At 45.4% G+C, this 60,948-nt stretch overlaps 5 protein-coding genes and 2 long non-coding RNA genes across 8 annotated transcripts; 1 reads left to right on the top strand and 6 right to left on the bottom strand.

Moving 5' to 3' along the window:
- Positions 1-900: 900 nt before the first annotated feature.
- LOC120686686 (wall-associated receptor kinase-like 22) lies at positions 901-2,758 on the bottom strand. The gene is made up of 2 exons (XM_039968898.1): positions 2,553-2,758; positions 901-2,444 (listed from the first exon to the last, which is right to left on the bottom strand). The coding sequence occupies exons 1-2, from the start codon at positions 2,737-2,739 to the stop codon at positions 2,110-2,112; spliced, it is 522 nt and encodes a 173-aa protein (XP_039824832.1). The 5' UTR covers positions 2,740-2,758; the 3' UTR covers positions 901-2,109.
- Positions 2,716-7,996, bottom strand: LOC120686683 (wall-associated receptor kinase 2-like). Of its 2 annotated transcripts, none has more exons than XM_039968896.1 (3): positions 7,737-7,976; positions 3,849-4,001; positions 2,716-3,750 (listed from the first exon to the last, which is right to left on the bottom strand). In XM_039968896.1, the coding sequence occupies exons 1-3, from the start codon at positions 7,954-7,956 to the stop codon at positions 2,756-2,758; spliced, it is 1,368 nt and encodes a 455-aa protein (XP_039824830.1). In that variant the 5' UTR covers positions 7,957-7,976; the 3' UTR covers positions 2,716-2,755. The 2 variants fall into 2 exon arrangements, with proteins under 2 accessions (XP_039824830.1, XP_039824829.1); XM_039968895.1 differs by having other exon boundaries at positions 2,741-3,747; positions 7,737-7,996.
- A 137-nt stretch (positions 7,997-8,133) lies between these two features.
- Positions 8,134-8,628, bottom strand: LOC120686685 (wall-associated receptor kinase 2-like). The gene has a single exon (XM_039968897.1). It carries the CDS (start codon positions 8,620-8,622, stop codon positions 8,170-8,172), a length of 453 nt encoding a protein of 150 aa, XP_039824831.1. The 5' UTR covers positions 8,623-8,628; the 3' UTR covers positions 8,134-8,169.
- A 7,982-nt stretch (positions 8,629-16,610) lies between these two features.
- Positions 16,611-17,568, top strand: LOC120686821. Its single transcript, XR_005680391.1, has 2 exons — positions 16,611-17,055; positions 17,157-17,568. It is a non-coding gene; the product is annotated as an uncharacterized LOC120686821 (long non-coding RNA).
- Positions 17,569-19,184: 1,616 nt separating this feature from the next.
- LOC120685561 lies at positions 19,185-20,058 on the bottom strand. Its single transcript, XR_005679633.1, has 2 exons — positions 19,835-20,058; positions 19,185-19,709 (listed from the first exon to the last, which is right to left on the bottom strand). It is a non-coding gene; the product is annotated as an uncharacterized LOC120685561 (long non-coding RNA).
- Positions 20,059-20,078: 20 nt separating this feature from the next.
- On the bottom strand, positions 20,079-22,671 carry LOC120685559. Its single transcript, XM_039967553.1, has 3 exons — positions 21,081-22,671; positions 20,858-20,972; positions 20,079-20,719 (listed from the first exon to the last, which is right to left on the bottom strand). Exons 1-3 carry the CDS (start codon positions 22,399-22,401, stop codon positions 20,563-20,565), a joined length of 1,593 nt encoding a protein of 530 aa, XP_039823487.1. The 5' UTR covers positions 22,402-22,671; the 3' UTR covers positions 20,079-20,562.
- Positions 22,672-36,044: 13,373 nt separating this feature from the next.
- LOC120685560 (putative disease resistance protein RGA4) lies at positions 36,045-40,258 on the bottom strand. Its single transcript, XM_039967555.1, has 3 exons — positions 40,229-40,258; positions 38,868-39,942; positions 36,045-36,551 (listed from the first exon to the last, which is right to left on the bottom strand). The coding sequence occupies exons 2-3, from the start codon at positions 39,912-39,914 to the stop codon at positions 36,060-36,062; spliced, it is 1,539 nt and encodes a 512-aa protein (XP_039823489.1). The 5' UTR covers positions 39,915-39,942; positions 40,229-40,258; the 3' UTR covers positions 36,045-36,059.
- Positions 40,259-60,948: the final 20,690 nt, after the last annotated feature.

Genomic DNA, 60,948 nt, shown 5'->3' with positions numbered 1-60,948 from the left:
CGGCAAAGGCGACGACATCCACGGCCGTTGGGATCGGTTAACGGGGCCATGACTTCGCCGTGTGCTGCCCCACGGCACACGGCAATGATGAAGGTTTGCCATGTGCTGGGCTGTGGGCACACGGTGAATGCTGACGGCGTTGAGCTACAGCGAACGGCCGTTAATGTGGAGCCCATTTCGCCGTGGGCTGTCTGATGGGCACACGGCGAAGTCTCGATTCGCCGTGTGCTTTCTATTCGCCGTGTGTTTAGTTCTCGGCGCACGGCAAAAGTTCTGTTCACCGTGTGCCCGAGGAAAAGCACACGGCAAACATTGAGGCACACGGCGAACTCGCGGTTTCCGGTAGTGTGCATCCGTGATCCGTCATATTAATACTTCCAGTGCAGGAAAGGCTGCACTGCACACGTAATATTAATCCGTCACAAACGAATATACTAAAAAAATAAAGAAAGCTAAGCCATTAGCACACGGCAGCAGAAGGCAAAGAATCCTTTTACCTTTCCTCTGCACACAACGAAACATCGACCGAGGAACTGATGTAGTAAGAAATAGTAGAGATGGAATGGACGCACACTCCACCTTCAGGCAGCTCCAATGAAGCACCACGAAACGTACAGCCTTTGGGTGATAGATCGAGTCAACGGGAGAAAACTAAAGAAATCGAATTAAACAGACAATGTCCTGAAAACAGAGCATGTCCTGTTTTGCTCAGGCAGTTGGCAAGAAAGGCTGAAGGCTGGACTCATACAATCCTCTTTAATTTGTTCATGGGGATGAAATGCATCAACTGCTGGGACAGCTGATGTTTCTACATGCTTTTCAGTTGAACAGATTCACATTACATAAATTCCGTATGCTTTTGAGGAGGAAAATATTCCACTGCACTACGAGAAAGACAAAAGCAAACCTATCGACTCTAATCTGGTACTACCTCTGTTTGTTTTTACATATCATATTCGGTTTATCCTAATCCAAAAATATTAAACTTTGACAACGTTTATAGACAAATATAACAACATTTACAATACCAAACTTGTTTCATTGAGTTCACCACGGGATACATTTTGATGGTGCACATGTTTGGTAGTATAGTTGTTATATTTTTCTATAAACTTGGTCAAGGTTGAATATATTTGACTTAGGATAAAACTAATGTGACAAGTACAATACAGAGGGAGCACATGTACTTGTTTCTGATGAAAGGGTGCAGTTGATTCATGCTAAAGAAACATAAGCGATGTTGAGGAATAGAAGAATTTAATTACTGTAAGGAGTAAAGCAAAGAGCTGTGCTATCTAGCTTGGGTATCTCGTAGACATAATTTTTTCTTATACTATATCTCTTCTACTTGATTGTCGCATTCCTGTGCTATGTATAATCTTTGTTATACTTCCTGGTACCCCAAATTCCCTCTAGTATGTGTTCCACCTTCCGCATCGTTGGCCTTTCCTCAGTTCTTAAGCTTACACAGTATGCTGCAAGTGAGGCAACTTCTTGGATTTCCTCGCCTCCCTCTTCTAAGACTTGTTGATCAATCATCCCGAGAAGGTTTCCCTCAGCAAGAAGGTTGACAAAATCAGCAACAAGGCCATCACCTTGGTCAGATAAATATGGAAATGGTTTTTTTCTAGTGACCAGCTCAACAAGGATGACACCAAAGCTATAGACATCACTTTTCTCGGTGAGGCGACCAGTGTAAAAGTACATAGGATCCAAGTATCCTGCTGTTCCCTGAACCCTTGTTGTCAAACCAGTTTTGTCCGTTGGAATGTACCTTGAAGCTCCAAAGTCTGATACTTTTGATGTTAGTGTATCGTCGAGAAGTATGTTACTGGATTTGATGTCTCTATGGATTATAGGGATTGAAACCGATGAGTGAAGATATGCAAGAGAAGTAGCTATCTCAGTTGCTATCCTCAACCTATTGCTCCAAGATAGAGACCTTGGTCCTTCGGCATGGAGATGATGATAAAGTGTTCCATTAGAAATAAACTCATAAACCAACAATGGTACCTCAGTCTCCAAGCAACATCCAAAGAGTTTGACCACATTCTTATGGTTGATCTGCGAGAGGATTGCTACCTCATTTATAAACTCATCTATTTCTTTCTAGATCGTAATCTTTGATTTCTTGATGGCCACGACATGTAGGTCCCATAAGATTCCTTTGTAAACGGTACCATGCCCTCCACCGCCGAGCTCCCGGGCCTTGTCAAAATTGTTTGTCGCCTTTGCAAGCTCATCCACCGGTATGATCATCCTTTCTGCAATATCTGCGTTTTGGGACACCAATTGTTGCAACAACTGCCCACGATTTTGCTTGAAATATTTTTGCTTCAGCATCTCTTTTCTGTGCTGCTCAATCTTACGGAGTACTAATGTTATCCCTAGAACCAAAAGCAGGAATACCGGGCCACTAGCAACTGACAAACCAATTATTAGACCTGAAAATTGAAACACTTGTGCTATCACTATCATTTTTTCAAGCTACAGAAAACATGCATACAAAGTATAATCGAGAGGTCATGATGAGAGATTCTTCTGGCTGTCACCTGTGGGGGACTCGGCGATGCAACCGCCGCGCTCCGTTGCGTTGCCATGAGTTCCCCGCGGGCATCGGCACTCGTAATCTCCGGGCAGATTGATGCAGTCCCCGAAGCATGAATCGCGTACCTTGGTGATTCTGCACTCGTCGATGTCTGTAGCCAACACGCAAATAAAAATTTTTGATTCCCCCATTGTTGAACAAGCATTACTAAGAAACTTCTGTCTTGTAATATATGGGACACGAGTACTGACCTTGGCATCCGTTGGCGATGTAAGGGTTGCCTTGGTAGCCTTGGTAGCAGTAACATGTAAAGCCTCCATACTCTTGCTTGCAGTTGCTGTGCTCACTCCTGCAAAGGCGTTTGGCCACGTCCCCAGGGCACTGCCCCGAGTTGCTGGCACTGGCAGGCACAGAGAAGCCTTCCTTTACCACCCACCGTAGAACAAGGGGAGATGCCTCTACAGAATAGAAGCGCATCCCGAGATCAGATATGTTGAAGATGGCCTGCCACTGATCAGTCAACCCCTCCTCGGAGACAAACATGCAGACTGGGTTCTTCTGGCTTGTGTTCAACCCTTTGAAGTCCAGCCCCCTGGGTGCGCTGCCGGCTGAGATGGGCGCATGGCAGCAGCCATCGTTGCCGGAGCAGTACGACCTGCTCGTGCCGTCGGTGAGCATTGGGACCGGCAGCCCGGAACCACTGTTTTCTGCAGCGACAGCGACTTGGTCAGAACTACAGGTGGAGACGCAGCGGCTGATGACGCTGTCGTTGGAGGTGGTGCTGCTGCTGCCGTTTATGTACTCCCCGTATAGGGTCGCCTGCGCGTCGCACCCGTAGAGGATGAACTCGTTGCTGTCGGACAGCATGTATGGCCCGCCGATGTCGGGGAGGTTGTAGGTGCCCACCATGTGGCCATTGCCACCATCGGAAGACCCCAGGGAGACGACGGTGGTTTCATAGATGACACGCAGCGTCGAGTCGGCCAAGAAGATGTCGACGACCTCAAGGGTTGCATTGCTGTCGATGAACAGCCGCGGGGGATTGTAGCTTGTGTTGCAGGTAAGGTGGAAGCCCGGCCAGGAGCACCCAGCGGCAGCGCCGATACCAAAGGGGTACGGCACGCTCACGTCGCCGCAGGTGGTGCTGCAGTTGGGCAACCCTATCGGCGCCGGAGCCACCGTAGGCAATAGTTCTTCATCTGCTGCAAATGTGTACTCCATTACACATGTATGAAATTTGTACTATGGCAGCAATATTTCATCTGTGCAACATATATGAAATTTCTACTGACGGACTGACCTGTAGTTGTTGAGCTAATGTTGACACAACCACCTTGGGCGTCGGGATTGCCATAAGATCTATGCGGGCAAAGGCAATAGTATGACCCGACCGTGTTGACACATTCACCGAAGCAACCAATGTCTTCACTTGGGAGCTTGCACTCGTCGATATCTGCAACCAGTCAGCCACACAAGTAACAACCTACCACATGTTAATTACACAACAATAATGCAAAGTCTAAATGCCAAAGAAAATACTACTATTGGGAGAAGCTCCTTTTGCAGCATCCATGAGGCGCATTAATGACAAAAGTAAGTCATGCATAGAAATTACCACAAAAATCAGGCACATATGGTCATCATCAACTACTAGAAAAATAATCCAAATTAACCTCCTAAATTTCCTCATGAATTTTCCTCTTGAACTACTAGAAAAATGACTTTCCATCTTTTATCATTGTACCGGTATAAAAATAGTTGCTAACAACTACTAGTAGTACACTACTACAAAAATAATTTGTAGCAACGCCTTATTTTTTAGGAGCAGACCACTTTTGCACTCGTTGCTACAAATAGAGCTGGTGCATTGTAGCGATTGAAACGTTCCTGAAAATCCATTTGTAAGGGCGGCACCCCCCCCCCCACCCACCTGGCCCCCTGTAAATGTGCCCATTTGTAGGGGCGGGTGGGGTAGGACGCCCCTACAAATCAACTTTGTAGGGGTGGTTCAACCCCCACCCGCCCCTACAAATACTTTTCCAAATTATTTTGAAAAATCATTTATTTTAAAATAAATAGAAAATAATCTTGAAAAATTGTGAAATTTGTACAATAAGACTATTCTGACCTACACAACTTAGAAAAATATGATAAATATATTTAATTGTATCTAATATTTAAATTTGTGAAAAATATAAAGTTAGCCTTAACTTGTATGAGATAATTTAGTATGGGAGCTATTCATTATGGTTTCCACACTTTGAACTAATATAGACACTCAAATCAGATTTTGGTATTTTTCCTAAATTATACAGGTCGCAATATACTTCTGGTAAAAATTTCATATTTTTTTGAAGTGTTTTCCTATTTTTAATGAATTAAATAATTTTCTAGAATAAATTGAAAAAATAATTGTAGGGGCGGGTGAGGCCTCCACCCGCCCCTACAAATATTTTTCCAAATTATTATGGAAAATCATTTAATCCAAAATAAAATAGCCAATGACCATTTTTGTTAGGGGACCGTCCACTCACCAAGGGCGGACCGTCCGTCCATCAAGATGTTCAGACATCTAAATGCCTGCACAGACAAGTTACGTGCATGCATTCAAACGTCCAAACGACTTGAATAGCGGACGATCTGCCAATGTATAGCAGATCGTCCACGCTTCTAGACGTTCGACGTCTGAACAACTAGAACAACAGACAGTCCGCCCATGTATACTGGATCGTCTGCCATTCAAGATGTTCGGACATCCGAACACCCACACAGGCGTTTGGACATCCGAGCGACTTGAACAGTGGACGGTCCACCCATGTACAGCGGACGGTCCGCTGGTAGTTCTTTACACAGTACTTTCCAGAATAAAATAGAAAAATATTTTTAAGGGCGGGTGGTGGCGTCACCCGCCCCCAAAATGATTATTAGGGGCGGGGTGATGCCCCTAATAATCAACTTCAAAGTTAATATAAAATAATATCATACCCCACGGAGTCATGAGTGTCTGTGTGGTGTGGTGGTAAGAAAGGCGCACTACTACAATAATCTTTTCAGAGGTGGTTAAAAAACATTCTCAGAGGAGAGCAAGAGAAAATGTCTCTGAGCAAACGTCTCTAAAATGAGCCATTTTCAGAGGCAGTTGCATGCCCGCCTCTATTAATGGATCAAAAAAAACAAAAAAAGGGTAGACCCCGCCGAGCCCATCATAGGCCCGGCGAGCCCATTTGCATCGTCGTGGTCGCCGCCGACGCCCACCGTGGCAGCCCCTGCCCGCCCGTGACCGCGGCCACCGGAGCCGCCATTTGAGCCGCGCCTCGAGTCACCGCGGTAGGATCCGTGCCGCCAGGGCCGCACGTGCTGCCGCTAGCCAGGTCCAGCATCGCGCCCGCTGTGCACAGCCGCGGGAGGGCGGGAGGGAGGGAGGGTGAGAGTGGAGTGTGTTAGGGAGAAGTGTGGGAGAGAGAGTGCGGGAGAGGAGGGTTAGGGTTTATGTACTCCTCTCAGCAACTTGGTTTATTTGGGCTTCTGTTGGGCCGGTCTATTAACTGAGGCCGACCTTTATAACATACCCGCCTCTGAAAATAGGAGTATTAACAGAGCCGGTCGTCTTAAGTTTGACCGCCTATGTTAATCCATTTTGAGATACCCGCCTCTGAGGTAGGCGGATTGAATCCCAGTTGATGTAAGTGTGCATAATTTTTCAAAAAAATTGTACCTCGACATTACAGGTCTTGTGGTGGTGGCTGGTTGCCTAAAATATATATATTTTTTATTTTAATGTTTTCGATTTTTTTTTAATTTTTAGCAGCTGGACATGGATTTGTAAGGGGCGGGCCATGGCATGACCCGCATCTAAAATCGATTTCTAGAGTCGGGTCACGCCATGACCCACTCCTAAAAATTGATTTATAGGATTGAAGCCCCTAAAAATAGTATTTTTAGCAGTGAAAACTAGAGGCGGGTTTCGTACCCGCCCCTAAAAATAGTTTATGTAGTAGTGGAACCTATCAGCCCTGGAGGTGTTTTAGTACCGGATGGTAACACGAAATTTAAGTAACTCTCTGATCTTTGCATAAATTACCCACCTATGTCATTATAAAAATAATATAAATACTCCCTTAAATTTATATATAAATTAAACATTATTATTACAAGTTAAATTACTCCTAAATATGAATCTAAATTATGTAATTATAATAAAATATTAAGGTGCACCAATATAAAATTCTCAATTAATGTTTCTATCATTATTAATATATTATTTATATAAAAATACTACCAATGATATATGTCACCATGTATTCATGTATTACGGAAGAGACAAGAATACCAATTTACAAACAAATAGTTCGACTAAATATATATCAAATACATATAGAAGTGTGATGCAAAATAACATCTACTGTAACTAGATAATAATAAATATATATATTAGAGTATATGTTAGAATATTTAATATACTAGGGAAGATGTACGTGCCACAGGCACGTTTTTAATTTCTCTTCCATCAAGCAATGATTTTATTTATTTTCTTTCCAAAAATAATACACATCTTTATTTTCCTTCCATAAAACAATGATCTCAATTAATATCCTTCCAAAATCATCAATAATACACATCTTTCTTTTCCTTCCATAAATAATGATGTCAATTATTATCCTTCCAAAAGAAAAAAATGACGTATCGTGTGTGCAAAGGAAAGTATGTGTATACTAAAGGATAGTAATACGTTAATGCATGACTTTCTTTTCCTTCCATATACAATGATGTCAATTATTATCCTTCTAAAAGAAAAAATGACCTGAATTATGGGTCAATGGATATGCAAAGAAAAGTATGTGTGTGCTAAAGGAAAGTAATACGTGGGTACAAGAGGTGGGTATAGGAAATTGCTGGTGTAAAAAGTAATAGGATTTTGGTGGAAAATATTGACGAAATCAATCTCTCCCTCCCTTTCGTCAAACCTTTTGATCAGACAAATGGGGCCTCTGTGAGGGGTATGGTGGGTCTAATCTTGGTGAAAAAGAGTTTCAATTGTTTCAACTTTTATAGCATAGATGAGAAAAAGGGTATGAGATAGATAATTGTAATTATTGACTTTATTGTTATATTAATTCTAATTAGTCCATGCGGGAGTACGAGTTGATTGACTAGTGTATGCTAATTGGACGAACGGAACTTAACGTACCTTGGCATCCACCCGGGAGGTAAGGGTTGCCGTCGTAACCATCCTGGCATTGGCACATAAAGCCTGCTCCTCCTAGGTCAGCCAAGCAACGGCTGTTCTGGCTCTTGCAGAGCCGGCGACGTGTGTCGTCGTCGCAGCGTTGCGGTTGCGGTGGCAGCCCCCGCGCGACGCTCCACGCGAGGAGGATGGGAGCCTCATCGACCCCGTCGGTGCCCATCATGGCGTGGTGGCCGTGGTCGATCCACCCCGCCTCCGCAACGTACACGAGGAACGGCTCCACGGTGCGGTTCCTGCCGCTGCCGCTGACGAGCGACTTGGCTTCTAGCCGCCCGGGCGCGCTGGTGGTGAGCGGCGCTCGGCAGCAGCCCGAGGTGCCCGTGCAGGCCGTGGTCGAGAAGAAGAAGTCGTCGATGTCGCCGCGGCTCCCGGTGCACTAGCTGGCGCAGCCGGCGACGACGACCCCGGAACCCGCGAGGAGCGTCGCCGCGGCGTTGCACCCGTCGACGACGAGCTCGTTGCGGTACGACAGCCGGTAGCCGTGCCTGGTGAATCCGCGGCCGAACGGGAGGTTCCAGCTGTCGGAGCTCAGGTGGCCGCCGGTTGTGTTTACGACGGCGCGGCTGCCCATGACGCGCATGGTCTGGTTCCGAAGGGAGATCTCGGTGACCCGGAGGTTGGCGTCGTCGCCGATGAGAAGCCGAGGCGGGTGCCGGCTCGTGTCGCAGGTGAGGTTGAGCCCCGGCCAGTAGCAGCGGGAGGGCCCGAGGCCGAAGGGGTAGGGCACGACCACGTCGCCGCAGGTGGTGCTGCAGTTGGGCAGCCCGATGGGTACCCCTGGCGACATGGCGGCGGCGGCGGCTGCAGCCGAGAGCTGCAACGCCATCATCAGCTGATCAGCATCAGCGCCGCCGCCGCTGGGGGCCGCGCTGCTGGCATCATTGGTATAGAGCATGCAGCAAGACACGCACACAGCTCATATATGCAACATTATCTGGCTAGCTGCTGCTGATGCTAATACTACAACACACCGATGCAAACTACTCCTACTACTACTACTCATGCATTGTCTTTACCCTGTTAATTATGATTAGCGAGGCACAATAAATCCGGTTTTTCCCGCAATGCTCCCCTACTGTCGTCTCCCCAGACGACGGCTTCGGCCTGTTTTCCCAGCGAATGCAGACGGTTTGCGACGCGTTGTACAAATTAAATCGAGGCGAGAAGGCAACGGCAATCTGGCTCTATATATTATATATAAGAACGGAAGACCAAATTGGACACGCATGTCTGGAGGAAAGGGAGACTTCAGACTTGACCACCGGGAGTCCAGTCAGACTTGACCATCGTGAGTCCAGTAATAATTTTATATACGGCAATAATATTCTGCGTCCTAGGAATAACTATACCCAACTAATAATTACTGAATAAATTTCAGTAATAATTATCACGTGTGGTTACTAAACGTCATACAGTTAAGTAATTCAGCAACTTGGTTCAGTAATTTCTGGTCATTACCTTTAGTAATTTGACTACTATATGTAGAATAAATGCTACACCTAAGATGTAGAATAATGGATTTTTTCTTTTCACGCTCAAAAATTCTTTCATCATTTCTATATCGAATGATTGAATAATCCCCCACCACTTCCTCGAAGAAAGACATCGGCCGCCAATGGAATGGAATATATAGAACCCACTTGCATTGGCGGACTTGCAGCCTTAATTGCCTTTCACTTTCGCACACGTACGAAACCAGGACCGCCGGCGCACACACGTCTAGTGAAACCACGACCACACGGATTCGCACGCGCATGACGGCGAACGTGATGGATCGAGTCCGGCCGGTCCTGCCCGCGTAGCATGAGGTGAGTGTTCTAAAACGCGCTGCCACACGAGCACGTCACATGTACATCGTCGAGGGCTCCTTGCAGCGCTTCCACGAGATCCGGTCAGACTGGTTTTGTATGCCGGTTTGACCGGTTTCGTCGGAAAGCCCGACGAAGATCCAACGAACGCTCGCCCGGGAGGGACCCCGTCAGGGCAAGCGCACCTTGGGTTACTCTAGACTAGGCAGGCCAGCTAGGACGCCCCCTCATGCCATGGAGACGAGAGACGAACAGCACATAGGGTTGGAAAAGATAAGGGTAAAGAAAAGATATAAAAGATAAAAGTATTTGATAGATTCGATTGGATGCCTCTCAATCGGCCATAACCCTTTATATTTATAGGGTGGGGAGGTCTGTACCCGTGGGAGATAGAAAACATGTTAAAAACCGACCTAGAATCAACTTACAACTCTAAGTCAGACTAATCTGCCCAAAACCAGTCAGACCGGTCACCAAATCTGGTCAGACCGGATTTATCAGGGTGCACAGTAGCTAAAATCGGTCAGACCGGTGATCAAATCCGGTCAGACCAGATTTAATCAGACAGAGAAACTTCCAAGTGCCATATCTCCTATGTCTGGGCTCGAAATTAGGCAATCCATATATTCGTTTCGATCGCTCGACGAGGGCTTCATCTTGGTGCACTCAAACTCATGATTTGACCTCATCTTGATGCTGTTTTGAATACTTCTTTGCCTCATTAATGAAATCATGTCCAAAATATCCCAAAACGATCTCCATATCCTGCACAATGGTCATACATAACAAACTTGCAAAATAATAGAAATTAGTATCGAATTGGTTATTCTGGCCTTTACTTTGCTTGCTTTAGGTCATACCAATTTTGAGTGTCAACATATGCCGCCCTGTTTCTTGGTAAAGCTTGCGTACCAAGAAACATTCCCAATGCCCGGAATTGCTCAGGGACGATGACGAAAAATACATCGTCCTTATATTTCTTCTCTGTACTTGTTATAGATGCTAATATAGCCGAAATAAGAAAACCAGTGAATACAACAATTTATGGTTTGAGATCATCGAACTATTTCGGCTTTCAAACATCTGAGCATATATTAATAACAGAAATTTTGATACGGCCATGGTGGCCGATCATATAAATCATGACTCCTTGGTAAAGCATGAGCAGGATGTTGATAGTCATAACATACCAACCAAGGATCATAATAAGACCATGGACTAGAATCAGATATACCTGAATATGCAGTCCATGGCACATGCATTGACGGGATAAACAATGAATACCAATGAGATGATCGCCAATGTTGTTGATTTTTCTTTGTTCGCGATGTGGCATAATTTCTTCTTTGATTCCCTTCTAGCCAGTTAATATGTTTTTCCTCGGCTATCTTTTGATACTTGCGTAGTAGTTCTTCAAAACTTGTTTTTTTCCTCATCATAGTTTTGGGGTCCTTCCCAAAATTCCCAGATGGACCGGAAATTCCCAAAATTCCTCAAATTCCCAAAATTCCAAAATTTTCCTCGGTCAAATCGATTTCATGACTGGTCAGACCGGTCTTTGCAGACCTAGAGCTCCGGTCAAATCGATTATATTACATATAAGGAATCAGAAAGTCACCTTATGTGTCCTTTTCTGCACAGACCAATTTTTATGATTAAAACGGTCATTGCTGGTAGGTGGTGACTTTTTAATTGCCGATTCCTTATATGTAATATAATCTGAACAAAAATATCTAGGGGGAAATGGCATATACGAATTATAAGACCATGGAGGATAAGAATAATGCATATTAGAACAAAATTCCCATGGCACATGTAAAGGTGCTCCATATGATGGAAACAGCATTGATATGTGAAGATTGCTCTATTGCCGATTCTGTTCATGGATTTTATGTTTTGAAGCAAATTTTGGTTGCTTGAAATTTTTAAGCCGACTAGAATCATTGACATTAATTTCCCTTTTGGATTTAGCCGGAAGCTCTCTATGAATAGGCTTTGGCTTTTCCTTTTGATTCTTTTTACGACCTTTGGCTTCAACTGTTTTCCAAACAACAATCTCGGGTTTCTTGGGTTTAACCATCTTAGGTTGGAATTTTCCACCAGAAACCCTAGAAGAAGCGGTTAGACCGGTTGGAGAACCAGTCAGATCGATTGCGGTGCAGCCGGCACCTTTGCCTTTGTTTTGTTGCCCCCTGAGTGTTATACTACTAGATTTAGTTGTGCTCTTGCTAGGGGATTTTGGTTCAACAAATTCGACTTGAGACGGCCGAATTGTATATTGACCAACAACATCACAAGTTGGCAAATCATTGCAAGGATTATTAGTCAGCTTTTCAATAGCCGATTTTTGAATAACAGAAGTTGCAACTGAACTATCTTCTTTATCAATTAAATACTTGACAAAATCAGATAGCACATTAGATAAAGTACCTGAAGATTGCATCTCCATTAATACATCGATGGTGGATGGTGGCTGTAACTCCTTTATCTTAATGACTCCTTGCTCTGTTATACGAAAACAAGACAAAAGTAGGCCTTCGACTGCTCTGTCGTATTCCCGCTGATACTCTTCAAGTAGTTCTTCATATGATGTTGGATTGCTAGGGTTTGACAAATCGGCCATGATAGCCTGATTCTCGTTACCCAGTGGAGTCGCCAAAAAGTGTGTTGACGCTAAAACGCGCCGCCAAACGAGCACGTCACGTGCACCTCATCGAAGGCTCCTTGCAGCGCCTCCATGGGATCTGGTCAGACCGGTTTTGTATGCCGATCAGACCGGTTTCACCGGAAAGCCCGATGAAGATCCAACGAACGCTCGCCCGGGAGGGACCCCGTCAGGGCAAGCGCACCTTGGGTTGCCCTAGACTAGACAGGCCAGCTAGGATGCCCCCTCATGCCATGGAGACGAGAGACGAACAGCACATAGGGTTGGAAAATATTATGGTAAAGAAAAGATAAAAAAGATAAAATTGTTTGATAGATTCGATTGGACGCCTCTCAATCGGCCATAACCATTTATATTTATAGGGTGGGGAGGTCTGTACCCGTGGGAGATAGAAAACATGTTAAAAACCGACCTAGAATCAACTTACAACTCTAAGTCGGACTAATCTGCCCAAAACCAGTCAGACCGGTCACCAAATCTGGTCAGACCGGATTTATCAGGGTGCACAGCAGCTAAAACCGGTCAGACCGGCGACCAAATCCGGTCAGACCGGATTTACCCAGACAGGGAAACTTTCAAGTGCCATATCTCCTATGTCTGGGCTCCAAATTGGGCGATCCATATATTCGTTTCGATCGTCTCGACGAGGGCTTCATCTTGGTACACTCAAACTCATGATTTGACCTCATCTTGATGCTGTTTTGAATACTTCTTTGCCTCATTAATGAAATCATGTCCAAAATATCCCAAAACGATCTCCATATCCTGCACAATGGTCATACTTGCCAAACTTGCAAAATAATAGAAATTAGTATTGAATTGGTTATTCTGGCCTTTACTTTGCTTGCTTTAGGTCATGCCAATTTTGAGTGTCAACATATGCCCCCTGTTTCTTGGTAAAGCTTGCATACCAAGAAACATTCCCAATGCCCAGAATTGCTCAGGGACGATGACGAAAAATACATCGTCCTTATATTTCTTCTCTGTACTTGTTATAGATGCTAATATAGCCGAAATAAGAAAACCAGTGAATACAACAATTTATGGTTTGAGATCATCAAACTATTTCGGCTTTCAAACATCTGAGCATATATTAATAACAGAAATTTTGATACGGCCATGGTGGCCGATCATATAAATCATGACTCCTTGGTAAAGCATGAGCAGGATGTTGAAAGTCATAACATACCAACCAAGGATCATAATAAGACCATGGACTAGAATCAGATATACCTGAATATGCAGTCCATGGCACATGCATTGACGGGATAAACAATGAATACCAATGAGATGATCGCCAATGTTGTTGATTTTTCTTTGTTCGCGACGAGGCATAATTTCTTGTTTGATTCCCTTCTAGCCAGTTAATCTGTTTTTCCTCGGCTATCTTTTGATACTTGCGTAGTAGTTCTTCAAAACTTGGTTTTTTCCTCGTCATAGTTTTGGGGCCATTCCCAAAATTCCCAGATGGACCGGTCAAATCGATTTCATGACCGGTCAGACCGGTCTTTGCAGACCTAGAGCTCCTCTTTTGCTCTTGCCCCCCATCCGAACTTGATCGTTGTTCAGCTATATCATTTGAAGCATGGTCTCCATTGGGGATAATCTGAGCAACAGAACTAGCCGATGTTTTTTCAACAGTCGGCTTTTCTTTATCTTGTGTCAAATCTGAATTTTTGTTTACTCGTCCATCTTTTTTGACACGATAGACTTGTTTAGTCACCTTATGTGTCCTTTTTCTGCACAGACCAATTTTTATGATTAAAACTGTCATTGCTGGTAGGTGCTGACTTTTTAATTGCCGATTCCTTATATGTAATATAATCTGAATAAAAATATCTAGGAGGAAATGGCATATACGAATTATAAGACCATGGAGGATAAGAATAATGCATATTAGAACAAAATTCCCATGGCCCATGTAAAGGTGCTCCATATGATGGAAACGGCATTGATATGTGAGGATTGCTCCATTCCCAATTCTGTTCATGGAATTTCTGTTTTGAAGCAAATTTTGGTTGCTTGAAAATTTTAAGCTGACTGTCATCATTGACATTAATTTCCCTTTTGGATTTAGCCAGAAGCTCTCTATGAATAGGCTTCGGCTTTTCCTTTTGATTCTTTTTACGACCTTTGGCTTCAACTGTTTTCCAAACACCAATCTCGGGTTTCTTGGGTTTAACCATCTTAGGTTGGAATTTTCCACCAGAAATCCTAGAAGAAGCGGTTAGACCGGTTGCGGTGCAACCGGCACCTTTGCCTTTGTTTTGTTACCCCCTGAGTGTTATACTACTAGATTTAGTTGTGCTCTTGCTTGGGGATTTTGGTTCGACAAATTCGACTTGAGACGGCCGAATTGTATATTGACCAACTACATCACAAGTTGGCAAATCATTGCAAGAATTATTAGTCGGCTTTTCAATAGCCGATTTTTGAATAATAGAAGTTGCAACTGAACTATCTTCTTTATCAATTAAATACTTGATAAAATCAGATAGCACATTAGATAAAGTACCCGAAGATTGCATCTCCATTAATACATCGATGGTGGATGGTGGCTGCAACTCCTTTATCTTAACGACATCTTACTTTGTTATACGAAAACAAGACAAAAGTAGGCCTTCGACTGCTCTGTCGTATTCTCGCTGATACTCTTCAAGTAATTCTTCATATGATGTTGGATTGCAAGGGTTTGACAAATCGGCCATGAGAGCCTGATTCTCGTTCCCCAACGGAGTCGCCAAAAAGTGTGTTGACGCTAAAACGCGCCGCCACACGAGCACGTCACGTGCACCTCGTCGAGGGCTCCTTGCTGCACCTCCACGGTATCCGGTCAGACCGGTTTTGTATGCCGGTCAGACTGGTTTCACCGGAAATCCCGACGAAGATCCAACGAATGCTCGCCCGGGAGGGACCCCGTCAGGGCAAGCGCACCTTGGGTTGCCCTAGACTCGGCAGGCCAGCTAGGACGCCCCCTCACGCCATGGAGACGAGAGACGAACAGCACATAGGGTTGGAAAAGATTAGGGCAAAGAAAAGATAAAAAAGATAAAAGTGTGGAGCTGAGCGCCCAACTTTGTCTCTATGAGCTAATTCTTTAAGAAGAGACGGTACACACTCTCTCCTTGCTTAAACAAAACGATGAGTTGGATCCTTACTAGCTGATATGTCATTGTTGGAGAATGCCTTATTATTGTTAGACGCGACGGCGAAGAACCGACGAAGCACAACGAAATCAACCACAAGAGACACGAGGATTTAACGTGGAAAAACCTCTCTAATGCGGAAGGGGAAAAACCACGGGCGCTAGCCAGCAAATCTTCACTATATAGGATGTGTGTTTTACATTGCCTAGCGGTGGCTTATAAGAGGAATAATAATGCGAGGAGCAAACCCTAAAGGGTTTATGAACCGTACCGCAGTGGGGCTCCGCCCCCCCCCCCCCCCGCGTCCCTGGCGCGGGCCTTCCACAATGGGCGACTTCTGCCTCCGCTTCGCTCCGGCCCAAGCCTTCGACGACGGGCCTCCGCTTCGCTCCGTCGGAAGTCGGTCTTTTCTTATGCAATGAATTTGGATCACAACATAACAATTATGTATGTAACCCCATCATTTTTGTTGTAAATTCTCAGGAGCAATGATAGATGCTAAAGGTGAAGAACGCAAATCAAGTACACTATTCCAGATACAGCTACGTCTACTGGTTCTCCAGACCAAATCAGCACGCGAATTGAACGCGATAGTAATCCATCGGGAACCGCATTTACGTTGTCAGTCGCCCATATATAGGTTCTAGTGGCCTGACATGGACTTTGGTAGCTGCTTGACAGTGATGGGGTCTCCCAGCCCCCGGCCGCGTCCCTGAAAATTTACATAGCCAGAAATGGATGCGATGGAGACAGGTTTAGCTAAAATTCATACTTTGAATTCTCGCATTCGCATTTTAAAGCAGAGCTTGTTTTCAAAACTTAAACATTTCTATACAGTCTTGGATAGAGAAAAGCTTTGTATCAAAACTGTAGCCTTTTCAACGTGCTCTATATAGTTGATTTGTTTTTTTTAAATTATGGTTATATATATATGCTGCCATGGGACACACATGTCAGCGAGGAAAGTCAATCCAATAATTAAGTTTGTGATCATTGAAACATGCCCATTACGATGCCAATTACCTGACTACGTACGCAATTGTATGCCATCGTCCAGTAGAGCAGTGATCAGCAGTGGCTGGTCTGCCATGCTATTTCCTAGTTTATTTCTCCTTCCACGTTAATTACGAATATATAATGCCATTCTATTTTATTTCCCTATCAGGATTCAGGATATCATGATGAATATATTCATGAAAGCAATATACATAAATACGTTATTAAGCTGGTGATCGTGAACTCCATCACAACGTGTTTGTTATGCATGCCAGATGGACGACTGGTATGCATCCCCACCCCTATAAAAAGGTGCCACGCTACTGAGCTCCTCAAGCTTCTTCACCCACTCATAGTCCAATAGCTCCTCATCAAAGCTTCTATCTGGTCCTTGAAAAAATTTCCATACATGGAAGGCAAAGGGCTTAAGAGTTTCGTTATCATTGTGCTCGTCCTGGGTCTAGTTCTTGAACAGACCCACCAGGTGGGAGCTGAACACCCCTGGTGTTGCGAAACTACCCAAGGGAAAAAGTTCTTCAATGACTGCGTTAAAAAGGGATTCGAGATTGGCTTTTGTGCAAGCGGCTCAGGTTGCATCCTTCAGGTTGACCATGACAACTGCTTTGGCCGGTGGTCGGTGCCTGCTGGTAAAAATCACTTCACGCTTTTTCACTGTCCTTTTCCTTACTTTGAATTCGATACAGAAGTCTGTTGATATGAAACACGCATGGCTTTCACTAATTTGCAGGTGATGAAAATACCGTGGATGTCTTATAAGCAAGTGTGCGCACGCGATCGAGGGGATTTCACTCAGAAGTGAAGGTCAAACTGTTCTTGTGTTTGCTACTGAAAGGCCAATAATTGTTTGTCATATATTACGACCTCCGTTTTTGTACGTTTGATGTTAGGACATCTTGCTTAGTTCATTTTTGAACTAAACAACATCCTCTTAATGTCAAATACAAAACCGGAGTACGTACGTATGTCCAAGATATATAGTGTGCCATGTCATTTTCATTCTGCTTCTTTGCGTTCTTGTTTCTTTTCTACCAATAAGGCCTTTCATTATGATGTTACCTATTATACCTTCAAAGTTTGCTCAGCTCATCGAGTTGTACTGTACCTTTGGATAATAAGTAAAGTCGTCACCGATTGCACCACTGTTTGTCTCTATTTGTCCCTGCAGTGTTGTTGTCGAGTTCTGCCTCTATTTATCTATTATATATATGCACTGCACGCACACTAATGAAACTGCAGGTGGAATATACGTACACACTGCAGTACTGCACCGCCCAACGAGAAGTTCATATTGCCACTTACCACTGAAATGTTTGCTACTCTAAATATAGATAAATGTAAAGAGGCACTAGATGTTTATGCACCAAACCAAACTTGATTATTAGGCCTCCATCATGTAGTTCCTTGTCCAGCAACTGGTGACACGACGGCTTAGTCGTGCCATGCCATGCCGGCACTATGTATACGCTCCACAGCCCAGGCACAACACTACGCACGTCGTCATGCCATGTCGGCACGATAGGCATGGTCGGCCCTGCGTGCTCGTGCCGACCCGAGCCTGACGCTCAGCGGCGGTGGCGACAAGAAGCACTGGAGGGGGAGCATGCACCGGCCAGTTATCTCCGCCTGCTCGCCTGCCACCCATTGGGCTCTGCTGCTCCAACGTCGTCCATCCTTGCATGCTCCCATGCCGGTCGTCGGCCTCTGCCACGTATCCCGCTCACCGTCCTCCGCCGCGCTATCACCGCCACCCCCGCATGCTGAATGCTGGCCTCCACCCCGCGCGCCTGCTACTGCCTCCCTCCCCCCCCCCCCCCCCCGCCCCGCACGCCGCCTGCTGTCGGTGCTTGCCCCGCGCACCCCGACCTCATGCCTGCTTCACCACTAGGCTGGCTGTCCGCCTCCACCGTGCCCCCGCCAGCTGCACGGCCTCCATTAGCTGGGGTAAGGGAAGGGCCGCCCGGGGGGTGGGGGGGCAGGGGAGCCAGGGGAAGGGAGAGAAAAGACAAGGGAGAGAGGGGGGTGGGGGACTGGAAGAAGGGGATGGGGAAGAGAGAAAGAGAAAAGTTAAACGGGCTGAATAGTGCCAGCCCATTAGTCGTGTCGTGTCCGGCCGGCATTGTGTGTCGGGTCCTGGCTAAACGGAACGACACATTGGGTCAGATTGGCACAAGCCTTAATTCATAGTAGGCTTGATTGGGCTACTGTTGTGTTTTTTCATGTTGTGCCTTCGTGCGTTCCCATTGGGTTGAGACCATTTGACCATCTATCCGTTGACTTGCCTGCTAATATAATAGTAGGCTATTTACTTTTTATCTATCCTGTGGCGTGAAATCGATGAGCAGCAAAGTTTGATAAACTGGTAGCTAGTAATGCACATCACCCGAATGCCTAACCTGCATAGCCACACACAAATTCACCAATTTCGCAAAAGAAATAAAAACTTAATGGGATGACTGATCAATGTCTAATTGTCTCTGCGAATTAGGACATATGGATTAAATGACCGCGGTCCTAAGCAAAGAAATCCCTGCTGCAAAAAGGAAACTCGGTGCTGGATTCATGTTGTCTGCGTTTGCGCTGCACAGTAGTATAGTATGGTTAAGTCTGAATTGCATAACATCAGCATGTGGATAGCCTGCACAGGCGCAACTGCAAGAGCGGTAGCTAACAGCAGGGTTCAATCTCCACGGCAACCGCTTGGTGCGAAAAACATGTCTTATTGATCAGAGTGACCTTGCCAGAAGTATCCATCATATGAATATTTCCAGTGCAGCATACACAATACAAAGAAAAAGGAAGCCACGCGTACAGCAGTAGAAGGCAAACAAAAGGAATTCTTTTAGTTTTTCTGTGCATACAGCGAATCGATCTAGGCACTGATGTAGCCAATAAACAGCAGAGATGGACATTACACCTGCAGGCAGGTCCAATGAAAGAAAGCAGAGCAAAACACAGACAGAATAAAAACAGAGCAAGTCCTGGTTTGTTCTTGTGCAGGCAGTTGGTGAGAAAGGCTGAAGGCTGGACTCGTACAATCCTCTCTGTTCCTGGCGTGGAAGTGCATCAACTGCTGGGGCAGCAGATATTCTATTCAAACTACATTCTCGATGATGTTTGCTTTTGTCTCTGCAGCCTCCCATATCTGGTCTTGTACGCTGTGTATGCTGCATACCCTGCTTCGTCGGTCCATTGATCTGACGAGGAGGCGATGTCGCCGGCTTCACTGCAGTGCAGGCATGCTCTACGCATCCAGGGAACCAAATAACGATAGGCATTGCACCTACACGTATCGACCTTAAACGTTTAATGTTAACACATTTAAGGTAAATTAATGGAACTTTTGGAATGCACACTTTTGGAATTGATGGAACAGCACGGGATGTTCTGACGTGTAGGCAAATTTACCTGAAGCGGAGGCAGAGGGGCTGACGTTTGCCAGCAGGCGCATTTCGTCCAATAGGCCACTCCTCTTCAATGGTGCATGTTGCGCCGCAAGCACAAAACTTGAGCTCGATGCGTGCCGCCGATGCTGCAGATGAAACATTGCATAGCCAAGCTAAGAAAACAGACCAAGCAAAACAGTTTCTACAAGTAAAACATATTTGATGAAGCAACTGCAGTGTTAATTTACCCTTGGCAATGGCTGCATCATTTGCATATGCCTTGACTTGTTGGATATGGCTGAACTTGTCCCACTCAGGACCAGATTTCCCTGCTGCTATGGAAGTGAGCAACCGTAAGCTGCAGTCCAACTGCAAGTGCCTTGGCTTTATATCTTGCAGATATCTGGGGACTATTTCCATGTCATGATCAATTAGATTGAGTCTTTGCAGCGCAGGCATACCCTCCAATACCTTAAGCTTTGGGCACTCAACGATGACGAGCTTCTGCAGTCTTGGTAGATTACTGATCCTCTCCAGGTCTGTGTTTTCAAACACATCGAGGTGAACAATAGAAGTAAAGTTCTCCAAAGCTCTTAATTGCTTGAAATCATATACTGTACGGGCAGCTAGCAGAAGGTGCAAGTCTGGACTCCTCGCATCTAATTATCTGACGTGAAAGGAACAGAGATTGCATCAACTTAATGCTAGCCCAAATGCAGAGTACAAGAAGGCACTTTGACAATTTTGTCGCTACTGTCTACTATATCTGCCTCCTACAAGTTTTGTGCACGCTGAATACACCACTGCTTCGGTCCATTGGTTTGATGAGGGGGCGATGCGGTCTGCCTCATTGCAGTGCGGGCACTCTCGACGCAACCAGAGAATTAAATAGCGATAAGCATTGCACCTGCACATATATAGCATGCATGTCAAGATATGTTACACTGGATGAATAGGCACACTTAATTTAACAGGGGCTGAAATCACTTGAAACGGCAGATGCAGTCAACTGAAATTAACAGAACAACACGTGAGGCAAATTTACCTGAAGCGTAGGCACAGGGGCTGACGTTTGTTGGTAGATGCACGTCGTCCTACCGGCCACTCATCTTCAATAGTGCATGTGATTGTGTAAGCAAGCCACTTGCGCTCGTTGCCGGCTGTGGATGATAGATTTAATCGGCCGGAGGAAAGAAAGGTATTACCAAGCATAGCAGAGTATCTGCAGATAAAATATATTAGATGAAGTGGCTGCAGTGGTAATTTACCTTGGATAATGGCGGAGCGGCTGATATTGGTCTCGAAGCGGAAAGGATGTCCTGTGTATAGCACGTACCATTTTCTCTGAACACCTTCATCGCCTGCATATGCCTTGACTTGCTGGATATGTTTGAACTTGTCCCACTCGCAGCTAGTTTTCCCTGCAGCTGTGGACGCAAGTAGAGGTAAGCTGCAGTCTAGCAGCAATTGCCTTGGCGTTACATCTTGCAGGTATCTTGGGACTGTTTCGATGTCATAATCCTCCAGGTCGAGTTTTTGTAGTGCAGGCATGCCTTCCAATACCTTCATCTTTGGGCACATAACGATGACGAGCTTCTGCAGTTTTGGTAGATCACTAATCCTCTCCATGTCAGTGTTTCTAAACACGTCGAGGTGAACAACCGAAGTAAAGTTCTCTAAAGAACTTAGATGCTTCACATCATATATGTATAGTTTCTTCAAAGCTCTTGCGTGGAAGGCAAGGCCAGGAGGCACGCACCTCAACTTGCACTTCCCGAGTTTAAGCTCCTCCAACATGGGCATGGCTTTCACTTGAAGCTCCCACTCCCATTCCTCCCACTCGATCAGTCCATTAAAACTCAGCTTACTCAATCTGGGAAATGAAACCCCTACCTGGGAATGGTTGTGGCAGTGATGGTTTGGTTGTAGGAATTCAGGCCCAACACGCTTGATCGCTGGAGCACGGACAATCTGTAGGAGTTCCAAGCAGGGGAGCTGACACAAGCCATTAGGAAGTTCCGTGCAGCAGGCTAGGTCATCCATCATCAGAATCCTCAAGCTCCCAAGAGGCATAACTGTTGTTGACATCATCCACCTTGGGAGCCGCTGACCAAAGTACCCACTGATATCAAGGTTTTCTAAGCCAGATGGAGGTTGGAGCTCATTAAATACCTCCTCAATTTGTTGCTGCTGCTCCTCAGGAATGCCTTCTTCGTCTCTTACCAACTGACCATCATGTTCAATTCTACTTGTGCATTCTAAGAACAGACGGCTCAACCGCACCTTGTCACCAATCTTGGCCTTTTTTGCAAATGAGGATGAAGACACGTTCTCTAGGCCACTTATATCAAGGTGAGTTAGCTGGCAGAGAGGTCCCAGTTCTTCAATGCTACACCAATCACCATCCATGTGCGCTGGAAACCCACGTAAATTCCTTAGATTGGTTAGACCATGAAAACCCTTAGGTATGCTGCTTATTCCTGTGTCACGAAGGCTAAGAAACCTCAGGTGTTGCAACTTTACAATGGAACTAGGAAGATTTACCAAACTCTTACAACCAACAAGGCTAATATACTCCAGGAATTTCATATTACCAATGCTTCCTGGTAGCCTAGATGTATTGGTTTCTTTTATGGATAAATACCTCAAGTGTTTGAGTTGATTCAAATATTCAACTAATGCATCAAAATTTGCATCTTCTACATATAATGTCCGTAAATTCGAAAAAGCAAGGAATGAATCACCAGGCTTGATTTTTATAGGCCCAACTGATAATAGTGTTCTTAGTGATGTCTGTCCTTGTAATGAATACCACTCAAACTCATCTGATTCTGATCCTCTTGTTTCCAGCGATAAGTGAAGAAACTTTTGTGAATTGATTTTGTCAGCAATATCAGCTTTGTTGTTCTGTCCTACTAGTGCTTCATTTCTAGCCATGTATTGAGCAAATGAGCGTGAAAGGATCGTGGCCCAAGAAGGGGGGGTTGAATTGGGACTTTTTCGAATTTCTAATCAGTCCTTAACCTAAACTAGTATTGCCCAATCTATAAATTCGAAACCTAATTACTAGAGCACGCTAGCAAAGGGTCCTTAGGTAGGTAAACACACTATCATGTTCATATTGCCTAGATGGATGCACACTAGCAAGATCAAATCCTAAGATAAAGCTCACTCTACCAAGCAAGTTGTCCTAGTCAAACTACAAGCAAGAAAAGTAACAAAAGGATTTAAATGCTTGAAGTAAAAGTAAAGGACACGAGACAACCGGATTTTTTCCCGTGGTATCGAGGAGTTGACGCTCCCCCCTAATCCACGTTGGAGCACCCACACAAGGGTGTAGCTCCCTTGCTCCACCAAGAAGCAAGTGATCACTAAGAATGCTCTTTCTCCATCTCCGGAACGGCGAGCTTCACACCGTATACAATCTTCTTGTCTTGGGGCTCCCACAAACACCAAGAGCTCACCAAGAACCTCCCGATCACCAAGACCGGCTAGGTGCCGTCAAACACCAAGAGTAACAAGCTCCTAAGCCTTCACTTGACCTACACTCAGTTGGCCCTAGCTCAAGCACACTTGCTACACTTGCAAAGGATGGATTCTTCAAGGTTGAAGCACAAACTAAATGCTAGATCTTCTCTTGTTTGCTCAAAGCACTTTCTCTTCTTCTCAAGGGTGGCCTCAAGTATTCAGGGTGTCAAAGGCGACTGAAATGAGCCATGGGGTGCCCTTTTATAGAGTGGAAGTGGTTACATAGCCGTTGGAAGTCCACTGCAGAAAAACCGTGAGCACCGGAAGAACCGATGGGTGTCAGTTTTGGGGCGTCGGTTCAACCGGTCTCTCTGTGCCCAAATTGTAGCCGTTGGGGTCCTGACACAGTGTCCAGGCTTGCTTCAATGCACCGGTGCATGCTCCGTAGGTGCGTCGGTTCAACCGGTGCTGAAGAGTTTTACTGATCAATCCAAACAAGCTCTCTGGAACATAGGACGCTCAATGCACCGGTGCTTTGATTCCGAAGCGTCGGTTCAACCGGTGCGGAAGAGAAGTAGAAATCCACCAAAACATGCTCTCTGGAACAAAGAACTTTCATTGCACCGGTGCTTACTTTTCTGACCATCGGTTCAACCGGTGCTATACTTGATTTCAGCCTTTATCCAGAGAAGATAGACCGACAGGGCATCGGTCCTTCCGGCAAGCATCGGATGCTCCGACGCTAGGGCACCGGTTCAACCGGTGCTGCTGTTTTTCCTGGTTTTTAGCTGAATTGGCTTGGATTTCAATGTTACTTCGATTGTTTCTTCTTCCAAGTGTTGTGTTAACTTCTATTGACTATCTTGAGCTGTTTTTGAGCGAGTGTGCAAGATTTCTAAGGCCAACTCAAGTTTGATCAAGCTACTAACTCATGAACCCCTCTTAATAGTACGGTCAAGAACTAAAAACTATAAACCCTATCTAAATCAAGTGTCCTTCATCTCCTTGTGACACTTGAGACTAGAAAGGTCCTTAATCTTTGAAATTGAGTCCTTGGCTCGCATGATTGTTCCGAATTGAGGGGTCTCTTTTCACATTTCATATGGGACTAACTCAATCACTAATTTTTCCTTCAAAACATACGTTAGTCGCATACGGTTGTCATTAATCACCGAAACTTACCATTACATCTATCGGCCTAGATGCACTTCAATCTCCCCCTTTTTGGTGATTGATGACAACACAATAGTAGAGATACACAAGATAAGAAAATGAAAGCGATAAACAAGCATGCATTACTTAAAAAAAAACACATGTAGGGACATGTCAACATAGAGCATACACAATATCCAAATAACATGTCCATACACAAAATCCATGAAGATCCAAACACGCCACAAACCACCAAGCTCCCCCTATCTCTACTCCCCCTATCTATCTCCCCCTTTGGCAACAAAGCACCAAAAAGAAAGGCGATCTAATCCTGGGCTGGAGAAGGCGGAGTCTTCTTGCTGGGTCCGGTGGAATACTGAGCGGCGGAGTCGTCGGCGTCGTCGTCTGTCCAGTCGTCGTCGACCGAAGAGGACTTCTGCGCGACCGGAGACGTCGGAGCAGCAGAAGTAGCTGGAGCAGCGGTAGAAGCTGGCGCGGCGACGATCGTGGAGTCCGTCGGAGGAGCAGACGTGACGGGAGTCAGGTCTGGCTGAGTGACGCGCACGACAGACGGACGGAGCACCTCAGGCTGTGTAGGTGACTCGAACGTGAGTGACTGAGCCGAAGGGTGCTGGAGCTGGTGTAAGATCTGCTACTGTCTATGAAATTCTGCACGCTGCTCGGCAGTCCAAACACTAGGCTGTGGAGCAGGGGCCGGAGCAGCAGTAGGTACAGGACTGGCAAACAACCCGGTCTGAAGAAATGGTGACAACGGGAAAGATGATAAGGGTGTCTGCACAAATCCGCCAACAGGAGGAGCGGGAGCAGTAGGGTCAAACTGGAGCTGCTGGGGTGTAGGGAGCTGAGGCTCAGGTAGTCCAGTGTGACGATACAGCTGACCGAAGCATCCCGAGAAGAATGTGAACATCTGCTGCTGTATCTGGGACTGCTGCTGTAGCTGTAGCCTCATGGCCTCCTGCTGCTGCCGAATGCCCTCAAGTACAAGTGTCTGGGCCTCCTGCTGACGAGCCTGCTCGGCCTGCATGCTCAGCTGAGCTGCAGCAAATCTGTCCTGCTGGTCTGAAAGCCGAGTAAGAATGGCAGCAACTGCATCGGGCTGAGTGACCTGAGCAGTGGTGACTGGAGGAGCAGGGGCTCGTGCTGCACCAGAGGATCCTGCCTCATCATCATGAGCTCCTCGAGGGACGGTAACAGTAGGAATGAAATCCTCGTCATCCTCCGAGTCCTCCGAGTCTGTGATTAGGTAGTGTGGGAGCTGGGCCTCTGCTGCTGCTAGTGAAGCGTCCTCGGCTGCTGTCGGATCGTCTGCAATTCGGCCCTCAGCCAAGACACGCTCATCAAGAACCTGCTGAGCTCGGCGCTGTCCTCTCGAGCCACGACGACCGTCTCGAGGAGTAGCAGGTGAGTAAAAACTGAAGTGTGTCCTCGAGTGCTCCAGCTCATCCATGTGCTCATTCTGACTTAGCTGAGCCAGAATCCAGCAGATCCAATGAGCAAATGGATGGCGACGGTGAACTGTCATCCCATCCAGAATCACATCCTCAAGCTCGCAGATAAAGAAGTCTACGAGGTCAAAATCTCGTCCTGTCATGATATACAATAAGAGCCACTGCTGCAGAGCTGTAATCCCCTCGTTGTATCCAATCCGGAACAACAGACTCTTCCTCAAAGCTAGGTGAACAGAGTGTGCCACGTGAGTCAGCCTGTCCGGAGTCCTCGGTGTGCCAGGCAGGAAGGGCTGCTGGAAGAGAACACTGATCTCCTCGTCAGATGGAACGTGAGACTCATGAGGACGTCGAGGAGGTACCGTGCTGCCATAGGCCTGATAGTGAATGAAGTGTGGCTCCTCGACAATCTGAACTCCTAGAAAGGTAGCCAGTCGTGCTCGGGTCAAACGATAGTGCCGCTCCTGGAACATGAAGTCTATAAACTGCCGGTCTTCCTCAATAAACAGAGTGGCGTAGAAGACTCGAACCCACTCTCGAATATACCTGGACCTCTCACTGAGTAGAGCAGGCAATCCAACATATCTCTCAAAGAGAGGAAGCACTGGAGTCCCACCTGCTGCTACACGCATAGCTACCCAGTGGAGCATCTTGTGCTCACTAATCTTGATGTCCAACTGGCAGTAGGTGTGGTAAAAAGACTCCTGAAGCAGAGTGTAAAAACGACGATCAACTCCGACATCCCTCTGCTCGGGAAACCACTGCTCTGGGGTCACATAACGCAATCTCTTGACCCAAGGTCCTGGAATACCCCTGAGATCGAACAACTCAACCTTGGGCAGCTCCTCACCACTGTCCTGACCTCCTGACTGAGTCTGACTGATGGTGTGCTGCTGCGGTGCATGACCTGCTCCCCTCTGTGTGCCACCACCTCGAGTCCGTGGACGTGAGCGGGACTCAGGTGTGGCCTGAGCCGTCTGAGTACGTCCTGAGCGACGTAACTGCTGCTGTGGCTCCCCCTGAGCCTGAGGCTCTCTGATCCTGAGTGAGCCCTGCCTGTCAGCTGCATCTGCCACTGCCTCGGCCTGCTCTCGCTCGCGGTCCTCACGGGTGCGCTTCTTCTTTTTCTGCACAACCATCTTGCTCTTGCCCTTCTTATCACCAGCCATCTGACATAGAGAGTCAAAACAAAGTTTTGATTTGAGCCTATGACATGAAAGAGTGGATAGCAGCCTTGATATCGATGACATGCTAAAGGATTTAACTATGTGAGCATGTGCAAAGATAGGTGACAAGATTCTTATGTGTGTGAACAAGGGAATGATAAATGTAAACACATGTGCAAAGGATGATATACAAAGGAAATTTCACTTTGCTACAGGATGTAAAGGTCATACCCTTGCAAATCAGGGAAGAAATCGAAGAAAAAACCTAAGAGGCAATTCCTCGAGCACCTTGAGTGCGCCTGATCAAGGGGTGTAGGGAGTGGGACAGAGCCCTTGCTGCGGCTCGAGTAGGGCAAAGGAGCAGAGGAACGCTCGTGAGGAGGTGCTGCGAAGCGGCGGCGCTGCACGTGGGAGGCGGCGGCGCGCGGTGCGGGCGGTGCAGGTGCACAGGTGCGGCGAGGGCGTGAAGCAGGCGGCGTAGGCGCGGAGCGGGCGAGGCGCGGGCGAGGCGCGGGCGAGGAGGAGCTAGGCGCGTGCGGTGGCGCAGGGGCTGAGCGTGTGGAGCAGCGGCGGCGAGTGGGCGCGTGGCGGCGGAGCGAGGGCACGGGCGGCGGTTCGCGAGGAAGAAGGGAGGTGCGCGTGAGACTGACTCGCGGGGCCCGCGGAACGGTTAAGAGAAACAGGACGTGCGGGCCCGCCAACCCTAAAGCACCGGAAGGTCCGATGGTTCGGTAAAAAAGGCATCGGTGTATCCACCGGTGTAAAATTGACCGGATCTGGACGAGATTGAAACGTGGTCAAAAGGGGCACCGGAAGATTCGCCACTGAGGCACCGGAACATCCGACTGGCGTCGGTGCATCTGCAGGAGTAAGGTCCAGAGGCTATGCAAGGGCCATTTACTCCACGCAGTAGCACCGGTTGAACCGATGCTTAGGCGTCGGTTCATCCGCCAACCATCGGAAGCACCGGTGGCCATTGGTGTAATGGTCGGAGGTTGTTCCAGAGGCGATGCAGAAACCGAGCCACGAAGACTTTAAGCACCGGTTGAACCGATGCAGAGAAAAACCAGGCGTCGGTTGAACCGGTGGTTAAGGAAGATTTCTGCTGAACTACAAACTCTACTTTTGATCCAAATTTTCAAAACCAAGGCCTTAAACACTCAATTTGGACCATTTTCGAGAGACAACCTCACCCCTCAAACACTCATACTAAGTGCTCGCAAGCTTTTATATAAACTTAGGCAAATTAAGATCCAAGCGAGGTTTAAACTCAAAAACCAAATGTATGAGCCACTTTGCCTATGAACTTAGAGATTGAAACTTTAAGTTCGATAGGACGTGACTCAATAGGCATGAAAGCACAATATTGATCTTATCACTCTTGTGGAGATGATATATCATATTTCGCATGAATATCTTTCTCGAAGTGTGATTTGCTCCCTTGTGATGCTACTAACGTGATGCAAAGCCAATGCAAAGCGAGAAATTAAACATGGATGCATTCTATATGACAAGCACATGCATTGCAAAATTTGAAACTATCTTGTCAAGTTTGAACCCTCGTCAAGCTTCTTCATGATGAACCATTCTTCATGCCATGAGCGAAACCAAGACCACCGGCTCATGCAAGACCCATGTTCATCACTATCTTGACAAGGTTAGACAAGCCCCTAGCACATGTACAAATGAAATGCATCTATATGACAAGGCAATTATATGACGTTAGAAGCATCTAAAACGTTAAGCTCACTTCGCAACCTACAAAAGGTGCTCTCATCTAGAGGTTTGGTGAAGATATCCGCCAATTGATCTTCGGAACGAACACCACAAAGTAGTATATCATTCCTTGCCACATGATCTCTAAGAAAGTGATGGCGAATATCTATGTGCTTGGTGCGAGAGTGTTGAACCGGGTTATTAGCAATTTTAACGGCACTCTCGTTATCACAAAGGAGCGGGATCCTATCTAATACTACACCATAGTCCAAGAGGCTTTGCTTCAAGTAGAGGATTTGAGCACAACAAGCCCCGGCGGCAATATATTCCGCCTCCGCGGTTGACAAGGCCACGGAATTTTGTTTCTTTGACGACCATGAGACTAAAGAACGCCCTAGCAAGTGGCACCCACCTGATGTACTCTTGCGATCCACACGGCATCCGGCAAAGTCCGAATCCGAGTATCCCAAAAGTGTAAAACTAGCGCCTTTGGGGTACCACAAGCCTATGCTCGGCGTATGCTTGAGATATCTAAGGATCCTCTTAACGGCACTAATGTGTGATTCCTTAGGATTAGCTTGAAAGCGGGCACACATGCATACGCTAAACATGATATCAGGCCTAGATGCGGTTAGGTAAAGAAGTGACCCAATCATAGAACGATAGAGAGTTTGGTCAACCGATTTACCTCCCTCATCCAAGTCAAGATGTCCATTAGTTGGCATTGGAGTCTTGATCGGCTTGCAATCATCCATCTTGAATTTCTTGAGAATATCCTTTGTATACTTTTCTTGATGGATGAATGTCCCTTCCTTCAATTGCTTGATTTGAAACCCAAGGAAGAAATTGAGCTCACCGATCATGGACATCTCAAATTCCCTAGCCATTATTTCTCCAAAATCTTTGCAAAGAGTGGGGTTAGTTGAACCAAAAATGATATCATCAACATAAATTTGACATACAAATAGCTCTTCATTGATGATTTTTGTGAATAGAGTTGTATCCACCCTCCCGATCTTGAAGCCCTTGTTGATGAGGAAGTCACGAAGGCGTTCATACCAAGCCCTTGGCGCTTGCTTGAGCCCGTAGAGCGCCTTGTGCAACCTATAAACATGATTAGGATATCTAGGGTCCTCAAACCCGGGAGGTTGTTCAACAAACACCAACTCATTAATCAAGCCATTTAAGAACGCACTCTTCACATCCATTTGAAAGAGTTTCATGTTATGATGTGAAGCGTACGCTAAAAGGATACGAATGGCTTCAAGTCTTGCAACGGGGGCAAAAGTTTCACCAAAGTCCAACCCTTCAACTTGTGCAAAACCCTTTGCCACAAGTCTTGCCTTGTTGCGAATCACTACACCATGCTCATCTTGTTTGTTGCGGAAGACCCACTTAGTACCAATGATATTCTTGTCTTGAGGACGTTCTTCAAGAACCCAAACTTCATTGCGGGTGAAGTTGTTGAGCTCTTCTTGCATGGCCATCACCCAATCCGGGTCCTCAAGAGCTTCATCTATATTTGTGGGTTCCAGGCAAGAAACAAACGAGTAATGTTCACAAAAAGAGGCATATTGACGTCTACGAGTTCTTACTCCACTAGAGGGGTTACCCATGACCAAGTCAATGGGATGATTCCTTGAAGTTCTTGTATGCCTCTCTTGTGCTTGAGACGTTGATTCTTCTAGTGATTCATCATCTTGATCTTGAGCTTGGACTTGTTCACTTGTGATGTGCATGTCATCAAATGGAAGTTGTTCTTCAACCACTTGTTCATCTTGGGCATCTTGGAAAGGAGGTGAGGCATCATCTTCTTCATCGGATGACTCATCATGGTGATGTGATGATGTAGACTTGTCTTCATCCTTTGAGTCATCCTTGGAAGTGACTTCCACTTGAGTGGATGAGGCTTGTAGCTCTTCTACTTCCTCCTTTGGCTTGACTTGCCCAATAGCGATGTTCTTCATGACTTTTCGAAGTGGTTCATCACCTACATCATCACAAGAGAAAACTTCCCCTTGGGAGCCATTAGTCTCATCAAACTCCACATCACAAGTTTCTTCAATTTTGCTTGTAGCACTATTGAATACTCGATATGCTTTGGAGTTTGATGAATAACCAATAAGAAAGCCAACATCACATCTACTTTCAAACTTGCCTAGGTGCTTCCTTTTCTTGAAGATGTAGCACTTGCAACCAAACACCCGGAAGTAGGAGATGTTGGGCTTCCTCCCAATGAGAAGCTCATAGGGTGTCTTTCCCAAGAAGCGGTGAAGATAAACTCGGTTGGACGCATGGCATGCGGTGTTGATGGCTTCCGCCCAAAATCTTTGTGAGATGCCATAGTCATCCAACATTGCTCTTGCAAGAGTGATCAATGTCTTGTTCTTCCTCTCCACCACTCCATTTTGTTGGGGTGTGTATGTTGATGAAAACTCATGTTTCATCCCCAAGTCGTTGCAAAGCTCTTCTACTTGAGTGTTTCTAAACTCCGTGCCATTGTCACTCCGGACCTTCACAACACTTGACTCAAATTTATTTTGAGCTTGCTTGACAAAAATCTTGAAGATCCCCATAGTCTTGCTTTTGTCCTCTAAAAAGAAAGTCCAAGTATATCTAGAATAATCATCAACAATTACAAGACAATAGAGATTACCGCCAAGACTTTTGTAGGTGGTTGGCCCAAAGAGATCCATGTGTAGTAGCTCCAAGCTTCTTGATGTTGACAAATAAGCTTTCATGGGATGTGATGATGCAAATTGCTTCCCGGCTTGACAAGCACTACACAATTTGTTTTTGTCAAATGTAACATCTTTAATACCAACCACCATACCTCGTTTGAAGGCCTTCTTGAGTTGACTCATGCCAATATGAGCAATTCGGCGATGCCAAAGCCAACCCATGGAGTTTTTGGAGAAGAGACATGTTGCCAAGCTTGCATCATTAGATGAGAAGTCAACAAGGTAGATGTTACCATGTCGAAATCCTTTGAATATTAAGCTCTTGTCCTCCTTGCTTGTCACTACAACCTCACTATCACTAAAGGTGCATATTAGTCCTAAATCACAAAGTTGAGCAATAGATAACAAATTGAAACTAACCGACTCAACAAGCAACACATTAGAGATAGAGAGATCCTTGGTTATGGCTACCTTACCCAAACCTACCACTTTTCCTTTTGAGTTGTCACCAAAGGTGACATGTTCACAATCGCCCACATCTTCATCTAGTGAGGTGAACATCTTTACATAGCCGGTCATGTGTTGTGTACATCCGCTATCAAGCACCCAATGCTTGCCACCGGCTTTGTAGTTCACCTACACACAAGTGAATCACTTTTGAGGTTTGGGAACCCATGCAAGTTTGGGTCCTTTGACATGAGTTACTAAAGCTTTAGGAACCCATAGTTGGCGTGGTAGCTTTCCCTTAATTTGAGTGCCAATAAACTTTGCCTTAACCTTGCCACTTTTAAGTTTGCTTAACAAGAAATGATTTTCATTGAATTGAGACTTGTAATTAGGAGGCAAGGTAGGAGGTGGACGTGTAGGAATTGGACACTCCCTTGTGTGATGCCCGGTGACTTGACAATGTTGACAATAAGAGCCAACTTCCTTGTTGAAACATGCCATGAGCTCCGGCGACTTGGGACAATTTTCCGGAGGGTTGGGAAATGATCCAAGTCCATTTGTCCCATAGTGCCTTGCATTGTGGAAGAGAATTTCTTTATGCAAGTATTCTCCTCTTGTCACATTGAACATGCATTTGCTCATGCTTTCAAGTTCTTCCTCAAGTTGTTTCTCCCTATCATGGTTAGTCTTTGAACAAGAAGGAGAAGCATGATGACAAGTAGTAGGGTGAGGCAACTTCACAAGATCATCACAAGAAGTAGCTATATTGACTTTGATGACTTTTGTTTGAGTTTCTTTTAGTTCTTCATCCAAAGCATCAAAGGCAAGGTCAAGTTCTTGATACTTCATATTTAAATTAGCATAATCAAGCTTAAGCTTTTTGTTGCATGAAGTAAGTGACTTGTTAAGCACAACTACTTCCTCATATTTAACATTTAATTCATCATGCTTAACAAGTAGCTTGTCATGCTCCTCTCTAAGTTGTTTGCTAGGAACAATGCTTGTATCATGAGTTTCTATTATCTCATTGTGCCTAACAATTAACTCATTATTTGAGGCCTTAAGCTTGGCATATTCATTTTCAAGAACTTTACATTTTGATTTGTACTTCTTGATCACTTGTTGGTACTCTTCTAGGATGTTTTGCACTTCAATAGGAGATAAGCAATGTTCACTTTCATCACTAGAGGAGTCATCATTATCACTTACCTTGGAGTTACCTCTTGCCATGAAACACATGGGTGGTGGAGGTAGAGGTGCCTCATCACCATCATCTTCATCATTATGCATGGCAATCCCCACAATCTTTTTATTTGATTCTTCATCACTTGAGTCATCATTTGAGGATTCACCATCCGTGATCCATTCTCCAAGGAAAGCCTTGACCTTTTCTTTTCTTGTGAAAGACCCTTTCTTCTTGTGGTCCTTCTTCTCATGATTTTTCTTTGAAGTCTTGTATTGATTGTCACCATCTTCTTGTTTCTTGTTGAGCTTTGAAGGCTCCGGACAATCATATGAGAGATGACCATATTTGCCACAATTGTAACAAACTTTCTTGACATTGTCTTTGCTCTTCCGGGTACGAAACTTGTTTTTCTTAGGGTCATAGTTGTACCCTCTCTTGTTCAACCTTGACATCATCTTGGAGGTCTTTCTCATGAGAAGTGCTAGCTCAACATCACCATCTTCATCACTTGAATCTTCATTAGCTTCATCTTCGCTTGAGCTTGGTGATGGAACTTTGCACTTGTTCTTTTTCTTGGACTTGTGATCACCCTTTGCTTTGAGTGCAAGATCTCTCTTGTCTTGCGGTGGATCAACTTCTCCCAAGAGGAACATCTCATGAGACCGAATCTTCCCAACAACATCACTCACTTCAAGCGTTTCAAGATCCTTCTCATAGAGCAATGAGGTGACGATGTTGTACTTGGGCTTGTGTAGACAATGTAGGATCTTCCGTATGATGTCACTGTTAGACAAAGGAGAAATTTCAAGAGCATTAATGTCTTCAATAAGCACATTTAACCGAGCAAACATTTGTTCAACCAACTCATTTGGAAGCATTTTGAATTCATTAAGTTTTTCCTTAAGCACTTGATATTTTTCTTCACGAAGCTTTTTAGAACCAACATAGATAGCTTCAAGTGCTTCCCAAATTTCATGAGAGGTCTTCTTGCTATGAACACGAGCAAAGATCTCCTCACTAAGAGCATCAAATAAAGCATTCTTCGCTCTAGCACCATATTTGACTTGATCCTCATTCCACGGACCAACAATAGGTTTTTCCGTGACCGCCCAAGCGATGGGATTTATAGCCTCAAGATAACCCGCCATGCGAGCTTTCCAATAAGCATAGTTTCTCCCATCGAGCTTGGGTGGACCACCACTTCCCCCGGCCATTCTCTAGGATTTGAAGCCTACAAATAGAGCCCTAGCTCTGATACCAATTGAAAGGATCGTGGCCCAAGAAGGGGGGGTTGAATTGGGACTTTTTCGAATTTCTAATCAGTCCTTAACCTAAACTAGTATTGCCCAATCTATAAATTCGAAACCTAATTACTAGAGCACGCTAGCAAAGGGTCCTTAGGTAGGTAAACACACTATCATGTTCATATTGCCTAGATGGATGCACACTAGCAAGATCAAATCCTAAGATAAAGCTCACTCTACCAAGCAAGTTGTCCTAGTCAAACTACAAGCAAGAAAAGTAACAAAAGGATTTAAATGCTTGAAGTAAAAGTAAAGGACACGAGACAACCGGATTTTTTCCCGTGGTATCGAGGAGTTGACGCTCCCCCCTAATCCACGTTGGAGCACCCACACAAGGGTGTAGCTCCCTTGCTCCACCAAGAAGCAAGTGATCACTAAGAATGCTCTTTCTCCATCTCCGGAACGGCGAGCTTCACACCGTATACAATCTTCTTGTCTTGGGGCTCCCACAAACACCAAGAGCTCACCAAGAACCTCCCGATCACCAAGACCGGCTAGGTGCCGTCAAACACCAAGAGTAACAAGCTCCTAAGCCTTCACTTGACCTACACTCAGTTGGCCCTAGCTCAAGCACACTTGCTACACTTGCAAAGGATGGATTCTTCAAGGTTGAAGCACAAACTAAATGCTAGATCTTCTCTTGTTTGCTCAAAGCACTTTCTCTTCTTCTCAAGGGTGGCCTCAAGTATTCAGGGTGTCAAAGGCGACTGAAATGAGCCATGGGGTGCCCTTTTATAGAGTGGAAGTGGTTACATAGCCGTTGGAAGTCCACTGCAGAAAAACCGTGAGCACCGGAAGAACCGATGGGTGTCAGTTTTGGGGCGTCGGTTCAACCGGTCTCTCTGTGCCCAAATTGTAGCCGTTGGGGTCCTGACACAGTGTCCAGGCTTGCTTCAATGCACCGGTGCATGCTCCGTAGGTGCGTCGGTTCAACCGGTGCTGAAGAGTTTTACTGATCAATCCAAACAAGCTCTCTGGAACATAGGACGCTCAATGCACCGGTGCTTTGATTCCGAAGCGTCGGTTCAACCGGTGCGGAAGAGAAGTAGAAATCCACCAAAACATGCTCTCTGGAACAAAGAACTTTCATTGCACCGGTGCTTACTTTTCTGACCATCGGTTCAACCGGTGCTATACTTGATTTCAGCCTTTATCCAGAGAAGATAGACCGACAGGGCATCGGTCCTTCCGGCAAGCATCGGATGCTCCGACGCTAGGGCACCGGTTCAACCGGTGCTGCTGTTTTTCCTGGTTTTTAGCTGAATTGGCTTGGATTTCAATGTTACTTCGATTGTTTCTTCTTCCAAGTGTTGTGTTAACTTCTATTGACTATCTTGAGCTGTTTTTGAGCGAGTGTGCAAGATTTCTAAGGCCAACTCAAGTTTGATCAAGCTACTAACTCATGAACCCCTCTTAATAGTACGGTCAAGAACTAAAAACTATAAACCCTATCTAAATCAAGTGTCCTTCATCTCCTTGTGACACTTGAGACTAGAAAGGTCCTTAATCTTTGAAATTGAGTCCTTGGCTCGCATGATTGTTCCGAATTGAGGGGTCTCTTTTCACATTTCATATGGGACTAACTCAATCACTAATTTTTCCTTCAAAACATACGTTAGTCGCATACGGTTGTCATTAATCACCGAAACTTACCATTACATCTATCGGCCTAGATGCACTTCAGAGCGGACAACATCATGCATATTGCAAACTACTTTTTCAGCATAGCTTATATCAGGCTCAATAAGGTTCCTCTGTATCAACTCATCGTAGTACTCTTTTCCTATTTCCTCCAAGTCACGTGATGTTCCATGAACAAATCCTTCACTAATCCACATGCCAATGATCTCATAAGCGAAGAACCCTCTGCTCTTGGGAAGGAGTGAGTAGTGAAGAAAGCAAGGCTTCAAACTAGAACTTAAATCTTCATAGCTAAGATATATTGCATAGTTGAGCTCTTCAGGCATTTGGGATACTGACCATATCGAGTCATTTAGGACATTTTCCCACTCCCGTCTCCTTGCTGTTTTTTGACGTAAGAGACCTCCCATTACTTTCACAGCAAGTGGTAAATAATCACATTTTGTTATAATTTCCATTCCAATATCCTTGAGCAGTTCAATCTGGTCTTCATCATTTCCGTTTCCAACTACCTGCACAGTAGCTAGGCCAATTAGTAGTTTGTAAAATATCACTTATGGCAGAGCGTCATGATATTTTCCTTCATCACAAAGTAAATACAAATGGAGCCTGAGTTTACGACTGTGTGTACAGATAGATGTTAACAAGTAAAAAAATGGTAAGGACATTCATTCCAAGGGAAAAATAACATAGTTTTTACCATACACTTGTAGAAGTCAGTTAATTATGTCAAAAGTACATATTTAACATGGTAGATAACTTGGTGGCAGTTAATTATTCCAATGAATAATGTGTCTTGATCATATGGCACCACATAGCTATTACTATGTGGCATTGTTAGATGTACTACGGGCTAGGAAACGTATTACTAAAAATTCCGTCCATGTCACTATCCGCCAGTGTTTGGTATATTGCTATATGTTTGCAAACTATATTTCGCTATTACGAAAAAGCCTATCCACAAAACTGTATCGTCACTCATGATTCCCAGTATATCAAGTCTTTGATGAAAATATAATATATGAGTTCAAAAGTAGAACTATTATTGACTAGCATCAATCGAATTGAAGTATAATTACAAGATTAGTGAACAATAATATAATACCTCCATCCTTAAATGTATTTCGGACAAACTAATTATCTAAAAATAAAACTAATTTATTTGACCTAAACATCATATTTTAGCGGCGGAGGAAGTCTCAAATTAGCTAAGACGTGACTGATGGGTACTACCCCTATTTTAAAATACTTAATAGTACTTTTGTAGACCAGGTGATTAAGAGACATAAGCCCAAGCACTTCTTTTCATAGAGTAGCAAGTAGCACTGATTTGTTCTAGACTAGCATATATATCAACCTCTTCTCCTACACGGGCTAATTAGAATTTATATAAAAAAAAATTTATAGCTAATAATAATAATAAAAACTCTACCCGGTGGAGGAAACGGCCCCACCGTTTTTTCATTAAGAGGAAGCCACACCGGCTTACCTGGGTAGAGAAAACCACCGAACCCTGGCCCATGCCCGAGAGGGCCAAGCCTCGTGGCGAGCACAGCGAGGGGTTTTTTTACCCCAACAGCCGGAAATTCGCTTCTGATGAGAATCGAACACAGGACCTATTAGGGCGCGACGCTACCGGACCGGGCTAGCCAACTGGCCGCCCGGCCTTTCGCAAAATTTATAGCTAATAATTATAATTATATATTTCCACACCCTCTTTCGTCTATTAAATATTCTAACACATATCCTAAAAAAATATTTATCATTATCTAGTTGGAATATATTTCATTTTGCATTACACCTTCATATGTATTTGATATATATATATATATATTTAATTTAACCATTTTTTTGAGTTGATACATGAATACATACTGACACATAATTACATAAAAATTATAATAATAATAATAGAAATAGTATTTTAGAATTTTGTATTAGTGCACTTTAATACTTTGTTATAATTATACAATTTAGATTCAGATTTAAGGTTACTTTAACTCTTAATAATGACATAGTTGGAAAATTTATATGCAAATTTAGGGGGTTATTTGCATTATTTTATAATGGAATAGGTAGTTAATTTACATGAAGGTTAGGGGGTTACTTTAGTCAATTTTTGTAATGGTAGAGGTGCGTAATTTATTAGAAAAGATCACAGATCCCATCACCATTATAATTATAGTTGTCCGATTGATGGCCGGATGTTTCTGATTTTTGTGAGATTTCTAAAATTTCCTTATAGTTGTCCGATTGATGGCCGGATCCTAGGTGGCTTCACATAGAGGTTTCAAAGGAGCCTAATAGATGCTTCAAGTGAACCCTCATAAGTAACTCCCAACCATTCTAAAAAATAAATATTCATCCATTCATTCATTCGGCAGGATCTAATCATCATTAACAATAGCATCATAACATATCTTTATCAGCCTGAAGTAATCCCCTAATTAATTTGTACAGCAGAATAGATAGAGATAAGGAACAAGATATTGTTGTTATGGTGGAGATGGATGCAGTGGAGAAAAAATACTAGTCTATGTTTTAATTCCCTAAAAGTAAATCAGATATAACTTCACCCTAGGATATAACACTAAAAAATAATTATCCACCTTTGGCATTACGAAATTAATCTATGATAACCACCTAAATCTTTGACATTACTGATGTAGAAATCGATATGTGCAACAGACAAAAAGTAATGCGGTCACAAGGGATCTAGCACCTGCTGTTAATATCAGTGCAGCTAAGAATCATCGTACATTAGTGTGATGCAGCTGTATGATGAGTGAACTAAAAGATAATGTTTTTTTCATTTATGAGTTACGAACCTTCTTCTTGAGCAACAACCATGCATCTTCAGGATTAAGTTTATTGACATAGTGGTAGGGCTTTGTTGCCAGCATCCCTCTTGCGACCATGTCATGTCTTGTGGTGATGAGGACACGGCTGCCATGAGCTAGTGCAGCACTGACCAAGGGAGTTTGGAGCACATCCTCCCATGCTTGATGCTCCCAAACATCATCCATCACCAATAAAATCTTCTGCCCATTCAAGGCTTCCTTAAGAGCTCGCTCAAGAGCGCCTCTCGTATTTCCAGCAGATTGGTGGTCACCCCCAGCTTCAATGATAGCCCTTCTCAGCAGCTCAGTCTCACTGAAATCCCGGTTCACACTCAACCATATTTTCTTTGTAAATTCTTGTCGGACAATGTCATTATTGAATATCTTTTTGGCCAAGGTGGTTTTACCAATACCGCCAACTCCCACAATAGCAAAAACCAAAATGTTGTTGTTCTCGCATTTTGATAGCTCTGCCGTTGTTAGAATCTCCACCAAATTTTTTGTGTCCTCCTCAATATTCTCACCGACCAAACTTGACTCATCAACCTCACTAGATGTCTCACGGCTACCAGGACGGGAGGATGCCACCCTCCTGCTACGGTCCTCATATGAATTGAGGTTGATGAAGTTGAACTCCAAGCTACGTTTCTTGATATCTTCTAACCTCTGGTTAAGGTTCTTGATTCGGCTGCCAATCTTGTGGGCGTGGATGGGATTCCGCATGCAGAACAACAGCGGGTTGAAGCATCCTGCATCATGGCTTAGACCCCGCTCCATGGCCTTGAGCTGACATATGTCAAGGATGTTGGTGGCATCATACATGGCCCCTCTAAGCTCGAGAACCCATGCCTGCACACTCTGGTTGGTGATGCTCCTCCTGTCAGCATCCATGAGGAAGTTCTTGAGGTCCTTGAGCTTGATGTCCATTTTTTCAATCTCTCCAGAGACCCCAAGCAGCATATGCACCTCATCCCTTGCCATCTCCGTAAGCATGTTCTGGACGTAGGATGCCAAAGAATCCAAGACTCCCGCCATGAATGGCAGCTAGCAAGTTTTTTTTTAACTGTAACAAAATTAGAACAAATTAAATATCAGCACGGTTAGGCCATAAAATAGAATATCTACAGTTCTTGCAGAAAAATGTTTTCTGCTTCTACATTCTTATATTGTACAAAAGTAGATGCTAAAAAGTTGGTCCTCTGCTTGTCATACCGATGCTGAGATCCTGCATGAACGCACGACGCAACTTGCAGTTTGGTACTTTAAATAACTAGATTGAAATAAATCGGTGGTGAAGAGGCAGAGCCTATGCATGAAAAATTTCTCAAATAACGGTCTTGGAAACAGACCTGAGGCTGGCGAGTTGGGCGACGGCCCGAGTTGGGCGACGGCCGGACTGGCGCCGTTCGTGTGGAACCGTATCTGATGGTGGACCGACCCGGGCGCGACGCGGTCGTTGTCGGTACCTGACTCGGCGACTGCTCTACGGACGCAAGCACCAAGGCCAAGAAGAGGTGGTAGCTTGAAGGCCGATGGCGAGGATTATGGTTGGCCTGTGTCGTCGGTAACTGTAGAAGGGAAGAGCACCTGGAGAGTTCTAATTCCAACCTTAGGTGATCAGGGGGGGAGAGCCGCCGTAGTTGGCCATGAATCTGGTGGCTGCCTTGAGTTGAGGAACGCAGGGTGATTCAGGGAGGAAGATGGTGATTGACTGCCTAGCAATAGCAAGGGATCGAATCCAATGGCAAGTTTCCAGAGACAATCCTCACTCTATGCATACTAGTCTGAAAGCAGGAGGGCTATGCGCAATGGTGGAGGAGCAAGCGAGAAGGGGGGAAGTGTAGGAAGAAAAAACGATTACAATCAAGCAAGCGAGAGCCTTGGATCTTGGATATGTAAGATTTTGAGAGACGCTAAGCAAGCACTATCGACCTGACAAAAAAAAAAGAGTAAAACCTGCTTTGTAGGCATGCATGAAAAAGAAGACTAGAGACGGAATGAAGCCGCGTGATGTGCGTGCCCGCGCAGTGAGCCAGTCCGGAGCCTTCGTCATTACACTGCGTAAACGACCTACCTTCTTCACGCCCAGGCACACATTCTTTGAGAAGCAACCAGCGGATTTAGACTGGCCGACAAGAACCTAATTCCGCACTTACCCAGAATCATTGCCCCATCAGCTCATCATCGCTTTTAAAGATTCTGGTAGAAATGTCCGTTGTGGAAAGTGGGTTTTTAATGTCTTTTCGAGCACTATTTTCACTTTATATCTCAATCGTATTGTTGCCACCAGAAAATCGATCAGACGATTCCTCGCGTGCAACACACCGCCTAGAAGATTTGTTTTGCTCTAGTGCAGGTCCTTATGTTCTTGAGATTCGGGGCGTGCCCGTCAGTTTGACCACTCAATTGACAAAGTATGTAACTATCGTATCTGCTGGTTAATAGAATCACATTGCTGAGCAAATGCGACACTTGGATAAATAAGGCATATGAAAATCTATGGGCTAGATGATAGAATTGAAGTACGCAGAACCAATGACCAATGGCTGATGTGAAAATTAAATATTTAGACACCATCAGCCAGCAAATAGAATTAACAAACTGAGTGATCGCCGAACAAATAAATCATCATAAATCGGATCAGCAAGCTGATGACAATTAATCTGGCGTCACCACCAGTCAGATTGGATCTAACCGAGACAGCGCTGGCAGCCTGCCAGTAGTCTTAAAAGTACACTAGCCAATGAATCAAATTGCGACGAGATAAAAGGTCGGTAAAAGCTCACTATAGGCCAAGACTAGAAGCTATCGGCTAACAATAACTAATTTGATACTTTGGTAATGGAAACAATTTTTTGATAGCTGTTAAGCAACAGATTCAACAGATATAAGCCGATAGATCTAAGCAAGGTCAAGATAACTATGCGTTGGTAATTAACGTCTAGAGCACCTGATAATGATGACGCTTGGAAGCAAACCGGAGGTTGAGGCAATAAAGCTCTGTTCACCAAAGAAATCAGCGAGAATCTACATTGCTTCTACTCCTAGGGGTTGGCGTTGGGCCAACAAGAAAATTGCATTGATGTGTTCATCGAGAAATTCCATATTACATTAGCCGGAGGTATATATTTATAACCTGGAGTAATGACTCAAGACTTGCCTGGCAAGAAAAATGTAATAGAAAATACTAGGATACACAGACTCTAATTTTTCTTCCGTAGAGTCCTTGCTCATAAAGCTTCCTTGACCGATATGTATGTGTCCATCCTTAACATGCATCTTGGAATCCGCTCAATATTCATTGAAGGACGCGGCTAACGTACAGCCGGCCGTACGGCCTACCTTTTTTGGCCATGTGGGTAATAGATTTTCTTTTTTTGGTAAAAAACGGCTATCCGAGTGTAACTTCATTATCGGAGGAGAATATAGACAAAAAAGATGACATCAGCACATACAAAAGCAATCTCAGGTTTAAAAAAGCTGTAATTTTATGCCTGAGCATCAAAATTAAAATCTGATTGCACCATTAAGTTGCCCTCAACAAAAACATCAAAACAAGATCTCACTTCAATATGTTTCGATGATATTTTTTCTCATAAAGTTCCAAAAGCAATATTGCTTGAAGTTGAAAGCATATCATAATAAACTCCAAAGCAATTTAGAACAAATGTACAACAAATAAAATAGATTGATTTGAAGCAAATTAGAGTAAATATACAAGCAAAAAAACAGATTCACAATAACATTGTCTCATCACGTAACCACTAGATACACCCTGCTTATAATTGTCCTTTGCTTCGCTGCACATGACCTACAAAAAATATAATGTAGTAAATTAATATAAATTGATAACACAATGTACATGCTAAAATGCATGTTAAAAAAGTTCTGGAGATGCACATGTATGATCAAATAAACTGTGAACTTCAGAAGTGACTTATTCCCTAAACCAGAAGCACATTATTGTCCCAAATGACCATGGTATTGCCTAATGCAGATCATATTGCTGCCTACTATAGTACCAACAAGATTCAGCAGAAAAACAAAGGAAAAAATAAAAAAAATTATCTACCGAATGTAACTAAGTTATCTGATTTAGCATCTAATGATGCTAATGCAGCTGCTCCTACATGTGCATCAACTATCCATACTGCAATACGTTATGCTTCAGCAGTTACCACAAGGTGATTCATCAATTTCTGCCGCTCAGCATGCAAAAAGGCGCATGTCATCTTCTGTAGCAAAGGAAGCAAAAAGTAAGATAGAATGGATCTAAACGAGCTACCACCAGAATTTGATTATGATTTTCTAGATGATCAAGATACAAATCCTTCATATTGCATTCAGGCAGTTGTTGGCGAGCAGGGGCTAGTAGATGGCATTGTGCAAGTTCCAGAACCACAAAACTCAGCTGATTTTTACAGTGGTGAAGCTGCTATTGTCAAACAACGTGGGAAGTCTAAAAAGCTTGTGCTTAGTTTCACATGTGGGGAGCCTAAAAAATGATGCTGGCCTAAAAAGGCAATTCAAGCTTAAACGCTAAGCTGCTGATTTGCTGAACCAAACTGAGATAAAGGTTTGTGGAATAATGCAGTCTCACGAACAAAAGGTAGCTATTGTTGTGTCAATCCAACCAAATAAGAGCTACAAAAATACATTAGAACTAATCTAGTATACCAAGTAGCATATTGCATAATCTACACAAATTGGTATGCAAAATCATATCAAATGGGAGCAAAAAAACACATTAGAAATACCCACAAACTAGCCAACACATAAATAGTACTTTGCCTAATTAATAGAATATTATTGCCTGTCTATGATCAGGTTAATGCATGTGTTAAATAGAAAAGTTGCTTAGTATACAGTGTGGTGCATATTTCGAAAATGATCTCAGCAATGAGGGTAGCTCACCTGCGATTCACAGCCATGATGTTTACCCAAAATGATCCAAGCACGTGCTCTGTTGATGACTGCAAAAAATCAAACAGGGGATGAGCACACGAGTATCCTACACCATGACCATCTCCAAAAAAAAATAAACACCACGCGAAACCATATTGTTGCCCAGTGAGAAACATGTTGCGACATTTAGTAAGGAGGTTTAATCATCATTCAACATGTAGGTATATCTCTACTGAGCAAAACAACACTAGCAGAGCCACTCGTGAAGCAAAAGCAATCATGTAAAGAGAAACCTAAACTACCTTAAGTTTTCTCTGTGTTCTTCCAAACTATCTGCTGATGGCATGTTGGTCCTAGCTCCCGTGAGGTTGACAGGTAATCTTAAAGTAGTTAACCACTGTATAGTCTAGTAATGTAACTTAGAAAATATGCTACTACACATGAATTGTACGAATTGAAAGTCACGACAGAAAAATGGCAGATGGTCACAATACACGAAAATGCTAAAAATTAGAACACAAAAGTGCTTAGCTAGTATGATTAATTTGCATGCTGGGTTAGCACAAGATGCATACATGAAATCCAAAAAAATTATTAGTAGGAGCACATGGAAGTGCTAGAATCAGAATGCAAAAAATGCTACAATAAAATGAACAAATTGCTTGATGATTCAGCGAAAGTTGCCAACTGAATCCGAGAGGGTGTATGGTATTGCTTACCAACCTATTTTTTCTTCATTAGACATATATTGGTTGAGACATGTATCTATTGCTCCCGTACAAGATCCAAGCTCCCTACAATCACAACTCAGTTAATGGTGGGAAAAGGAAGTGCAAACAGGTTCCAGCTCTCACCCCTTGAATCATAAATATGAAATATTTTTTTGGGATTATATAATAAGCCCGAGGTTTCAATACAGATGTGAACAACAAAAAAAATCCCTTAGCATGTTACAAACAATGGAAAGCCTTTGATAAACTTATTTTACTCTATTACCAACCATGCACAAACCAATCTCATTTCATTGCCAGTATGTTCTCATTTAATCCATTTACAACACAAAGGTAATTCATTCACTTCAATACAACTGTAGGATTTTGTTTTGTCAAATTACATGATTACTGAATCGTAAGTGCCTTATTAAGATCTATTAATGCGTCAGGGGTTATGTAAAAAAATTAAAAACACAAAAGAGAAAAAAAATAGAGGTCTGTGTGAGGGGGCAGCATAAGTGCTTCCAGCCCCAAATATGTCCTTCCAGCAAACATCCCCACATCCAAAACTAAATCCAAAAAAATTCACAGCACATTACTTGAATTTTTTTGAGATGGTACATGTAACACCCGGTTTACAAAAGGACATAAACCGAGCAATCATATACGTGCCAGGATCAAGTCACACATATATACAACAGAATGAACAGTATATCACAGCACATATCACGTAAAAAGATATAATAAAGCGAGTACGAATATTATTTATTATATTAATGACAAAATGTCTGATACAAATATGTGGAAGCGTAGAACAAGTACGAAACTCTCTCTGAAGCTGGGCGCCACAGGGACGTCGACTGGGAGACGAATGCCTAGAAGTCCTCGTACTCCTGGTAGCTCCGGGTGAACTCCTCCGCATCGTCGGGAACTAAGCAGCAGCAGGGTGTCCCCAAAGAGAACAAGAGGAAAAGAGTAGAGTAGGCAAGAGTGAGTACACAACTTGTACTCAACAAGTATAACACAAACTATGAGGCTCTAAGGTTGGCTGACTCAACTGCATTAGCTTTTAATCTTGGCAAAATTTTATTAAAGCTAATTACTACAAGTTGATGAAAATTACCATAACCCAGTTGCATAGAAATTAATCAAATTAATTAAGAACTTCTGAGAACCAACCGAAACCACCAAGGTAACCCCACTAATCAAAAGGAGGATCCGGGCCGCTCATGACCGTGAGCACGGCTAGTATACCAATTTTACACTCTGCAGAGGTTGCACATCTTTACCCACAAGTCGTGAGCTATGCTAGTTGTTCATCACACTTCCATAGGTGAGATGGCTAGCAAGCACACTACGAGGCTGTTACAAAGAATCACGTTGGTAAGGCGTAACCGCAAAGAGTTGGATCAGCGACGATGGGGCCCACCTCACGGGGGTACAAGACATGTAGCACAGACCAAGCCAGAGGAGCAGGGACCATTGAAGCTTACCACCCTTGCCCCGCAGGTAAGTTACTCCAAACCAAAAAGACCTAATTAGTAAACCAAGACCGTCCCATTCCAGTCTTGTGGTTGCGCGGTTGTCCCAGGTTGTCGCTCTAATGACGTACGGTCCTTATGGAGAGTAGCTAGCACAAAACACAGTGCGAGCCCCCTAAACCAAGTTTCTAGAAAAAACATGTTTTAAGGAGACGTAAACCACTCAAGTACAGAGCACAGAGGGTAACGCTCAGAATTAAGTTGCATAAGACCATTAACAATTTAATTAAAAAGGACCATGCGTGAGAGCGCAGCACCTAGCACAACTAACCAAAATGCAACCCAAGGGATATATATAGGGTAATAAAGTGGTTAGAAAAGTCCTTATAGGCATACAATATTAAATGCAGTATGAAAATGTATTTAAAAGTGATAGGTGGTGTTCATGTTATACTTGCCTTCCTCAAAGTTCTCCTGCTTGTCAAACTGCTCTGAAGACGGTGGCTGCTCCGGGTACTGGTACTCCTCCGAAGGATCGACGTCTACTCACGATCGCAACGCCAAAACAAGTCCAGCACATACACATACATGCAAACAAGAGCAAACACTAAGAAACAGTACAATAAAACATAAAAACAACAAACAAAACTGAGCTAGAACTATTCTACGCGTTACAACGATCGCGTGGACATAAAGAACACCTAAAACGGAGCTAGAACGTGAAAACTAGAGCTAAAACCAGGTCTAGGGACTAAGCTGCGAGAAAAACTAAGGTTCCAGGGGCTTCTGCGCAAAACTAGGGACTAAAACATAAAAATAGAAAAGATCCAAGGGCTAAAGTGCTAAAACAATCGGGCTGGATTGCGGGTTCAAAACGGGGAAAACTCAGGGGTCTAAGTGATTAAAACAGGACCTGGATGTAAATATTTTTACACAGTCATGGACTGCGGGTTGATATAGGGAAAGGCGGGGGTCTCTTTAGCAAGATTACCAGCGAAACGGTACGCCTGATCTAATCTGGCGCGCTGATCTTAGATCGAACGGCCGGGATGGCTCGGACGCGAGGGGCGGCGGCGGAACACGCCGGAGCTCGGGTTCGCGACGGCGCGCGGACCGAGCTCACCGGAGTTCATCGAATTCGATGCTCTGGGGGTCAAATCGACCGGTCCTAGGGTCGGGGAGGTTCAGCACGACATGCGTGATCCACCTGGGCTCTAAGCAGGGTTCGGGGATGCTCAGAGCGGCGGTTTCGACGGCGGTGGCAGCTCTGGGCGGCGGCGCTCGCCGGAGCGCACGCGCTGGGCGGCTTTGGGGCTCGGATCCAGGTGCTGGGGGTTCTGTGTGCGTGCGCAGAGCCAAAGCACACCTAGGTAGGGTTCGTGCGTGGCTGGGCTGCACCGCAGAGGGCTCGCCACGGCGATGGGTGGCGCTGGGAGGTGGTGCTCGCCGGCGTGCGGGTCCGGGCACGTAGGGTGCGCTACGGGCGAAAAAAACTAGTGCAAACGTGACAGGGGGTGCAAGCGGTGCTCACCGAGGGCTCATGGTGGCCGGAAGTAGCAGTGCAGGGCGGTCGGCGATGAGGGCCGGCGGCGGCGCTGGGCGGAGCTCGAGGATGGGGTCGAAGGAAGGCGTCTCCGGGCTTCTGGACCTCACGGCTCGACTCGTGGAACACCTGTGGAGGTGCTACGGGGGTCAGGGAGGTCCGGGGATTGCCGGCGGTGAGCAATTGCTCGGGAACGGGTTTACCTGCTCCGGCGGGTTCGAGTGAAATCCGGCGCGTACACGGGCCGGGGTCGGGGATGGTGGCGTCGGGGAGCTTCCTGGTGCCAAGGCGGAACCACAACGGGGTCTGCAGGGCTCGGGGTGCGGCGGAGCAGCATGGCCATGGCGGCGCAGGGCCCTGCTCCGGCGCGGAGGTCGCGGGGGTGGTGCTAGGGTGCAAAGGTGGCGGCGATATGGCTAGGTAAGGCACAGGGAAGGTTCGCGGGGCCAATTAAAGGCTGCCCGGCATCCTGGGCGTGCGTGCTCTGGCGTAAGCGCGGCGGAGATCGCGGGTGAGACTGCGCGCGGGGAAAGTGGATCGGGAGCAATGGCTCGGTGTGATCCGGCTCCGGTGGTGAAGCTTCCAGAAGGTTGGGGCGCTGGGTGTGACTGGCCAGTTGGCCTGCGAGGTTGGGTGGTCCACAGGGCAGCGAGGTGAGCGAAGCGGAGCGGAGCTGGTCGGAGCTAGCGCGGGGAGGAAGAGAGGAAGGTGGGAGATGGCGCCGACAGGTGGGGCCGGGCTGCAGCGAGCGAACGCGGGCGAGCGCGCGAGCTGTGGGAGGCGCCGACACGCGGGACCGCCCTGTCAGAGAGAAAGAGCGCGCATGCGGGCTGAGGAAGGGGGTGAGCTGGGCCTCGGGCAGGAGCAGGCCATGCGCGCGTGGGCCTAGCGGGAAGAGGAGGAGGAAGCGGGCTGGCTGCGGAGCGGGGTTGGGCTGGGTTTTCCTTCTCTTTTTTTCTATTTCCTTTTCTTTTCTATTTCTTTTCCTTTCCTATTTCTAATTCAAACCAAACTAAACCTATTTGAATTCAAATTTGAATTTGAATTCAAACCACACTCAATCAGATAAAATTATGTACCAGCATGAATGCACAAACAAGTTTAAACCTATAAAAATTTTAATTCCTTGTGAAACAAAATTAACTTAACTGCAAGGCTAAGCAAAATAAACCTTAGAAAATTAAATAAAGTCAATTAAATTTATTATTAAATGCTAAATTTAAACTAGGGTGTTACAGTACATCATTGCCTAATTAGTAGAGTATTATTGCCTATCTATGATCAAATTAATCACGAACCATGACAACAGATATAGAAATGATCTATACTCTATGGCATAGATGTGAATAACAAATCTAATGACTTGAGCACAACTGAAAAGCATGGCTATCCAATATTGAACATTGAAAAATGCAGTAGTTTGAGGCAAAGATATAGAGGCCATATGCAGAAAAGATGGGCATATTTTGCTCATCTGATAGCAGTGCCAATACCCTGTCGACTAGGTCCTGCAATCAACAATTAAGAAAACGGATTAAATACCATAAAAACAAAGTTGAGGCAAGTACAGTAAACATTAGATTCTAAAATAGAAATACTGCATTCAAGTTCAGAACATAAAAAGATGGTAGATAATCTGAACATAAAAATGCTATATTAGAACACAAATGGTCAACTAAGAATGAACATTTTCTTCAGAGATTGATAAGCATATCTGAAATGGAAAAAATTGTTGTAATATAACAAAATGCTAAAGCTTGATAAAAAAGATGCTAGACTAAAGATGAAGAAATTGCTTGTTTGCATGTCATAAATTGTCTACAAGTGAATTCCAGTAGAACTCATATCTAATCCATCAAAACATGGAAAAAATACTACTATCTAAAATATAAAATCTGCTTAGACTGATATGAATATTTGCTTGTCGATTTAGCTTAAGCTGCGTACATGTAACTTCAAAAATGCTAAGGCATGATACATGAATCCGAGAGGGTATATGGTACTGCATACTGATTACTGATTAGCTAACAAATAAATCCTCTAGCTATTGGTTCGATTGCATCACTCTGTTCGTATGAGCCAGTTCTAGCACCAAAACAACAAGCACAAAATTGATAAGTAGAAATGGTAAAATCAGAACCACATCGAACAACTAGATCCCTAGCCCCTCACCTCGAATCCTCGATGATGGAGATTGAAGAGCACCCATGGAGCTCCAGCGGAGAGTGCGATGTAAGGCCAGGGGATGAAGAGGAGAGGCCTTCACCCCTTCATCAAGGTTGGCAGTCTGGAGACCTCGGCCACCATGGTCGTTGACCTCCCCCGTTCTCCTCATGGATCCAAAAAGCCCTCTCAGTAGAGCAACACACAGCCGTGCGAGCTCCACTGCCGCTGCTCATGGTGCAGGGGGCGCCAGATCCAGCGAGAGGGTGGGGGCATAGGGGGCGTGGAGGCCTCGTTGGCCTCGACGTTATCGCTGGCAAGCTGGAGAGGCTCTCCATGCCTAAACCCCCTACTCCTGAGCTCCAAATCTTGGGATCCTAACCCGTCCATGCCTCAATCAGGGAGAGGGAGGGGCGAAGGGAGAGGAGGACCATTACCTGGCGGTGGTAACCATGACGCGAAAAACTGCCCCGCACCTCGCCGCATCGCCGTCCCACCACTGCAGCCCCATGGATCTATGCGCCGCTCCTTGTCCCGCCCGCCGCCTCATCCTCGATGCGTTGTGCCAACCGTGTCCTCGCGCACTGCTGCAGAGAGAGATCCTTGCCGTGCGTGCCCGCACGCCGCCGCGGAAGGAGTTCCTCACCGCGCATGCTCACGAGTCACCGCGGAGGTGGAGATCCGCGCCGCGCCGCGTCGTCGTGTCCTCGCACGCGTGCTCTCATGCTGCTGTGAAGGGAGGTTGCAGTGGGGTTGAGGGGAGGACGGAAGGAGGTTGCGGTGGGGCTGGGGAGAGAAGGGGAGGACGCGGTGGCGGGGTGGAGTGGAGGAGCGGTGGGGCGGGAGGAGGAGGGAAAGAGGGAGAGAAAATGATTGCTTCTAGATTCTGGAGAGTGGGGAGGAGGAGAGGCGCTCAAGAGTCAAGACGATACGGCGGTGCTCTGATTAATGGACGATAGATCCAGCCGGCCGTTTCGGTGAGCAAAATTACGGCCAGCTGAAAAGAAGTCATTATCTTCATTGAATTATCGGCTCCCTTTTGTATACTCAATTGGCATAAATTAGCAATTTTTGGTGTGAACACATATCCTAAATAAGCTCCTAATTACGACTACTTGTTGCTCTTGTTCGACTAAAGAATCTGTTACCAAAATAATTGCACCACGAACTAGCAACGTCCCTTTAAGAGCTAATGCAACACCCTAATTTTTAAGTTGGGGACCTAAATAAAATTTGTTACGTTTATTGCAGGCACAATAAGGTTTCGCTTAATTTATTTTGATTTCTTAACATTTACTGTGAATTTAAATAATTATTTATCTATAAAAAGAAAAATAAGGTCACATAGGATTTTGTGCATCCATGCTGCTTGCATTGTTTTGTTGTTTGAGATTGAATTAAATTTGAATTTAAATTAAATTTGCTTGTAAAAAGATCTCTTTTTCTTCTTTCTCCTTATCTTCTTTTTCCTTTCCCCTCCCTTCCCAACCGGCACAGCCCAACCTCTCTCCCTTTCTTTCTCTTTCCTTTCCTCCCCCCCTAGCCCAGCCCAGTTTTCCTCTCTCTCTCTCTCTCTCTCTCTCCTCTTCCTCCCACTCTAGCCCAACCCCCTCTCCTGGCCTACCTCGCCAAATCTTGACCGCGATCTTGATCCCCCACCACACCACCGTCTACAGATGTTCCACCACCATCGAAGCTCCGCCATGTGGTGAGCACCCTCCCTACCCCTTCTCTCTCTCTCTTTCGCTTTGCCGAGCCGAATTCGCTCGCCGAAGTGGCCCCGCTGCTCCTCATCGCCGAGCACGCCCTCTGCCACTCTAGCTCGCCACCACCCGAGCCACTAAGCGCTTCCCTGTTGCCCTCTCTCCCCTCCTGGACCCAGCCTCAGCTCGCTTTGAGCCCCGAAGTACCAATTCTGGAACTCGGGCAACCCCGCGCCGCTTGCTGCTGTGCGCCGCCGTCTGCCCGTCGCAGTGCTGCGCCCACTTGGGAGCCTCCTCTAAGCTGTCACATCTAGATCCAATCTAATTCAACCAAGTCATACCGGTTAGACCCAGCCTGTTTTGCAAAACAGCCCCTCGGTTGACTAAAATCAATCCTGCAGTCCAACCTAGTTCAAAAATAATTGCGAAACAACCCTTTTTCTTTTGTTTTAGCCCCTATCATTTTTATAAAATACAATCCGCAATCCAGGAACCCTAGTTTTGCATGCTAGCCCCCGAGTTATAGATTTATTTATGTTTAGACCCTCGATTTCTTCTCCTAGTCCCCTTTTCGATTCAAATCTTCTACAAATAAGTCATTGGAATCATGGTTTTAGCCATAACTTCATCGTTTTAGCTCTATTTTCGTAGATTTTGTGCTCACACGATCTTTGCAATGTGTACAGTAGCTTTGTAATCTTGTTTAATAATGATATAATGGATAACTTATATGCAAATTTAGGAGGATATTTGCTTTATTTTTATAATTGCATAGGGGTAATTTACATGAAGATTAGGGGTTACTTATATTTTTTTTATAATCGAAGAGGTGGGTAATTCAGATACATATTTAGGGGTTACAGTCCATTTTAATAATAGTTGAGGTGGGTAATTTATTAGGAAAGATAACAGATTCAATGACTATTTTTATGAGAATTTCTAGAATTTTTTTATTTTTTTAGAGCGCCCAGCTAAAATCTTAGGTGGCTGCATGTCAGGTTTCAAAAGGAGCCTCCAATGAGTAATAGTAAGAACATAGTTCGGCATCCCCCTTTTGCTGTGGTGGCTACTTGGAGGGTGTTTGTCTTTCTTTTCTTTTTTTTTCTCATCTTAAAAAAGAAAATATAAAAAAATATAATGGTGTGGCGGCGGCGGCGCCTGCGTAGCTAGGGTGGCGTTCTGGTGGAGATGCTGAGGCCATTTGCGGTGGAGTTGAGGAGCAGTGGTAGAGTTTAGGAGCTGCGCTGGCGCCGGCGCCGGCAGAGTTATAGTGTCGGGGCCTGTGGCTGATGTCTCTATCTAGCAGGCCAGCCAATTGGCAGATGTTAAGTTGAATTAAGTGATGTGTGGCGTTATAGATTCATATGTGTTGATGTTCCAATCCATTCGGTCGATTGTTGACTTTGAATTGTCTGGGGGTGAAAACTGAGTTCACTGCCCAGCTATCACCAATAAGTGCAGTAACAAATGGGTTCAGCATCAGCTCCTTGTATGGAGATCCCAACAATCATGCACTGTCCAGTATTTCTTGGTCGGCACCACTATTTCTTGAGCTTTCCTTTTGCTCCTGCAGCTAGCTCTGCTAATGGTTGGGTTGAAATGGATTTAATGGATTGGATTTTGATATAGATTGTGTTTGGTTGGATTCAAATAGGTTGTATTAGCTAATGGGGTGGGGTGGAGCGGGTTCTATGTAAATATGAATTGGAGTGGATTGGGGGGGCTGAAATAGATTTTTTTATGCAAAACAGTATAACTATATATATGTCAGTCCCGTAAGAGCCGGATCCTAGAAATAAAACCTCGCGTTCACATTATAAAATTTTATCGAAATTGACTCAAATTTGTTGGAGATGGCTCAGTATGACTAGCAGCTACTTTGTGCAAAGTAGTGTGGCTAGGATTACACGTGAGTCCCACGTCAAGAGCCGGACCCTAGAAATAAAACATCGCATTCACACTATAAAAATTTATCGAAATTGACTGAAATTTATTGGAGATGACTCAGTATGACTAGAAGCTACTCTGTGCAAAACAGCGTGGCTAGAATTACACGTGGGTCCCACATCAAGAGCCGAACCCTAGAAATAAAACCTCGCGTTCACGCTATAAAATTTTATCGAAATTAACCAAAATTTGTTGGCGATGGCTCAATATAACTGACAGCTACTCTATGCAAAACGGTGTGGCAAAATCTACACAATAATTTTTTTGGGGGAAACGGGTTCTTATTGGGTTGTAACCATAGTTTGGCTAATAATTTATTACATCATGAGCTGAAATGTTTGGGTTAGATTGTTTTGTGGTGGTTGTGGTTTGGAGTGGGGTGGGTAATATTAATTTTACTAATGAGAATGGATTAGTGTGGATTCCAACCCATTTGCAGGACTACGTGCAGCCTCCCATATCTGGTCTCATACGCTGTGCATGCTGCATATACCGTGCTCCTTCGATCCATTGATCTGATGAGGTGGCGATGCGGCTCACTGCAGTGCAGGCACGCTCGACGCAACCCAGCCCGCCAGACGACGATAGTCATTCTGCATGCATTTCCCATATATGTTGTGGACAGCAAAGGCAGGCTGCCGCCAGTCCTCCGTCCGGGAACTCCCTGACTGCCAATGGGGAGTTTGAGGCTTGAGCGCGTCGGGCAGCCGCGAGCAGAACTGAACAGAGAGGCGAATTGAACAACCGAGCGCTAGAGTCAGGAGGTGGTTTTGATCGTCGAGGCTCCGATCGATGGAGCGAGGAGATTGATCGCGCTATCGCGTTGGACTGCTCCGCTACGGCGCTACCTGCACTGATTTGGAAACAGAAGTTCAGGCTTGTCGCATTTGACTAATCCATCCTTCTCTCTCTCAAAGAAACAGCAGATGGCTACACTATACTTTCCACAAAAAAAAAGGTGGCTACACTATACTAATGCCAGCAGCTTGATCCAAGAACTATGCTGCAAAAACTAGGCGAATAGGCGTAAAAATCTTGTCTCAGGACATGATGAATAGCCGAACCATTCACTATTCAATGTCTACACAAAAGATTCGAAAGAGCTGCAATTTCCGTCAGGGAAAGCGCTACGAAACAAGTGCACGTCGTCCTACCAGTCACTCCTCTTCAATGGTGCATATTTCAGAGTAAGGAATCACTTTCTGTGGTCGATAAATTGAGTTGGCAAGAGGAAATTAACAAAACAGACAAACCAAAACAGAGTATCTGCAAATAAAATATATTAGATGAAGCAGCTGCATTGTTAATTTACCTCGGGCAATGATGGAGCGGCTGATATTTGTCTCGAAGTGGAGAGGATCTCTCGTGCACAGCACGTACCGTTTCCTCGAAATGCCTGCATCGTCTGCATAAGCCTCGACTTGTTGGATATGTTTGAACTTGTCCCACTCAGGGCTAGTTTTCCCTGCTGCTATGGAAGTGAGCAGCGATAACCTGCATTGCAGTTGCAAATGCCTTGGCTTTATGTAACAACCGCCTCGCGGACGGTCCGCACTGGGCCGGCGGACGGTCCGCCCGAGGTGATGCCCAGATATTTATCTGAAAGGTCGTGGGACCCACTCGTCATTCCTATCTTCTTCCCTTTTCTTCCAGGGCCGAGCGGAGCTCGAGCTCCCGCGCCATCGTCGCCCCTTACTTCGATCTCCCTCCTCCGCCCACCAAACCTTGATTCCTTGCGTGAGAACCTTCTTCGGCACCTCCTCCACCTTCCCGAACCCCTAAACCGGCTTCTTACGGCCGGAATCGTTCCCGCCACCGCCGGACACCATCGGAGGTGCTTGAAGCTTGCTCCACCGTCGATCCGCCTCTCCGGTCGTCCTCCACTCGAACCGACCGCGGGAATGGATTCGTGGTGAGTTCCTTATGCTTCACAGCCTTTTTTTCCCCTTCCATGGCGCGTCGCCGGCGCAGGAGCACGCCCACCGCCGTCGTCGCCGCCCTTGCTGCCGCCTGGGGCGAGGGTTAGAAATTAGGTATCGCGGACGGTCCGCCTGGGAGGCGCGGACGGTCCGCCGGTCAGGTTAGTTTTTGTCCAGAGACGATGTTGCCTCTGGTTGTTTTTGCAAGATTGACTACGGACAGTCCGCTATGGGGGAGCGGACGGTCCGCCGCTGAGGCTTGAATTTGTTCCAGAGACGATGTCGTCTCTGGAGGTTCACATGGGTGAACTACGGACGGTCCGCCACTTGGGCGCGGACAGTCCGCAGTAGAGTCTAGGAAATTGTCCAGAGACGTTTCAGTCTCTGGTGGGTTGAGTACTTGAACTGCGGACGGTCCGCCAGGGGTGGCCGGACAGTCCGCAGGTAGAATGGGAAAGAGTTCCAGAGACGTTGTTGCCTCTGATGGGTTGGTAGGATAGTACGGCGGACAGTCCGCAACTTGGGCGCGGACAGTCCGCAAGTAATTTGAGTTAAAGTAAACTAGTTACATTTTTGGGCTGCACTCATTTATTTCATATGCATACGTGTAGCATCCGCTTCTGAGGGCGCCGTCTTTGAGGTGATCACGGCACCACAAGAGCAGACGACGCAAGCCCAAGAGGAGAGGTGTGAGCACCCGGCCCAAGGCCCATCTGACCCCAGTGTTGAGCAGCAGACACAAGGCAAGCCCCGGTGCACATCTTAGTATTTTAAATTATGACACCTATGTATGTTTCTACTACTTGTGCATTAAGTTCAGAAATTGTTTGGAACCCTAGTTGCATGATCCATAGGATTCCCTGAGTTATACTAGCATGTATAGGACGATAGATGTGCTAAGCTTAATGTTACCGTTAGAAGACGAGTGGTCTCCTGCACTCGCGAGATGTAGGATGTTAGGAACCGAGTAATTTCCGGTTACTCGCGAGATACATTATTATCTTTATATAATTCAGTAGTTGAGAATTGTTTTGAAATGGATATGGAAATGTGAGACCGGGCGGGGATGATGGATAGGTATGGCAGCAGGACAGGGTTCCTGGGTTTCTTAGCCCCGTCTGTGTCGATTAAGGACCGGTGGATGTGGCAGTGCTGATCGGGGATTGAACTGTACTAACCGCATGCCGGGAGTAGGAGGTAGTCGAAATCGGTAAGCCGAGTACTGCCTGGCTTCGAAAGTACAGGAACCCGCACCCAACTTCTGGGGCGAGTCGAGTAGTCGCGGAGAATTGGGATGCATATGTTTACTTTTGGTGGTCTCACGTTGAGCTCGGCTGACCATATGTCGTTGGGCTAATTCCTGTAGTTCGAGGCGGGGAGGGAATGGTTGGTATGTATAGTCCGACGGGCCAAATACGTGCCGTGTTGGTTAGGTCCACCTTGCAAGGTTAAATCGGATCGATTCGCCGTGTCTCGCGGTTATGAGGGCCTTGGTCTCTTTGTCACACCGTAGCAAAAATGTAGAATGTGAGCTAGGTATGTTTATATAAAATATTGAGCTCATCGAATTATTTTGCTTGCATCACCATGATTGCTATAGTAGGTTTTTGCAAATATTAGATGAGAGTAATTTATATAGAATCTGAAGCTAAAATAATGAAAGTAAGGAATTACTTTAGTTGCTTTTTCTGCAAAATAACCACCAGCCAAAAGCCTTGCATGTCTAGATATGTGGCTTAAGTTATACCCACTGGTCGGGTAAGCCTTGCTGAGTATTAGTATACTCAGGGTTTGTTGCCAATATTATTTCAGGGCATTCAGATGTAGACTTCTGTCCCTGCTGCGTTAAGTTCATCCGCCGGGGTGCAGAGGGATGAGTGGTCGTGGAGCCGGATGTTTAGTTGGGGATCTCTCTAGGCACACTTTTGGGTAGTTATAGGCCCTTTTCTTTAGCTGGACCTGGATGTCAGAAATACGAAGTTTGTAGATTATGTAGTTAATCAAACTTGGTTTGTAAAACTTAAGGTGAAGTTCTATGTATAATAGTTGTATTTTTTTTTAAATTGGTGTCGTGCTTGTACCATCTGCGCCCACCTTCGCGTGGGACTATCGGTGATGTTTCGATCGGGACGTGGGTTGAGAAAGGATCGCCAAATTAAGCCGTTAAGCTAATGAGCCCGATGTGTTCAAATGACGGCCATTACGCTTAATTTGAGTTTTAATTTGGCGGTTCTGTCACAGCTGGTATCAGAGCCGAAACGCACCGAGGGTGGTACAGGCATGACTAATTTCAAGTTTTTCTGAAAATATAAAAATGGATTTTGAGCGTAGGGCGAGCATGCATCTCATTTTTGTAGTGTTTTTGGGTTTTTCCGTAGGAGTTGATGGGGGTGTGAGTCTACGATCCTAAGGACCTTTGTAGATGACGTACGGATCGAGAGGGTTGGTAGGGGGGCGTGAAAGGTTGCGAAAGTGTCGTCGGCCGGACCGGGGGCACTGTCGCGTAGTTGGAGGCATGTTCAGGACAGTCCGGTTAGGACCCGCGGACGGTCCGCCGGACATTGAGAAAAATTTACCAGGGCCGGGTGGAACTGAATCTGGTTGACAGTGCGTACAGCAGACGGTCCGCAGACTCTCCGCGGACGGTCCGGTCAGCTAGAATTTTGGTAAAGCGGACGGTCCGCCCATGTGCTGCGGACGGTCCGCCGTACCATTTTTGGCTGGACCAGGGCAGCTCGGTCAGACCAATTTGGTGGCGCCGATCGATCGCCTGGCCCCGCCTACAAGCATCATTTAGAATTGTTTTGAAGCCCTACATTCTGCATTGTGCCATGACTAGCAAGGATTAGTTGCTATCAGTTTTGTCTTAATTTATCTGGATGATGGAACTAACCTCGTCATGGTTGAATGCAGAATGGGAGAACCACCGAACCCTCCTGAGTTGGCCCAGGCCATTGCGGCCATGCTCACTGGGCGCGATGAGCAGACGGCACTCCTCCGTGAGCTTGTGGCGCAGGGCAGAGCGCCGCAGCCTGAGCAACACCATCATCCACCTATCCCGGGGTATGAGCAATTTCTGAGTACTCAACCACCGCTTTTTCACAAAGCGGATGAGCCATTGGAGGCGGACAGTTGGCTCCGAACCATAGAGTCCAAGTTCACCCTGCATCCGTACCAGGATGGGGACAAGGCAGGATTTGCCGCTCAGCAGCTTAGGGGCCCAGCACGCACATGGTGGGACAATCATGTGGCAATGTTCCCCGCGGACACCCGTTTCACTTGGGCACAGTTCAAGGAAGCCTTCAGGGCACATCACATTCCAGCGGGGGTGATTAGAAGGAAACTCACTGAGTTCTTGGCCCTGAAGCAGGGCAATAATAGTGTACTACAGTACTCCCAAGCGTTCAACACTCTATCACAGTATGGGTACCATGTGGACACTGATGAGAAGAAACATGCCTGTTTCAGGCAGGGGCTCAGTACCAAGCTCCAGGATCGCTTGGCGATGGTCAGGTTCGACAGTTTTAGTGAGCTAGTCAACGGGGCTATCATACAGGAGGACGCCCACCTAGCTCACAAGGTAGAAAAGAAGAGAAAGGCGCTGGCAGCGGGATCCTCTAGCAGTGCCCCTCAGAGGTTTCGCTTGGTGCAGTCGGGCCCACAGCGCCCCCTTTCAGCACCAGCCACAGCAGCAGTGGGGATACAGGCCCCCTCAGTACACTCAGCCACAGGGGACGGTCAGGCCTCCTGCTCCTCAGCAGAATGAGCAGAAGGTCTGGGTGCAGCAGCCGGGGTTGCGCCCCAACCTGTTTCCGTGTTACAACTGCGGACAGCTGGGTCATGTTGCACGGAACTGCCCAATGCCAACCAAGCAAGGCCAGCAATCGAATCAGTAGGGTCAGAAGCAGAGTGTGGCCCACTTCAAGCCAGGGCAAGTGCACTACACCACCCTCGAGGGTATTCCTGAGGGAGCTCCAGTGATGGCGGGTACGTTCTCAGTAAATGAACAACCCGTTACAATATTATTTGATTCAGGGGCGTCTCATACCTTTATTAGCAAGGGGTGTATTGTTAGACTGGGATTAAAAATCGAAAGCATGCCCAAGTCATACCATTCATTCGCCTGGGGGAAAGTTAATCACCAATCAGTTTGTTAAGCAAGTACCCCTACAGTTGCAAGGAAAAATTTTCCCTATGGCCCTGATAATGTTACCAACCCAAAGGATAGATATTATATTGGGTATGAACTGGATGGAGGGTCAGGGAGTTACTCTGGACACGATCTCACAATCTGTGCACATCAACTCTATTCATGGTAGTATGACTTTGAATTTGAGGGATCCAGCGTCTTTGACTCATGCGGTGCACCACGCCGAGGGCAAGAAGCTAGAGGACATACCAGTGGTGTGTGAATATCCGGACGTCTTTCCGGATGATTTGCCTGGAATGCCGCCTGATCGTGACGTGGAGTTTACCATTGAATTGCAACCGGGTACGGCACCGATTTCTAGGAGGCCTTACCGGATGCCACCCAATGAGCTGGTGGAATTAAAGAAACAATTACAGAAATTGCTTGATAAGGGCTATATCCGTCCTAGCAAGTCACCTTGGGGCTGTTCTGCACTCTTTGTGAAAAAGAAAGATGAAAGCCTCAGGCTGTGTGTGGATTATAGACTTCTGAATGCCGTCACAATCAAAAATAAATATCCCCTTCCCCGGATTGATATTCTGTTTGATCAGTTATTCGGGGCCCGGGTTTCAAAAATTGATCTCCGTTCGGGTTATTATCAGATAAAGATTAGAGCGGAGGATATTCCCAAGATGGCTTTCTCCACCAGATACGGGCTTTATGAATACCTAGTCATGTCTTTCGGGCTAACGAATGCCCCTGCTCATTTCATGTACCTCATGAACTCGGTGTTCATGCCCGAGCTAGATAAGTTTGTCGTGGTTTTCATCGACGACATTCTTATATTTTCCAAGAATGAAGAAGAGCATGCAGAGCATCTCCGCATTGTGCTTCAGCGCCTGCGGGAGCACAAGCTATATGCCAAATTTAGCAAATGTGACTTCTGGCTCAAGGAAGTCCAGTTCTTGGGCCACATCATCTCAGACAAAGGGATTTCTGTTGATCCTAGCAAGATTCAGGATGTCCTGAATTGGCAGGCTCCTACCTCTGTTCCCGAGATTCGAAGTTTTCTTGGGCTAGCAGGATATTATCGCCGGTTTGTACCCGACTTCTCCAAGATTGCTAGGCCCATGACAGAATTGCTTAGGAAAGGGGTGAAGTTTGTTTTTGGGATAACCAGTGTGATCAGGCTTTCCAGACTTTGAGAAAGCTTTTAACGTCGGCCCCTGTTCTGGCTCAGCCAGATATCACTCGACCATTTGATGTTTATTGTGATGCATCAGGTACGGGCCTCGGCTGCGTTCTTATGCAAGATCAGCGGGTGATAGCTTATGCTTCCAAAGTACTTAGGCGACACGAAGAGAATTATGCCACTCATGATTTGGAATTAGCAGCAGTGGTGCATGCGCTGAAGATTGGGTGCTATTATCTTCTGGGTAATCCTGTGCATATATACTCTGACCACAAGAGTCTAAAGTATATTTTTACTCAGAATGAGCTGAACTTGCGCCAGAGACGGTGGTTGGAAGTGATTAAGGATTATGATCTGGAAATTCACTATCACCC

This window comes from Panicum virgatum, chromosome 8N, assembly GCF_016808335.1.
Source record: "Panicum virgatum strain AP13 chromosome 8N, P.virgatum_v5, whole genome shotgun sequence".
In the NCBI taxonomy this organism is placed as follows: domain Eukaryota; kingdom Viridiplantae; phylum Streptophyta; class Magnoliopsida; order Poales; family Poaceae; genus Panicum; species Panicum virgatum.
Note: the sequence above shows the minus strand (reverse complement) of the source record. Positions and strands in the feature narration are given on the sequence as shown.

Coding starts and splice junctions, on each gene's coding strand:
- LOC120686683 (XM_039968896.1), bottom strand. CDS start 7,956: ATGATGGGCACCGACGGGGTCGATGAGGCTCCCATCCTCCTCGCGTGG. Junction 4,002..7,736: donor CCTCCCGGGTGGATGCCAAG/GTACGTTAAGTT, acceptor GACTGGTTGCAG/ATATCGACGAGTGCAAGCTC. Junction 3,751..3,848: donor CATTAGCTCAACAACTACAG/GTCAGTCCGTCA, acceptor ACACATTTGCAG/CAGATGAAGAACTATTGCCT.
- LOC120685559 (XM_039967553.1), bottom strand. CDS start 22,401: ATGAAATTCCTGGAGTATATTAGCCTTGTTGGTTGTAAGAGTTTGGTA. Junction 20,973..21,080: donor CCGCTCCGCCATTATCCAAG/GTAAATTACCAC, acceptor TATCATCCACAG/CCGGCAACGAGCGCAAGTGG. Junction 20,720..20,857: donor CCCCTGTGCCTACGCTTCAG/GTAAATTTGCCT, acceptor ATATATGTGCAG/GTGCAATGCTTATCGCTATT.
- LOC120686686 (XM_039968898.1), bottom strand. CDS start 2,739: ATGGGGGAATCAAAAATTTTTATTTGCGTGTTGGCTACAGACATCGAC. Junction 2,445..2,552: donor CATCGCCGAGTCCCCCACAG/GTGACAGCCAGA, acceptor TTCAATTTTCAG/GTCTAATAATTGGTTTGTCA.
- LOC120686685 (XM_039968897.1), bottom strand. CDS start 8,622: ATGATGGCGTTGCAGCTCTCGGCTGCAGCCGCCGCCGCCGCCATGTCG.
- LOC120685560 (XM_039967555.1), bottom strand. CDS start 39,914: ATGGCGGGAGTCTTGGATTCTTTGGCATCCTACGTCCAGAACATGCTT. Junction 36,552..38,867: donor GGTTGTTGCTCAAGAAGAAG/GTTCGTAACTCA, acceptor GCTACTGTGCAG/GTAGTTGGAAACGGAAATGA.